Source organism: Equus caballus, chromosome 17 (assembly GCF_041296265.1).
Source record: "Equus caballus isolate H_3958 breed thoroughbred chromosome 17, TB-T2T, whole genome shotgun sequence".
Taxonomy (NCBI): domain Eukaryota; kingdom Metazoa; phylum Chordata; class Mammalia; order Perissodactyla; family Equidae; genus Equus; species Equus caballus.
In genome coordinates this window covers 43,225,247-43,297,335 of record NC_091700.1, presented here as the reverse complement: position 1 = coordinate 43,297,335, position 72,089 = coordinate 43,225,247, and the positions used below count along the sequence as shown (strand labels likewise).

Below are 72,089 nucleotides of genomic sequence, written 5' to 3'. Positions count from 1 at the left end.
AAGAAGTCAATTTTAGATTATGTATATTTTTCCAAAAACTTTTTAAATTAAAAAAAATTTAATTATGAATAAAATTCTAGATATTCATATCACCGTTATCTATCTGGATAAAAACTCTCCATCCCAATCCCTAAGTCTAGGTCCAAAGCTGACAGGTGACTATCCATGGCCTTTGGAGAATTTAGTCAAACCCTAAGTACTCAATAAATTCAGGTGGTGACAACAGTGGGACAGCTATTTTCCTTGTTCCCTTGTATAAGTAAATGTCAATACATTTTAACATCATTTTAATATAATAATAATAGCTAAATTTCTTGGGTGTTTATTATATACTAAGTACTGGTCTAAGTATTAAAATCCTAACAACAACCCTAGGAGATTTTATATATGAGGAAACTAGTCTCAGAGAGATTATTTATCCTCCATCACCAGCTACTAAGTGGTAGTTCTGGGGTGTTAATCCCACAGTCTGGCTCCGGGGCCCATGCTTTAAAGCACTAATCTAATGCTAGACTTTGGGAAAACAAAGGAGTCTAGTGTAAGCACTACTATTTTCATAGGTGGAATCTCTTTGCTCAATCTTTCATTTCGTCAGTAAGCATTTATTAAGCACTTACTGTGTTCCAGGTAATGTGCCAAGTACTAGAGATTAATCAACTAAGAGGACACGGTCTTACAGTCTCAGAAAGAGAGGAAGAGAAGTGAAAGGTACGCAAGAAAGTGTGATAAAGAATACTGTGAGGAGGAGCTCAGCAATACCTGGAGGGGCACTTTGCCTATTTTTTCCCTTTCTATGCTCCAAGGAATATTTCAACTCTTTAATTTCACTGATATGACCTGTAAATAGATCAAACGACAGAGAAAAGTAAAACAAGTATCAGAAGGTACTTGAGGATACAAGATACAAGAGCATAGAAAGCACTCTAGGTGGTGTACATTAACTCTAAAAAGACCAGCTAGAAAGGTTAGGTTAAAAGGTGGAGAAGAGTAACTGGGATTAAGGGAAAAAGTAATAAAAGGACCAAAGTAAGCACTAGACAAAGCCATCCCTGGTGGTCAAGTGGTTAAGATTTGACACTGTCACCTCCACAGCCCAGGCTCGTCTCCCAGTCAGAGAACCAGCCCCCCGTCTGTTGGTTGTAATACTGTGGCAGTGGCTGCATGTTCTTCAATGCTGAAAGCTATGCCACCGGTATTTCAAAGACCAGCAGGGTCTCCCATCATGGACAGGTTTCAGTGCAGCTCTTGGACTAGGAAGCAGGACCTGGCCACCCACTTCCGAAAAAATTGGCCACGAAAACCCTGTGAATCACAGCAGAGCATTGTCTGATAGAGTGCCCTTGCAAAAAGACAGGGCATTAACCGCAACAAAAGCAATATTTAGAGTATACAGTAGGATAAACTACAAAAGAATTCAAGAATATATGCTTTCTCTCTTTTTTTTGGAGGAAGATTAGCCCTGAGCTAACATCTGCTGTCAATCCTCCTCTTTTCGCTGTGGAAGGCTGGCCCTGAGCTAACATGCATGCCCATCTTCCTCTACTTTATATGTGGGACACCTGCACAGCATGGCTTAGCCAAGCGCTGTTTTTGTCCGCACCCAGGATTGGAACCGGCGAACCCCAGGCCGCCAAAGTGGAACGTGAAGACTTTACCTCTGTGCCACCTAGCTGGCCCTGGATATATGCTTTATTGTAAAGGATCCTACAATCTAACAGAGACAAAAGGCACATATAAGAAACACAATTTTCGAGCAATAATTCATAAAGGCAAGTCAACATAATGTAAAAGATATATAGGTGTTAATCAGGGACCAGGCAGAGGAATAAAAACAATAAGATCCCCCAGAGGTTAGGGGTCCAATTTGGGCATAAAGGCGGGATAATGTTGGTGAAGAGGAGCGAGAGCATTGCAAACTGGGACAGCCAACAGCAAAGCCCAGGAGATTGGAACAAAGTGAGCCCCTTAAGCCTCGCACAAGAACTTGAAGAAGAAGCGAGCAGGGAGGGTGGCTGTCCTAGAGAGGACTATTCACAGATGACCAAAGGAATTCAGGAGAATGAGAAGTACTTACAAGTTCATGGAAGAATGTCTAAAAACATACTTCCAAAGCTGTACAAATTTTAATTTTGCTAGTTGTAGAAAGGGGAATCACAGGAATTGTATGTACCCAGCTAGCCAAAGGCTGAACTTCAAACAGGTCAAGTATTCACCTTATTAAAATGTAATCAACAGAAGGCTCAAAGCTGTGGTACAGCACTCGCTCTTAACTGAACGAGATGGTGGGTAACTGACTAGAGCTAAGTCTGGACGCAGTGTGGGAAAGGGGCGAGAGCACGATCCCACCAAAATGGAAAGTCTGCCCTGCAAAGGCTAATGATAGTAGCTCTCACACGTTGCACACGTCATGGTGCACCAGAGCCTATTCTAAGGGCTCTCTGAGGGTTCACCTCCAGGAGGGAGAAAGAGGTGCTGCCGTCACCAGGGCCCAGGTCCTTAACCACTAGGCCACACCAACTTTCTACTGCTTTTCAAATGATGGCCTGTTCCTGGAACGGAGTGGCAGTGAGTTGTATATATGAATGCAAAATAACAAACATTTTCCAACTATAATCTATGCAGCCTCAAGAATCTGTTTTATTTTTAATAAATTCACAATGAATTTACTTATAGCCTGCTACATACTGTGAAGGATTTGAGACCAAAAGAAACAACAGATTTATAGGAAGTGGATTGTGAATTAAGTAGATTCTATATGTGATACCACAAAAAAGCGTTCTTCTGAATTTTGAAAATGAGTCACAGAGAAGTTAACGGACTGGATAGAGTTTATTCCCCAGACCTCTGTTTCTTTACAGCTCTAGAGACTTAGGACCAGCCAAGTCTTTCTTGGGAATCATGACATATGCTCATCTGGGAACTCAGCAGGTATCAATTCACAACCCAATCTGTTCCCTGAAAGATAATGAATGACTTTGCAATATCAGGCATCAAAGAATAAATATTCATTTTCTGACACTCTGACGAGAAAATAAATTTAAAATGTCAGTCGCGTTTCATCATAACTAGATGAAAATGTGTTTCGTTCCTGTTAGTTAACCTGTTAAATAAAGAAGCTACCAGACGCACAAACACGCTGAAAATGAAGACTAAAAGCAACAATGGTTGCAGGACGGTAAACCCAACGCCGTTCCCTAGGAATGACCAGTAGTGCTGGTGTGTAGTGTTTGAGCTCAGCTTTTCCGCTCCTTCCTGACGCAATTGCTTGTGACCTTGCTGTCTGCTATGGACTGAGTTGTGTCTCCCTCACATTCACATGAAGTTCGTACCCTCGTCCCTGTGACCCCTCAGAAGGTGACTGTATTTGAAGACGGGGTCTTTGAAGAAGTAATCAAATTGAAATGAGGTCATTAGGGTGAGTCTTAATCCAATATGAATCATTATAGAAGAGGAAGTTATTATAGGAATTATAAGAAGAGGAAATTCGGACACGGACGCAGTTTGATAACATGAAGACAACAGGGAGCAGATGGCTATCTACAAGTCAAGGAGAAAGACCTTTTAAGACACCAATCCTGCTGACATCTTGATCTTGGACTTCTAGCCTCCAGAATTATGAGAAAATAAAATTCTGTTCTTTTAAGCCACCCAGTCTGTGGTACTTTGTTTTGGCAGCCTTAGCAAACTGATGCCCTGTACCTTCCACCAGAATGTCAGCTCGGCGAGGGCTGGCCTGTATCCAGGGGTCTTCTCTTCCCTTGTATCCCTAGTACATATTATGGGTTTGGTGCATAGTAGATGCTTAATAAACGTTGTTGAATGAATAGCTGACTGCAGCTGGATGTCTTGGCCCATTTTACTGGAGTACAGGGATGTGACCATGACCAAAAATGATCAAAAGGAACTTTCTCTCTTTATCAAAAAATAGCTTTATATGCAGATTTTAAAAATGATGCCCGTTGACTGTGAAAAATAGCAGAATAAAGAAGGAAAAAACAATCACTTAAAACCCTGCCACTTAGAGCTAACTACTCTAAATTTTGATGCTTTCCAGTCTTTTTTTCCATACACATACATATTTTAACATAGTAGATTAATACTCGGGGCAGGCCCCATGGCCGAGTGTTTAAGTTCGGGTGCTCCGCTTTGGTGGCCCGGGGGTTTCGAGGGTTTGGATCCTGGGCGCGGACATGGCACCACTCGTCAGGCCACATTGAGACGGTGTCCCATATGCCACAACTAGAAGGACCTGCAACTAAGATATACAACTATGTACCAGAGAGATTTGGGGAGATAAAGCAGAAAAAAAAAAAAAAAAGATTGGCAACAGTTGTTAGCTCAGGTGCCAATCTTTAAAAAAAAAGAAGACCACTCTATCACTTACCATATGTCATATTTTCTTCACATCATTAAAAATTCCTCATAAACATTTTAAATACCTATAAAATTTGTAATATCTTGTGCATCTTTCATAATTGAAATCCTCATCGTTAGACATTCATGTTTCTAATTTTTCTATCATAATCAGCATTGCAGAAGCATTTATCCACTTTTCTGAATTCTTTAAAGGATAGCATCTTAGTTCTATAATTATTGATTCAAAGAGTATGGGCATTTGAATCAATTGTTAAGGCTTTGGATGCACATTTTTCTACTGCTTTTTGAAAAAGAGAAGCCAATTTACACTCCCACAAGCAGCCCATGAGATTTTCCAACTCTCTTTACCCTTAAGTATGATATTTACAAATCTTGTTAATAAATATGATCAGATAAAATGGCGTCTGAGTGTCATTTAAATTTTCATCCTTTGAATATTAATGAAGTTTTCCATTTTCCTCCATGCATTAGCCATTTATAATTTTGCCTTTTGAATTGTCTGTGTGCCTTTTGAAAGCGGCTTTTCTGAACGCTTTTTAGAAAGTAGTTTTCTAACTAGGCCCCTACTTCAATACTGCCTGCCCTTCAACAGAGGCCTCCGCTCTGCGTTGATTAGACTGCAGTCCTAGAGCTGTCCCAGAACCTCATCACGAGCTGCTGCGCAGTCATGAAGTCCTCACTTCTCTGAATAGATAGAGAAACTTGTTCCAATCACTCATCTCCTACTAACAAAATTTTGATACATCAAGCGCATGTGGATATATTTAATTTAGCTATCTAAGTCTGAAATCAGTTTTCTTTGTGGAATGAAAAGAAAGTTCTCACTTCAAAAACAAAATACAATGGAACTTTTGTGAGGAAAGCAGATAGCTCTCAACTTCCGATGTAATTTTGGCATAAAAGTGCCTATTTCTCCACTGCATTTATTAAATTCAGGACACAGAGGAAATTAAAAACACAAATATTTTCCAAATGGTTTATTCTAAAATTCACATCTATAGTAAAATAAATGGTTGTGCCTTAAATAAAACTTGGAGGTCTTCTAATCAAATATCTATATGTTCAGATGGGGAAAACTTCAACAGAAACATTGGTTAAAGGGGTGTTTAGGGGCAGAGCTCATTTTAGAGAGAGAAATAGACTAGGACTAAAATTAGAAATTGTAGGGATATTGATGATACTGGAAAGGTTATTGAACTGAATTGTTTACTCTGCTTCCCTTCCGTGTCCTCACTTAGCTAATCCTCACCCATCCTTGCTCTTTGTCTCACAGTCATGGTGGAACAGGTGTCCTAGGCTTTTCCAAGGAAACCCTGCCCCTGCCTTCTCTTCATCCTCTCCCCTCACACCTCCGAAATCAACTGTCTCTTCTCGCTCTTGTGTTGTCATCTTTCCCTCTCCATCTGTTCCTCAAATTAAAAATACGTTCGACTTTCCTTTTCCTAAAAAAAGCTTCATTCTAGGCTTTCTTAGCTAACGTTACCCTATTTGTCCCCTTTTCAAACTCCTTGAAATGTACGCTTTGTTTCTCTTTTTTCTCCAACTTCCTTCCCACACACATAGACTACAGTGGCTGCCGCTCTGACTCTATACCCATGTCCACTTAGGTTTGCCTGTTCTTGACCTTCGCACATGGACTCATACAGTGTGTACTCTTTTGGGTCTGACTTTCTTTATGAATTTATTATTTTTTTATTGTGGTAAAATATGCAAAACATAAAATTTACCACTTTAACCATTTTAAGTATACAGTTCGGTGGTGCTAAGTACATTCATGTTGTCGTGCAACCATCACCACCATCCATCTCCAGAACCTTTTCATCTTCCCAAACTGAAACTCTATACCCGTTAAACAATAACGCCTCATTTTCTCCACCACTCTGGTCCCCGGTAACCTCTATTATACTTTCCGTCTCTATGAATTTGCCTATTCTAGGTACCTTACATAAGTGTTTATTGTGAATAGAACAGTATGAACACTGATATACAAGTATCTGTTTGAGTCTCTGTATGCAATTCTTTTGAATCTATACCTAGGAACGAAGTTGCTGGATCATATGGTAATTCTATGCTTAACTTATTGAGGAATTGTCAAACTGTTTTCCACATAAGCTACACCATTTTACATTCCCACCAGCAATGCCTTTCTCCACATCCTTGCGGAAACATTTGTTTTTTGCTAACAGCCATCCTAATGAGTGTGAAGTGGTATCTCGTGGTTTTGATTCATGCATTTTTTCTTAAAATGCTCTCTGTCCTTGGTTCCTGCCTTTATATCGCTTCTTTGTTTATTTTTCATTCTCCTCCGTTGACTCTTCCTTCTCTCGGTTCCTTTGATATGGATTTCTCTGGCTTCCTCCCCAGGCTCTCCTGCTTTCTTTGCACAGTCCTTGAGGATTTCATCCACTCCCATTATGGAAGTATCACATCCATGCTGGTAACTCACAAATCTGTGTCTCTCTGGTCAAGACCTCTCTCTGAGCATAGTATTTGCCTTTAAACTTTCACCTTTTCAAAATAAAAGAGTGTGAAGTCTGAAACTTGGTTAAAATTATGGACACTATTAACGGTTTTTGTTGCCATTGAATGGGATTGGGGAGTGAGAAAGAAAGAGAAGTCTTTCATATTTAAAAAAAATTATGGTAAAAAACATATAACATAAAATTTACCATCATAACCATTTAAAAAACTACACTTTGTTTTTTAGAGCAGTATTAGGGTCACAGCAAAATGAGTGGAAAGTACAGACATTTCCCATATATCCCGCATATGCGTGGCTTCCCCCATTTCAAAATCCCCCACCAGACTGCTACATTTGTTACAATCAATGACCTGATACATCATCACCCAGAGTCCCTAGTTTACCTTAGGATTCACTAGTGGTGTTGTGCATTCCATAGGTTTGGACAAATGTACAATGACATGTATCCATCTTTATAGTATTGTTACCAATTTTACCTCACTCCAGTAGGACTCTGATCCACATTCCAGTAGGACTCTGATCCACATTCAGAGGCGCACTGGGGAGGGGCCCATGGTGGACTTCATACCCACAATTCACCCCTCCCTCAGAGGGTTCTTTCCTGTTCTGTGTCACGGATTTGAAATGAAGTCAAAGATGAGTGTTCAACAGCACAAGCTTTATTCAATGGTCAAAGAATGGAGAAGCGGGAACTAAGTTCACAGATCAACTTCTCAGCTCTCAGGGTGATCAAGCAGCTGTTAAAAGGGGTCTAGGTAATGAAGGGGAGGAATATTTGGGGAAATGGGCAGGCTTTTCTGGGAAGTAAGGGTGCCACCTCTTTTCTTTCCTTATGGTTGGTGGTTATACCCTGCCATGGCCACGGCAGTTGTAAACTGCCACCGCGTTGGTGAGCAAGTTCTATAATATGGTGGTGTATTACAATGAGCACATAATGAGCTGTGGGGTCTATGTCAGGTCAAATTGGACAGCCATGTTGCCTTCAACCAGTTTAGGCTGGCCTTGACCACATGTCCCAGCCATCTGCTCCTTCCTCTCACTGTGGTTTTCTGTAAACTGAAGATAACGTGTTAGGCTGTTCTGAGCAGAGTTGTGGTTAATGTCTTATGGGGTCAGTGGGCCGGGTAACAGTATCATACCAAGTAGTTCCACTGCCCTAAAAGTCCTCTGTGCTCTCCATATTCATCCCTCTTTTCCTCCCAACCCCTGGCAACCACTGATCTTTTTACTGTCTCCATAGTTTTGCCTTTTCTAGAATGTCATATAGTTGGAATCATATAATATGTAGCCCTTTCAGATTGGCTTCTTTCACTTAGTAATATGCATTTCAGTTTCCTCCATGTCTTTTCATGGCTTGATAGCTCATTTCTTGTTATCACTGAACAGTATTCCATTGTCTGATTGTCTGGATGTACCACAATTTATATGTCCATTTACCTACTGAAGGACATCTTGGTTGCTTCCACATTTTGGCAATTATGAATAAAGCTGCTATAATCATCTGTATTCAGGTTTTTGTGTGAACATAAGTTTTCAACTTATTTGGGTAAAATCACAGAGTGCAATTGTTGAATCGTATGGTAAGAGAATGTGTAATTTTACAAGAAACTGCCAAACTGTCTTCCAAAGTGGTTGTACCATTTTGCATTCCCACCAGCAATGAATGAGAGTTCCTATGGCTCCACATCCTTGCCAGCATTTGGTGCTGTTAGCTGGATTTCATTAAAATTTAAAAACTTCTGCTCTGCAAAAGATGCTATCAAGAGAATGAGAAGAAAAACCACAGATTAGGAGAAAATATTTGCAAAAGGTATATCTGATAAAGGACTGTTATCCAAAATGTACAAAGAACTCTTACAACTCAACAATAAGAAAGAAAGTAAACAACCCAATTAAAAAAGGGGCAAAAGACCTGAACAGACATCTCACCAAGATATACAGATAGCAAATACACATATGACAAGATGCTCCACATCATATGTCACGAGGGAATTGCAAGTTTAAACAATGAGATACCGCTATACATTTATTAAGATGGCCAAAATCTATCCTATTTTTAAGTGTATAGTTCAGTAATAAGTATATTCACATTGTTGTGCAACCTCTCTCTAGAATTCTTTTCATCTTGCAAAACTGAAACTATATACTCATTCAACAATAACTCTGCAGTCCTTCCTCCCCCAAGCCCCTGGCAACCAGCATCTTGCTTTCTGTTTCCGTGAATTTGACTACTTTAGTAACCTCTTATAAGTAGAATCATACTGTATTTTTCTTTCTGAGTCTGGCTTATTTCCCTTAGCATAATGTCTTCGTGGTTCATCTGTATTATAACATGTGACAGCATTTCCCACTCTGTAAAACTTTACAAAAGTATTAATGTTCAATTAGGTAGTATATGCTGTGCTGGTTGTTTGCCCCCCTCTCCCACTCACCCATTCCCCATCCTTCTTTCTCTGCTCTGAGTCCCGCGAGGCTAACCTCTACGGACTGCCTCACCTTTGCCCTCTGGTTCCTGGTTGGGTTTGGCTAATGGAAAGCACCATCAGGAGACTGGAGGGCATGAGGTATCTACTTATTCCCCCACACAGCACACCTTTCCCGCCCCAGCACTGTGCAGGCCATGGCTGCTCTTCATTCTCTTGCTCAGCACTGACTCACTCAGGGCTCGCTTAACACCGTTCTTCCTCCCCACCCCACACCCCTGGCTCCCTCAGGCCTGGGGCTAGGAACAACCTCCTGCTGTTCTAAGTCGCTGTATGCTCCACCATCCCTTTTTTTGTTACTTTATCCTCACCCGTCCCTTGGTAAACAGTCTCTTTATTAAAGTCTCCTCATTAAACCCTTTTGAGTATGCCATCTGTTCATATGATTCCTGCTGTGATCTTGAGTCAGACACATGCAGCTAAAAAAAAAATTAATGGAGTAGAAGGCTAAGAAGTGAAATGTAAAAATCTGTGTCTATCCCCATAGCCCTTGACTCCCTTCCATTCCACCTACAATTGCCGTTTTGTTTGTTGTTGTTTTTTGGGGGAGGGAGGGTTGGATTGACCTTGACCTCACCTCTTGGGTGAGCCCTAATTGATCTCAGACGATCACATTAAAGTCTTCTTCCTTGCCAGTAACTGGTTCAGCAATTGAGGCCTAAGCCATCAGTGCAGGGTATTTCCCTGTCCTGGGGGTTGGGCTGAGAATGGGCTCGTGAGTCACTGCTATGATCCAGCTCCTGCCAATGAGATGCAAGGCGAAATTTGCTGGGGGGTTTCCTCTTAAGAGAACCAAGCTCGGAGGTGAGGCCCCAAACTACTGGAACCAGTTTGAGGAGTCAGCAGAGGAGGCTGAGGCAGGAGAATCGGGAAACAGAGTTGGGCCACTGGATTAAGTGACCCCTAAACCCAACTGGCCTCTACACTTCCAATTACGTAATCTGACGAATTTCGTGACTTTCTGTTTACTTGCAACAAAAGCATCCTAACCAATACTTGGATATACTGTAAAACACACATACCCAAATGGAATCATATCATAGACATTGTACTACAAATGGCTTTTTCCACTAAATCATATATCCTGAACATCTTTCCAGCCAAGCACATTTAGCTCTGCTTCTTTATTTTAAATACTGCATAGCCTTTTGTTGAAGGGAAACCTCACAGTTTATTTATCCTTTCCCCTACAGAGGAACAATTGAGTTGTTTGCAGTTTTTACCTATTACAGTGACACAAGGACATATATGTTGGTGTGTCTATATTAATATGTACATAGTATAAATTGCTACTGGAATTGCTTGGTCAATAAATCTGAGAATTTAAAATGTTCATAAATACTGCTGTATTGCGTTCCAAAAGGTTACATCAATTTACATTCCTACTAAGAATATGTGGGCATACTTATTTCTTCACACCCTTGCCAATCAAACCTTTGGTAAGCAGATGAAAATTAATATCATCAGTGTATTAATATCATTATTTCTGAGTGAGGTCAAAGTGATTTTATGGTTCCTTTTTTTTTTTTGCAAACTATTCATGTCCTTTGCCCACTTTTCTATTTATTTTTATTTTTCTTATTGATTTGGAGTCGCTCTTTGTATATATTTTTAAAATAGCTATTTATTAGAGGTGTTATAAATTCTGTCCCCTGCTTTTGTTAATTATTTTAGTTGTTTATGGTGTTTTTTTCATGAGAAAGTTTTATGCACACTAATATATTGATGTTTTCCTTTATCATTTTAGGATGTTGTTTTATGCTTAGAGTTCTTCTCTCACTCCAAGATTATTGTTTAAATCCACTAATGATTTTTTCTAGTCATTTTATGAGTTCACTTTTACATTTAAATCTCTGATCCAAGTGAAAAATTGTTGCTCTATACAAATCTATGCTCTTCAATTTTTTGGTTACAATGAGCATATATTAGTATAATTTTTTTTAAATATGGTCAGTAGCTAGTATAGTGCAGATATATCTTTCTATGAAAATCTTGACCAAAATAAAAACCAATAACAGATGTAATTTGAAAAACATCAATATGGTGAAAGAACGAAACTAGGCTCCCCATATTGTGCTTTGAAATTTGAAAGATCACTGTATGTGAGCCTCTCTCTGCTATGTCCAAACTGCTCTTCCCTGTGTACACACTGTTCAGCACATGAGGACAGCTGGCTTGTGACTGGTAGCCACTCCTCCTCAGGTGTGATATCCATTCAAAGAAAAAAAAAGAAGACGTCAAGAGAAAGAGTCATAGAGTAAGACGAAAGTAACTGGTGGGAAGCAGAATCAGCATTTACCGCCAGGCAGCAATAACTCTTCTTGAAACATCCGGACTGGACTGCCCAATAGTACAAGTCATTTCTCAACTCCCACCCCATAAAAATTCTTCAAACTCCCCAACCCCACAGGTCCATAGTCCCAAAGTGGCTCCACTGTGCGCAAAGTTTAAGAGCATGGGTGGAGCCAGACTGTTTGGTTCATGATGGACTCTGCCGCTAACCAGCCTTGGCACATTGCTTAAACATCTTGGGCCTCAGTATTCTCATCTGCAAAATGGGGATAGTAGTAATACTTCCTTGTGTAGACGTCCTGTGGATGGATCACCTAGGTTAATACATGTAATGCACTTAGCACAGTGCCTGGAATATAATAGTGCTCAATAAATATTAGCTATTATCTTTATCAGGGTCTAATTAAGTCTGAGACACAAGTCCATTGTAGAAGTCCTAGGAAGTATCAGAGAGCTCGGAATTATAGGATATTCCAATATTCCTGTCATCTGACGGGTGTGCAAAGATCATGCAACCTCTACCTTTCTACTTTGCTAAGCCATATGTGGACAATTAGTTTCTTATTTTAATTAACTACTAATTGTAAAGTACAATATACATGCATTTTGAGGCTTACTGTTATGAAAGTGGTTCTTATTCACCCGACTTAAGACACGCTGTTTTCTCTCCAACTGACTCAGTGCTCTACTCACTATGGTTGTGCAATAAAATGAAAGAAAGTTATTGAATCATTTCAAACCTGCTTGTCGATGCTAAGATCCCACTGTGTAATGGCAACAACAAAAAAATCTTAGCCGCAGAGTAAGGCAATGCACTGTAATGGAGAGGAAAGGAAAAGTGTCTTACTTGGTAAAATGTGCAACCAAGGTGCATTTTGTGAGAACAATTCTCCCCAAAACTCTATGAAGTAAGTACTTTATAAAGTTGTCCTATGAAGTTCCCCTCTTACAGAGGAGCCAACTAGAACTGTGCAAGATTACATTACTGGCAGGGACCACTACGGCTCATTTTAGAAAACTACCTCCCACATCTCTGTAAAGGTAAAAGTGTTTTCTTTTTGGGAAAAACATACATTAATGCGATTAAAACGCATTACTTTATTATTTTATCCCTTTCTTTGTGTAGCATGTTCTGTCTCCGTCTGGTGCTCTCTATTATGGCTGAACTCTGGCTCATTTCTTACAGTTCACTAAGTTTTACTTAGATATATTTATCTTGCTATTTGGATTATCTACTAGAACACTTGTTTCAATGATCGTACTTTTTGTTTTCAAGATCACCAATTGATTTTTTAAGAAAAAAACTCCTTGCTGTTATGGCTGCAGTCTCCTCTCATATCTCTGAGGTTGTTGATTACAGTAAATTTAAAATCTGATGTGCTGTAGTAACTGTTTCCTTGCTTACAACTGTTTCCTTTCCATGCTTGTATTTATTAGGTTTGATGCCTGTCTTTCATGGTGCAGGTCTTCCTCACAAGCCTGGTGATTCTTGATTTGCTGCTTGTCTTTGTGTTACAGCATCTGTGTCTGTGGGAGCTGGTTCTGTTCCCCGGAGGTTGTCTCTGGTCATTCTGGATGGGCCAGGGCACTGAAGGGAGCCCTCCCCTCCTCTCCCATTCTTCCGGCAGTTCACTAGTCTCTGGAGCAATGTTTCTCAACCTTTTTCGCATTATTGTCCTCCTAAGAAGCCTTCCTAGACACTTCTTTCCCTCATCACTGCCTAAACCCAGGGAAATTTTAGTACCACACGCATGCTGTATATTTGTTTATTTCCTGTGGTCCTTTGTAGGCCCACAGACTGTTGCAATATCCAAGGCTTTTTGCTTCCCCTCCCCCCATCCTCCACCCAAAAAACAATTTTTGCTCCAGTGGGAGAGATATTGCCCACCCCCCAGCCAAAAACACACGCTCTGAAGAACGTCCCTGCCTTTCTGCACCAAGCATCCTGGAGGAAAACGCCCTTACTGCCTTATGCTTAGCAAGCAGTTGCCCAGAGAACTCTCCTGCTCCTCCATCCAACGCTCTGAGCTTAGAACAACACTCCCTGAGCCACTCTGAGCCTACCTCAAAAGTCTCCGCCGCACTGGGTTTCTTGTTGTTCCTTTTTTAATTAACAGACTTTATTTTTCAGAGCAGTTTCAGGTTCACAGCAAAACCGAGCAGGAAGTTCTTAGTTCCCACATACTCCCTCCTCACCCCACATACAGCCTCCCCCACCGTCAACATCCGCAGCAGTGGGCATCGCTTACAATCCGTGCTAGGTTTTTTGGCTTTTTTTTTTAAAGATTGGCACCTGAGCTATCATCTGTTGCCAATCTTCTTTTTTTCTTCTTCTTCTTCTTCTTCTTCTCCCCAAAGCCCCCCACTACATAGTTGTATATTCTAGTTGCAGGTCCTTCTGGTTGTGCTATGTGGAACTCGGCCTCAGTGTGGCTCGATGAGCAGTGCTAGGTGGGTGCCCAGAATCTCAACTGGAGAAACCCTGACCTCACGAACTTTAACCACTGGGCCACTGGCAGGCCCCTGCACTAGGTTTTTTGTTTTTTAAAGATTTTATTTTTTTCCTTTTTCTCCCCAAAGCTCCCCAGTACATAGTTGTATATTCTTCGTTGTGGGTCCTTCTAGTTGTGGCATGTGGGACGCTGCCTCAGCGTGGTTTGATGAGCAGTGTCATGTCCGCGCCCAGGATTCGAACCAATGAAACACTGGGCCGCCTGCAGCGGAGCACGCGAACTTAACCACTCGGCCATGGGGCCAGCCTCCCCTGCACTAGGTTTTAAACTGAGGTTTGCTCTGCTAATCTAATGATACAAGCTTTCAATATTTCTGGACTTTTTAAAAAACTCAGATCTACTGATAGCATCTTTTGTTATTTTCAGTTAACAGTATGAATTCCTCTTCGTCTTTATAGTTTTCATAATTTTGAGGAACTAGGGCAGGTGGGGAAGGAGGCCTGTCTTCACAGTCCTCCACCTCAAGTCAATCTCCTAGGGAGAGAGTTCTCCTCGGGTTTAAAAAAAACGGTGGGTGAGAGGGTGGGAGTGAACTTCCACAGACTGTTATTTTAAGTTGTATCAGCAGTCCTCCAACTGACAGCACAATAATTTTTCTACATTCTAAAAGGCAAGCAAATTTATCCTTAACTAAATACTCAACATTTTAAACAAATAGTTTATATTAGCCTATGTACAATAAAGCAGCATGGTTCTATTTTTATGAGTTCTTTCTTTAAGGTACTATGTTTATGCTTGTTGGAGCTTGTATATATTTAAATTTATCTGGTATATTAAAACTATTTATCAGTACTATATGTTTAAGCAAGTTTGTAGAAAGACGACCACAAAGGCCAGTAAATTCAATTTCTATTGCCCTATATTCACTTTTAATCTGTCAGTATATATATATACATATTGCATAGTTCTAATATTTTATATGTACTATTTTTGTGCTGTTTCGTTACTCAGTATGTGTGTGTGTGTGTTGACTTATATTTACAAGTCTACGAAGTTGGCACTTTTACTGCTCATATAACTATTAAACAGGATGGAATCATCATGTTTATGGACATCTTCTTAGTATTAAGAATTGAGAATATTTTTATATTGTATCAAAGAGTATGAATACTATCAACCAGCTTTCAGAAAACTTAAACCAATTTACAACGCACCTTCAGTCCTGCCAAATATTGGGTTCAAAATTTTTCATTCTTTTGGAAGTTTTCAAATTGGCTTTTTTTCTTTTTTCACATTTGTGGCTGCAATTTTCCCACTTAATGACTTCCCATCTGTATTCTCGCATGCATAAAAGTGTTTGCGGCAGATTGTATTTTCCTAATTTGTCTGTGACAACCAAACCATCCCAGACCTTTGACACTCCTGCCATTGAGAGATGAGATCTGTGCTCTTCCTCTTGATTTTGAGTGGTTTTGTGACTCTGGCAGAAGTGACACTGTGCAACCTTGAAGGCTAGGTTATAATATGCAATACAGCTTCTGCTTGGGTTCAAAAGAATTGTATCAAGGGGCCAGCCCTGTCATGTAGTGGTTAAGTCCTGCGCTCTCTGCTTAGGCTGCCTGGGTTCATGGATTCGGATCCCAGGCAGGGGCCTACATCACTCGTCTGCCATGCTGTGGCAGTGACCCACATATAAAACAGAGGAAGATTGGCACAGATGTTAGTTCAGGGTGAATCTTCCTCAGCAAAAAAAAAAAAAACGTGTATCAAAATATGCACTTGCTCTTTGAACAAAGCCACCTTGCTGTGAGAAAGGCCAAGCAGCTATGAAGAGGCCCACATGCAGCAGTATGAGGGCCTCAACCCACAGTCCTGGCTGAGCTCAGTGCAAAGCCGGCACCAACTTGCTAGCCATGTGAGTGAGTCATCTTGACTCACTAGTGCTAAAACTAGCTACCCCTGCTAATGCTGTAGGGAGGCAGAGATAAAGCATCCCTGCTGAGCTCTGCCCAAATTAAAGATTTATGACCAGAATAAATAATTGTTTTAAACCACAATATTTTGGGCTGCTTTGTTATCCAAAAATAGATAACTGATACAGTATACATCTCTCTTTTAATCACTTATCAAGTGCAATTTGGAATGTTGACATTGGTTTAACTCTTTATTTGGAAGAGCCACTTAAAAAAAATCAGAGAGAAATAAAAGAAGTATATTCTTATATTATCTTATAATATAAGAGAGTCAATGTAGCATAATGTATAAGACCATTCTGGGATTAGTTTGTCTGGGATCAAATCCTGGCTCTGCCAATTACTAGCAAATTACCAACAGACAACTTGTCATCTGTTAAATGGGGGTGATAATAGTAACCACCTCGTTAGAAGTATTATGAGGGTTAAATGAGCTAACATATGTAAAATACTTAGCCCAGTGCCCAGCCAACAGTAAATGCTGTTTAAGTGTTAGCCATTCCTAGCAGTTACATATTTTCACATATTCTCTATTTTGTTGCTTTCTTTTCTTTTCTTTTTGCATTAAGACATACACATTTTCTTTATTTTTATACTTAGTATCATTCAGGATTCTTTCCAGTACAATGACAAAAACTCAATAAAAATTGATTCAGAAAGGAACTAGCTTAACAAACTTAACAGTTCTGAGTAGGGCAGGAACTGAAGTTTGTCACTATGTCATTTCAAGAACGTCATCAAAGACACAGGTTCTATCCAGCTCTTAGATTTGCTAGTATTGGTAACAAAGTGGCTAAGTAATCTCAAGCATTATATCCAGATATGGCAAAGTCTAGAGGAAGAAGACAGGCCGTCTCCTCTTTCGATTATCTCATAGAAGCAAGAAAGTTTTTCTTCACAGACTTAAGTTCATTGGCAAAACCTGGGTATGTACCCCATTCAGAACTAAATCCCTTGCAATAGGATTGCAGTGGAATGGATGTTGGACCATCAACCACAATGTTCATTGAACACATTTTGTTTCTGGTAATATATCCCGTTTCATCAATAGTTCTGATTTCTTCTCTGACCCAGGTGTTCTATGCTTTCCAGGTGATTGGTTACTTTTAAACTCTACTTTTGTTATTGTGTTGCAGAAAAAGTGACGAAATTGTATGGTCTTTCATATTTATTATGCATCTTTAAATCTCGTTCTAGTTTTCTCAAGGAGAAAATCTATTCATGTCTCTCTATGTTTGTTAATTCTACTTTATGTCATTGTTAAGCTATGCAATTAATTAATTGATCTGCCATTTTGATAGCTGGATTTTAATGTCTTCAATTACAAATGTTTCTATTTATTTCTTTCTGTATTCCTGTATTAGCTTTTGTTTTAACTATTTGTTTGCTTTATTTCTTGGGACATTTAGATTTAATGCTGTTAATATTTTATATGGTAATACAGTTTTTACCATCAGATAGAATTTTATCTCTCACTTGTACTGTTTTGGTTCCAAATCTATTTTGCCTAATACCATAACAGTAACTTTGCTTCTACTTCTCACTCTCTCTCATTTATTTTTCTTTTGTTTTTGGACAAACATGTTGAAACTCAGACCGTTCCTTAATAGCCTTCTTATTTATCATTTTGATAATAATGATGGCAATAATAACTGTTAGGTAGAAAAAGCACAAAAATAGCTATTGATTATATTTTTATTGCTATTCTAATTTCCTGGAAATTTGAGGGTCTACGAGGCCTTGAAATTTGCATTTTTAAAAAAATTCATCTTTTACAAACTAATTTGTACTTATTATGGAGTATCATCAACATAGTTATGGTTAATATCAGATTTTCTTTTTTTTTTTCCTTTTTAAAGATTGGCCCTGAGCTGACATCTGCTGCCTATCTTCCTCATTTTTTTGTTTTTCCTTTCCAAAGCCCCCCAGTACATAGTTGTATATCCTAGTTGTAGGTACTTCTAGTTCTTCTACATGGGATGCCACCTCAGCATGGCTTGATGAGTGGTGCTAGATCTGAGGCCAGGATCCGAAATGGCAAATGTTGGGCTGCCAAAGCGGAGTGTGTGAACTTAACCACTTGGCCACAGGGCCAGTCCCTGGTTAATATCAGATTTTCTAGGAATGAAGGTGACCAGTTGGATATAAGGATACTGCTTCAAGCTTTTGCAAAAGTGAATAAGTGAAAAACCTATGGATTACCTCTGAACAACTATAAACTTTTAAACTTCTTTTAAATCCTTTTAAAATAAAGATCTCCTTTATTTGAAACTTTTATAGCATTTATAATCTACAACATTTGAAAATCCTCTGTCTTGTAGAGTTTCTATTTGTTTCACTTGTGTGTTAGTCTTGTCTTCCCAACCATATTTGTCTGTGACTCCAAGGCAGGGATCTTATTTCATACTTCTTGTTTTTGCTACTGCAACTATACATAGAGTGAGTGCTCAGTAAGTAGTTATTAATTAGAGCTCTCCAAGAGCCCAGAGATGACTCCCAGAATGGCGTGGGTATTGCATATAACCATGTGTGTGAGACAGAATGGAGTGTATGCCCATAGGATGCTGGATAATGGCCCCAAAGATATCAGGTCCTAATCTCTAGAACCTATAAACACAACCTTATTTGGAAAAATGGTCTTTGTAGACGTGATTAAGCTAAGGGTCTTAAGATAGGGGGTTATCTGGTGGGCCCTAAATGCCATCACGAGTGTCTTTATAAGAGAGAGGCAGAAGGAGATTTCAGACAGAGAGAGAGAGAAAGAAGAAGAAGGAGGAGGAAGAGAAGAGAAGGAACAGAGAAAGATTTAACAATGTTGGCCTTGAATTGAGTGATGAGGCCACAAACCAAGGAATGTTAGTAACCACCAGGAGCAGGAAGAGGCAATGGATGGATTCTACCCTACAGTATCTGGAGGTAGCGTGGCCCTTCCAACACCTTGATTTCAGTCTGGTGACACTGGTTTAGGATGTCTGTCCTCCAGATGTGTGAGACAATAAATTTCTGTTGTTTTAAGCCATCAAATTTGTGATAATTTGTTTGAGCAACCATATGAAATGAATACAATGCCAATCAATAATACGTTTTCAATTATTGCGAGATTTAAGAATCCTACATCTAGGGACTCCTGGAGCCCTGTTTTTCCTCCAATTCTGATCTAATGGCACCATTACCAGTCAATCACATTATAAACTGTGTAAAGGAAATCACTCTGCAACACCTTTCAATGCATATCTTATCAGCCACATCGAGTAATTTCTCAAGGAGGCTCAATAATACATTGATGGGCAGGCATTTTCACCCACTGCCCCCACCAGTTTCATGTAGGTTGATCTCTAAGGACCTGTCCACCTCTCAAATTCTCTGATCTATCAGGAGACTATAGCCTTTAGTGGTGTCCTCTGTGATGACAGCAGGGTTCCTGGATATAGTAGTAAGAGCCAACTTTGATATCTAATGTGAAACCAAAGGACAGTATGGAAGTGACCCAGAGGTAAAGTAGGATGCTTTCAAACCCACAAGAAAATTCTGCTAGCTTCCTAAATAAAATTGTCTTTAATAAAGTAGTTGAGAAGAATATGGAAACACTCCAGTTTCAATAAAACCTGAGTTGAACAAACGTCCTGCCTATAAAATGCCAATTGAACGCAATCTAAAACTGGAATGCAGCTATACAGGTAAGGCATGTCATTTCTCTGCCCACAGAGATTCCCCCTTGACAGAGTGTCTTTGTGTTTGGGTTACTTTAGAACCAGCTGGAGGCCCCATGGGCACTGGAGATAGATGCAAGACCTTCACTGGTTTTCAACCACTTTTTTTAGCGGGGGTGGGGTGGAGGGGTGTTCTTTGTTTTGTTTTTAAAACCAGGAAAGTAGTCTGCATTTCCAAGATCATTAGCTCCCTCTCAGGTCTCTTCTTTTCACGACCATATTGTTTTGTTTTGTTTTAACCTAGGAAAAAACTCAGCCACAAATGTAATGTTTATCCTTCGAAAATAGCAGCTGAAAAAAGCACAGGATGTGTAAGACTAAAAACACTCTTTTGGTTTCCTCTCCTTTTTTTTTTTGTGACTTTCCTGAGGTTCCTCCCAGAGGGAGCCTGCTATAAGTAATATTCTTCAGTTTGGCTTAGTGGAAAGTTTCCCCAAATAAGAGTAGCATCCCTTTAGGAACATAACCTTGTCCGTTCTGTGCATTTGGGCACGGGGTTAACTTCAGTTTAGCAAGGATTCTCCACCATCTTGTCTTCCTCCTGACATCATGACTTCAAGTGTACTCGTCTTGCCTCCCTTCTCAGTTGTTTGAAAATACCACTTGATCATGGATACCAGAGCTTCTGAAATATTGCATTTCCTTGGTGACTCTGTAAGAAAAACTTCTTGGAAATCTGTCTTCAACCAACTGAGCTGTTGACTTTCTTTTTGGGCGCATTCCATTAGACAACGGGATTTATTAGTTCAAGTTCTTGCCTCACAGAACTACTTGTTCTTAATGACATGTGTCCTTTCTTCCACTTCTCATACCCCTCCCCCTCTTTGCTCTATTCTCTCTTCATTTCTGTATTTTTACAGTCTTCTGCAACCACCCACCTACTTGCTATTAACAAGAGACCTTTCTCACCCCCATTACTTTGGATGTGACTTTCATAAAGTGTGTAGCTACTGTGGCAAACAGTTTTTTAAAAATTGAATTGAATTGCTTTGATTAAATGCCTTTAAGACTCTTTGTCTACAGGATACATATGTTTGTTTCTGTTATATGCACTCTAATTCTTCATAAAATTAACTCTGGTGTCTCAGAATGATGCTATTTCTTGGTAATGACTATAACGCGATATTTTGCCTCCAAAGTATCACCTTTCTCTGCAAAATGTCTACTTTCAGAAAGCAATGCATTTCAAAGTTTAACAATTGACTAACTCAAAGAAAGGAAAAAACTAGTTATCGTGTGCACGGAACAGCATGCTCCATAGGTAATGTGACCCACAGTAATGAAAGACGATGCCCTGAAAGAGTCAAGGACAAATGGTCCTCTTCCGAATAGTACATAGCCTCACTGAAATATCACCCCCCTTTCAGTGACTGAAGGGGCTTTAACTGAGGCTAGACTACTTTAGGGATGTTCCTAAGTGTGTGGGCATTTCTTGAACTACTAGCAATGTTTGTTTCTTTTCTATTGACTAGAGGTTTATTTGCAGTTCCACGCAATTTTGTTCTTTCAGGGAACATCTTATTGTGTTTTTTCCTTCAATTCTCCTATGCCTAAAGAAATGGCCCTGAGTGAGCACTTAGAAAAGGGAAGAAGATAGTGCTTTTTATCTCATTGCTGTTTTCACTGATGAAACCAAAGGGAGACCACTTCCTCGGTATATCTTTTAGCATCTTATCAGATTTTCTTTCATAAATTTTTTTCTCTCTGTGTGGTCTCTTAAAGCAAACGGCAGTTAAACATGCTGTTTCTGGTTTAGGTCAGGTACTTTCTCAAGATGGATTTTATAGGCCTTTTATGTAGTGTGATCAACCAGCCTCAAGAATATCCTAAGGAGAAACTTCCATGTTTAGTATACTTAACATGCCTGAATTTCCCTTGGTCTTCAAAAGGTATATCCTGGCTCTGCTCTTACTTTATCTGTCTGAAACATCCTTTAAGGGAAATTACAAAAATAAAAAAGAGTTTTTTACATAAATATTTGGGTCTTGGTTCTCTGGAGTTTTAATAAATCAAACTCCTACCCCCTCCCCCTTTTCTTAAAATAAGCCAGAAGAAAACTAGATGAAAAATTATACAGAAACAGGCTCTTTAGATGCTTTCTGACTCAAAGTACAAACAATTTTTCTCTTGGGTCTAAGTTCTCTCTGTTATGCAATGATTCAAATCACAAGGAAGTTGATTACAGCAGATTCAAAGTAAAATTCCAAGTAGATTTCTCCTGTTTTGGTGGGCTTATTTGCATTTTCCATATTCTTTTGCAATTTGGTTAAAGTGGTCTGGGACCCAGGCAGATTTGCCCAGCATGGATTGGGGAATAAAATAACTCCTTTTGTATCTGAGTGCTTTGTAGGGAGCAGTCTGTAATGTGGAGCCTCTTAAATCACTTCTTTAAGACGTCTTTTAGTCCCTGGCACGGGTCACATAGTATAGTTCGTTTCTTATACTTTTATTTCACCTGGAGTTCCTTTGATAACCTCCCAATTTGCTCTACATCTCACTAAAGAGAGACATATTTTTAACAGTCTCCTCTTTGGCATCAAGACAATCTTAAAAAATTTGTAAATAGAGAGTATTGGAGCAGAACCCAGGAGAAGGAGCTAGCTCATTTCACCAGCCCAAAGATCTTGGAATTATCACCAAGTTTGAGAAGCATAGCTCTCAAGGACGTGCTCTCCCCCTGCTTGCCCTGAGAGTGGTAGCAAGGAGTCTGATCTGGGCAAAACAGGTGCCGGTTGGTTCTAAGGGTTTACTTGTCAATAATTCATTGTAAGGCCTTTCCTAAGTCTTTGTATCCTCTAAGGGCTGGCATATGGGGGACAGTTTTAGCTAGCCATAGACTGTCATGGTGATTTAGGAAATGATCTCTGAGTCAATAGGAAATAGCCTTCCCACCAGTACTACAGCTGAGTTTGGGTTGGTCTACCCCCCAAAAGTCATGAAGACTAAGTGTGGAATAAAGCCCTTACTGTTTCTATTCCATTAATTATGCTGCTTTATAAATGTTTTTCTTGCCTAATAACTATTGCCAGATGCAATGTGTCTTGGGGTTCCAGATGGGAAGGTCACTTTAGTGACCTTTGACCACAGTTCTGTAGGAGACCAAAATAGTTCGTTTTTCTTTGATTTCTGAATATTTTTGCTTAGCCAGCATAAGAAAAGTAATTTTGTTGTGGCTTTAAAAAATAAGTCTGTCTAAATAAGCATGACCTTCTCATTAGACTGAATTGCAATCTGTTCTTGGACTCGGCAGAAAATGAACTATCAGAGGACTTCTTGAAGTCTTTTTCCAGGACTTTGATTCCATTAGCTAGAACATTGTTTGAACACAAGGCAAAGTCCTCCAGCTATTAAGTCTGAGAACATGAGACTTCACATTTATGGTTTCCAAAAATGTGAGTTTCCCAAGCCAGCCAAGTCTGGTTTTTGATTTCCTGCCCAGCACTTTTTTTTTCTATTTGACTTAGATTTAAATTGCACATTATGCCTTAGATGTAATTAATGAGTATATATGAAAGATAAGATATAGTATACGAAAATATTTGGAGATGTGGTTTATGAAACCATGGTTAAACTCTCTCAGTCATTCTCATAAAGGTCTAAACAAATTAATTTAAAAGTTATTTGGCAGTTAAGTTTATGAAAATATTTCTAGGAGATAATGTATGTTACTGTGTCCCATTAATGAATGTATCTACACTTTAAACAATATTTTTAGAATTAGGGTTAGGTGATACTCTTTTATACCATTAAAGTGTCAGAAAGTTAAATAATTCACCAGAACTCACATAAGGTCAGCATGGTTTTTGTCCCAGCTGTGGGGAAAAGTTTAAAAAAGTAAGGAAAAAAATATTTAGCAATGACATGGAGACTTTTAATTAGATCCTGAGGTAATTAACACATTTTTAAAAATCAGTGTTAGATGGACTCTGCCTTCAGTTGCTCTATATGTGTCCTACTATTTGTATTAGATTTATCTGATTTTAGAAAAGTGTAAAAAAGAAGATGGTACTAACTCCATCTGGAAATTTAATCAAGCATCTAAGAAACTCACTGAAAGAAATTTCTTAGTACTAGCTTCATATTCTTCTTTTGTTATAATAAAATTGGATTTGAAATGACAAACTACCAGCTTTCTCTGTATTAGAGTAATGATTTTGATAAAGATTCAAGCAGGGCAAATTCTTATATTGAAGGCTGGCCAGGATAGAGTGGAGAGAGTGCACTGCGGACCCAAGGTTTGCTTGATGATAGAGGGCCTTGAAAAGCTTAGATTATAGAGATTATACGTATACACCCTGACATACATTTTGGGGTGAGAGGGCATGCATATATGCAGTCAAGAGAGAGAATTGTTAGTGTCTCCCCCCACAATCCGTGTTGCCAAAATAATGGTTATGACAACAGCAGCACTTCTACGCCACTTGCCCAGGAGTCCTGAGCCTCCCTGGATGAAGAATGGTTCAACACTTGGTGAGATTTAACTGGAGTAGGGCAGACTTTTTACGATATTTGGTCAGCCTTTGTGCACACATCTTTTACCTTGTTTGACTTGTAAACACACTCTCTCTGTATTCTACATTATAAGTAATGTTGATTTATATGGTACCCTTTCTTCTAACATAAATAAAAGAGCATTAGAAACCGCTCTCATTATCCTCATTAAAAAAAGAGGGAAGCTGTTTCAACAGTCCTGAAAATTCTCTGTCTTTGGTGTTTTCTTGTTTCTCATTCACCCAGAATGCCAGATTAATCTTTACAGAGCGACTCTTTTTTTTTTTTTAAACAAGTTATTTGCAGAAACTTTCAGCAATCCCCTCAGGAAAAATTCCGCACTACTTATTCTAACTCAACATGGAGATTTATGGCTCTGTCCTCCCCATCCAGCTGTTATTCCCCACAATTATTCGGCGTATACCCTCCGCCGGAGGCTGCTCTTCTCCTTGCTTAGTCCTCTCTTGAGGTCTTGATGTTCTTTTTCACACTGTTTCCTCCACTCAGGCTGTTCTTCCTCTTCCTGTCTCTTCATCCAAATCCTTTCCATTCCTTCAACTAAAATCCTGCCTCCTCTATGATACCTTACCAGGCCACTCCAGATCATCTTAGACTCCAGTATCATACTATAAACAATTGGTTTATTTATTATTACTGATAAAAATGAGCCATGGTGAGGTTTAAGCAAGACTGGGGTTCAGGTCTTCTAAACTGACTCTGTCCACTGGACTGTCTTTTGTCTTTTCTTTGTGTCTTTCTGCCATTTCTCTCACTCTTTTTTTTTTAATTTTTCTCATCTTTTCTCTCTTTTTCTCTCCCTCTCTTTTAAACATGAAGAGATACATCCTAAGCATGGATGCACTTGGAAGCCATGCTTTGGACAAGGGAAACCAATGGATGGCAACCACAAGACTAAAGCACCAACGTGGAGCAGATCCAGTCTTTCCACAACCAAAGCAAAACAAAACAGAAATCCCAAATGCCACAATCAGTCAAATCAAAAGAACTGCATTTATTATTAGGACAATCCCCAAAGGGTTGGTACATTATACCCCAAGATCCTGTGAGAAAAAGAAAACCTACCCAAAAATTCATTCAGCCAGTTCACAAAGTGTAATAATGACATGGTATAAAACAAAATAATTGAAAAACACATACGGTATCAAGGTGGAGGTAAAAAATATAAACTTGGGAGATAAGAAATTTAGAAACAATAAAGGATACCTAAAGTTATGAAGAAGAGAGAAAAACAGTGCTTGCTTAAGTCTAAAGAGAGGCAAGTGGAAACTTTCACTTCTTGCCTAGAAGAAACACTTCTTTTACAAAGCTGAGACAAAGCCACAAGACGCCCAGCTTCAGCCACACATCGGGTTAAGAGGGAAGGCATCAAAAGTACATTTCAAAGGACATATTCAGTGATATTGTTTCACCAAGGATCCCATATTTGCAAAAGTGTTTTTCCCATCATCCTGCTAAACCTCAAGAAATTTCTCTGAAGGAGAGAGAATGAACAGAAGGAATGTAGCTGTAAAGAACCTGAAAAAAAGTCCGTCTTCAAGCACATCACACAAATCTAAAAGATCTAAGATTCTTGAATTTAGTTCCCTGACTCCATTTTTTCCTCCCTCCTGGTTAAGCAGAAAAATAAAATTAGAAATCACGGTGAAATGTAAAGCTTAGGATCACTTTAAAAATAGTCTTCTTCCTCTCAAAATCAATGTGAAAAAGCAAAGCAAAGGTCTCCTAAGATTCCCTCTACATCCAGTAGTTAATGGTAACTGAGACTATGTTTTTAACTTCTTTTGTTTAGTCATGACTCTCCTCCCCCACTCCTTAGTTTCAAGGGTCATTGGGAAACTTTTTATAAGTCACGAGACTGGATTTGCTATGTTTGGTTTTGATCCAGCTTCTTTATTATCTCTGCTGTTGTGCACGACACAGTTCTGTAGACACACCAGATAAAATGGAGAAACAAAACCAGGAGGTTATTCCCGGACTGTTTGCCAGCTGATTTTGCTGGTACACAAAATAATGAATGGTCTTTTATTCTGAGTCTTTTAGAATAGAAATTCTGGGGGGCAGGGGGTAGTAATTTCCAGTTCTGTCAAACTCCTTTATCCTTCCTTTGCCTCAGTTTCCTAAGTTGTTTAATAGTCTTGTTCAAGAAGAATTTGTTTTCTTTTCTTCCCTAAATCTATCTGGTGCAAAATGCCTTGAGTATTTTTCCAGCATTCCATCATAACAAAAAGAGAAGCAGGAAGGATAGATGCATAATCATTTATATAATCTTGCGTCCAGAATTCCTTAGTGTTCAATTGTAGTGTCTCAGGAAATCTATGAAACTATACCAGTTCAGAGTCCACCCCACAGAGTTGACCCCTGGACAAGTAAGGCCCAGGGGGTTTAAATAAGTTGCTGGCTAGCTACAAGTCATATGACTGGCTAGGGTCAGAATTTACGAGAACTGGAATCCAACTCTTCCTATTCTCAACTGAACACAACTCATTTTCATTGGAATTTCAGAATGCCTTAGGAGACTCAAAGTCTGGACATGGATTCTATCTCAGTCCACGATGGCCCTTGCAAATATACGATCTGAAAGATGCTGAGATCTTGAGCTGTTCCTCAGGGATTTGTGGTCTGATTCTATGGAGAGTCGTAGAGACCTAACTCCCTCCTTGAGCAGAGCCAAGACCCCAAGGACCTCAGACTCAACCTGCTTTCTTCAGGATTCACCCAGGGCAGAGCTGACACAGCTGAAACAGTCTAGAATACGTCCACATCTCTGGTTGAACCAGGACAGAGTGGGGCGGGAGAAGGGTACAAAATCAACTATTTGTCCAAAGGGCTGTCTATTGACAGTCATTAACCCAGCAACACTGCGGCTCAGTGTCCTCTCTCCCATTGGTTGTAAGTGAAATCTCTTCAAAATATGAGAATTTCACTTTATCCTTTATTATTTATTTATTTATTTTTGCACAAAACTGCTAAGGACTTATCATCGAGTACCTTGCTTTGAAATCACAAATCTGCCTGGTGTGCGTGTGGGTTTTGCCTAAATCTGCACAAGAATGGAACATTTTGTTTTAGGAATGTGAAATGTATGAAATGCAAATCTGCCAAGAGGTTTCCTCAGAAGTGCTCTGGGACTAGGCAGGGCAATGACCTTCCAAGGGAGGGTGAGAAGACAAGGCAAGTCTGAGCCAGGTAACGCCCTTGGTTGTGGTCCAGGGAAGATAAAGAAGTCAGACCACAAGGATAGAGCACATGAAACCTTCCTGTGCTCCACTAACTCGGTTCCATAATGAAGTGAGAAAATGGAGGTGTGGACGCCCCCAAATTTCAAGGCCTTTAGACTCGGTGGGGGCAACGGGCAGGGATGGGCCGGCCTGGTGCTGCCAGAGGATAAGACAATGTAGGCGGCGAACCCAGGAAAGTTCACCTGATTTTGCTACACCTGCAACATTGAGGCCGGAGGTAAAGTGGTTGGAAGCGAATTCAAACTGGAAAATCCAGGTGGCTCACGGGGCCGACCGGCCCTCACCCGTAAGTGCCCCTCCCTACCCGGCCCGACCGGCGTCGGACCTGGGGCGAAGGCAGGGTCTAGCGCGGAGCCAGGCCCCGCCCCTCCCGTCTGCCCGCCTCCGGCCCCGCCTCCTCCCCCGCCCCCTCCCGGCTCCTCCGGTCCCGTCTGCCCGCCTCCGGCTCCGCCCCCGCCCCCGGCTCCACCAGTCCTGTCCGTCCGCCTCCGGCCCCGCCCAGCCCTCAGGGTGCGCGAGCCGCCTCCGCCCTCGCCCCGGAGCTGGGAGGCTGCGAGAGCGGTACCGCAGTCGCTGCCTCAGCCGCTGCGGAGCTGCGGATCCTCCTCAACCGTCGCTGAGCCGCGCCGGAGCCCGGCCGAGGAGGCTGCCGCCGCAGCCAGGACCCCGCAGCCCCCGCCTCCAGCCCGCCTCCGCTCCCCGAGGGCGCCCCAGGCCGCGCCATGGTGAAGGTTACGTTCAACTCTGCTCTGGCCCAGAAGGAGGCCAAGAAGGACGACCCCAAGAGCGGCGAGGAGGCGCTCATCATCCCCCCCGACGCCGTCGCCGTGGACTGCAAGGTCCGAGGGCCGGGGCGGTCGGGGAGGGGCGCTCGGGCCGGCCGGGGCAGCTGCGCGGGGCGGGGCGGCTGTGCGCGCCTACGGCCCCCGAGAGAGCCGAGCTCTCCCTTCCCTCGGGCTGCTCCCCTTTCTTGTCCGGCCTCAGCTGCTGCTTTGTAAGGAAGTGCGTGTGCAGGAAACGGTGCCAACGCGGGATCGGGGGCTTGGGAAGCCCGGAGAGAGCAGGATTGAAGAACTGTGCCGAGTTCACGGTCCCTGGTGCGTTCGAGGGAATGTGCAGGGGACCGAGACTGGGTTCGTTCGCCCTGGGGACCTGCGGTAACATGCAAAACAACGAAAACCGCCACAGACTTTGGCACTTCCTTCCCAGTATAAATAATGTGCCTAAAATGGCTGACATCATTACAAGCCTAAACCTCTGCGCTTCCTACTTTCGTTTCTGGGCTGAACAGCGCTTGGACTAAGTCCAGCTACTGTAAGCCTCTTAATTTTAAAAGCATTTTCTTCTTTACCTCCTTTTTCCACGGGCCTTCGGTTTCGGCAGGTGAACTTCACGGTGGGGTCTGGAGAGGAGGCGAGGGAGCGGGTGAGGGGAGAAAGCGAGGTGACGGTGCCTTCAGAGTAGGTTCTGGCTGTTGATTTTATAATTAAAACGAATATTCCCGGTAAAGATCAGTAATTACTGTGTGGAAGTTAGTGTAAAACTGACAATTGGCTTTTAAGTTATATCACATCTTTATGAGGCCGCCTAACGCTAAGTGAAACTAACCGTAAGAAACTTGTCCCTTATAAAATTCTCTTTTATTTTGCAAAATCCTCCTTTTAGATCTAAGTAAAAATCAGGAGTGGAACCATAATTGTGCTAACTTTAGTGGCTTACAATAATATTCGTTTAAAATATGATTGTAATTGTCTCAAGTTAAAAAGGAAAGCCTCACAGCCTTTTTCTACCTCATCTTTTAGGCTGCACAAATTCAATCCTGTAGAAATTAACTGCAGAAGTTATTTACGTTGCTTAAGTTACTTTTTCGTTAGCATTTTTCAAGACCTATTATGTAGGGTAAACTTAGTTTTAACTTAAAAAAAACCCAATAATTTGTGTGCAGCTATGAGAAATAAGCATTATTTTTTATATAGTGTAATGAAAATTACTGCTGAAAAATAGGCCACTATTCTACTATAAAAATGTTTGAGAGTATAATCTTAACCTACGTGCCTGTACTTATTTTTTGGAAATGTTCTAGTTCCCTTAAGGGCGTTACGCTAAGTGAAATAAGTCAGAGGGAGAAAGACAAATACCGAATGATTTCAGACAAATCTAAACAAACATACAAACAAACCAAAAACAAATTTATAGACACAGAAAACAGATTGGTGGTTACCAGAGGGGAAAGAGCTTGGGGCTGGGCAAAAGGGGTGAAGGGGGTCAATCGTATGGTGATGGATGGTAACTAGACTTTTGGTGGTCATCACTTTGTAATGTATACAGATGTTGAATTATAATGTTGTACACCTGAAACTTACATAATGTTGTATTCCAGTTTTACCTCAATTAAAAAAATAAAGGGAAAAAAAACCCTTACAGACATCAGGGGTTGATTTTTAAATGACTGCCTTGTCTTGAAAGAGAAACAGTAAACTGATTCCCTAAAGGGATGAAGAGTTTGGGTATTGGTATTGTTTTCCCGAATCCATTGCAAAAGTCTTGGTCTTAAAAGAAAATGTTTGGAATGCAGAAATGATAAGTCCAGTAGCAAATTATTATCTTAGATCTGTGTTTATCTAACATTCATTGTACCTAAAATAGATTGCTAGTCAAGTGCCCAGTCACAGCAATCTCAAATACATTTATGTATATATAGAGAGAGAGATTTAATCCTTTTATATATCTTTTTAAAAATCTGGTGAGCAAATATAACTCCCCCAGTTAAAAAGAGAGAGGGAGAAAGCATCGGATGATGTCACTGCAGACAGCTTTTCTCTGTTCCACTGTAGTGAAGGAGATTTGAAACTCAAGACAAAAAACAATTAATTTGCTAAGCAGCTTTAAAGCTGACTTTTGACATTTTCTGTCATTTCTGAAATGGTGACCCTGTTTTCAGATTTTCAGGATTTCTCCTATTTTCACTGTATTCAAATTTTGTGCTCATAGCAGTGGTTAAAAAGTAACCATTCATAGCTCTGTGCTTTGTTTTCCATTTCTATTTTCTTGGATCCCCATATCCAAAGAAAAATACTGGAGCTAAGCTGTGAGGGCCAGAGTCTTCCTTTGTAACCACACAGCAGTCATGGATGAATTGGCAGATACAAAATAACTAATTCTTTTTCGAGCTATAGGCTCAAAGACTTCTTTTCTTCAGTGAGTGACAAAATATTGCTCTACATTAAAAGTAGCATTCTTATAATTAGTCACTTAACGCTAAATGAAAAACTTAACGATAACAGACGTTTCTGAAAGAACAACTGATCTCTTCATCTTAGAGCTTAGGCAGTGATTACATAATGTTCTCTGTCTCCTTGGGGTGACTGTATGTACGGTAACCACCGAGTTTGCCTGGCTTCTGCACAGAATCAGTCTTCGTGTGTTTGCCTGGGGCATTTCCTTGCCTAGTTGGTTGAGAGAATCAAGTAAAGCTAGTTATAGAGCAGAACTCCTGAACAAGAATTTTTAATACCTTTAACGCCTCTAGACCACAATATCCCAAAGACCAATGTTTTTCAAAATGTACCCTTAAGGGTCACCTGCCCTGGTATAATCTGGGATTCTGGTTTAAATGCAGATACTACTACCTTATGCCACAAGAATTCTGATCACTCCAGTCAGCTGGCTTATGTAACACGCATTCCAGCACTTTTACACTGCTCCTGTCTTGCTATTTCTTTAGCGCTTTTCTCACTGCAGGGTGAGAACCCTCTGGAAGCAGTTCCATTGCTCCATTTTTCAATCGTGTCTTTTCAGTAACTGTTAATCCCAACAGCCGTGTCTGTTGATTGTATTATCTCCCCTAGCTTGCTATTTATTACTCTTTTCCTACATTTTCCCCTTAACTATTTTCGCCTTCCTCCACCTGTCCCAATTGGCACAAAGCTCTTATAGGTATAGACACAGCAAAGAGTATGACCTATGTTTTGTATAACAAATTTGAAATTATGTGCACGTTTTATGTTATAGGCAGCAATTCATTCACTTATGTTTGTGTCTATAACTTTGAACTTTGGGAAATTGTTTTATATGTGCAAATGACAAAGAAAATACTTAATGGACAGAGTTGGAAGTCCCAGTTTTGTCATTACATAACTGGTTGATCTTGGGCTTAAGTTTTGAGTTTTCTTTCTCTGTAAGATGAGAGGGTAGGACCAGATGGTCTGTAAGGGCTCTTCCAGTTTTAAAATTCTGTGAAGATGCTGGGATTGCATAATTGTATTTGGCAGGAATTAAATTGTCTTAATAGTGAAAAATAACAACTACCTCCTCACCCTAACCAGATCGTTGCCTTTCTCCCTCCCCATGTTTAGCATGTTGCATTCCTTCCTCATATTAAGTGGCAGTGGGTCAAAGAGAAAGGAGATGGATAGAGGTATTATGTAATAAGCCATATTTTCATTTTGGGTTACCTCACTGTACAACAGTAGTTGTCAACAACTCTTTTTGTTGTAATGCCTAATTGTGAAACACCTTTCCCAATATCAGGCCTCAAAAAAGCTTAAGTTTGCTTCGTAGATATCCCCACAAGCTGTTTGCTGATGTGTAGTGTTGCCTCTTCTCTATCCCAAGTTGTAGTTGTAGATGTTCATAAAAGGGAGAGAAAAGTCTGATGCTTGTAAGGGGGGAAGCTGGGGCAGGATGGAAGTGAGAGAAAGTGAAGGACCCCTAACCCAGTTTAAGTTCTGAGTTACCCATCACAAAATGGCTGTTTGGACCCTAGTTCTTTACACTTTCTGGCATTTCCTGTTTGCACAAACAGGACTGAAGGGTTTGGAATTTAGCTTAGTGGTGGTGGTGGTGGTGGTGGTGGTTTTTTGGAGGGGCAGAGAGAAAGAGGAAGATAAAATATGTGATGACATTTACTGAAATGTGTTGATCTTTAGAGAAAGATTGAGAGCTTGGTTCTCTTTAACGGAAGTGCATATCATTACCTAGTTGTGTAATTTACTGTTTGGTCAGTAAAAACTTTACAGTCATTACATTTTGGTTCTCCACGAGGGTGTTGATATCTGAAATGAGGGCTTAGTACTGGGAGATGAATTAATTGTCCCTGTGCATACCAAGTGAGTTGGCAGGACCTCCTGTGTGCACATGCCCGGTGGGATGCAGAGGGTGGACAAGGTTACCTATTATGCACTTGGATGATAAATTACCTGCATGGGGTCTTCCAAGTGTCAAAATAAACATATTTTCTTCGGACTAGACAAAAGCAAGCATACTATCCTTGGCCTGTAAGATGTTAACAGAATTCGACTCTGCCATTTAGGAGGTTTAAGTAAATAAAAGTACTTTTTTAACCAGAAATATCTCTTGGAACACATGGTACAGGCCTATTTAAATTGATTTAGAATTTAACTTAAGAAGTTTTCATTATGTATTGCTACAGGTTGACTTGCTTTATAAAGTAGTAGTTATGGGACATTGTATTTCTCTTAAGTTCTGTCATACAATAATTTAAATATCTGGAGTGTCTATTTAAAAGACATTTTCTTTTTCCTAAAAGCAATACTTCCTGAATTCATATATAACTAAAGCTTCTTGGACTGCTTTGTATATTGTAGTGTCAGTAGAGGAAAATACTGAAAAAAATTGTGTCTTCAAATATGACGTTAATGAATTCGTCCTCTTAAACTTTTTGGTAAACTTGGCACTTTTTATTACAGCTTAGACTGAAGGAGTTAAAGATTTTGCCATGAAAGGACGTTTTCAGGCCATAGCTAATGCCTGTTAAAGGATTTTACAATTCTGAATTTCTGAATGAGGTGGTTTTTGTCTAAATGATGTAGAAAATAGTAACACTGGAGCTATGTTTTTAAGAAGCTTATGTGTAAAGAATTATTTCCCAGCTCTCTTATTTTCTTTGCACAAAGCTTAACAATGAAAATCTTTTACAGGGTAGACAGATGAAAGTTGAAAATTAGAAATTTTATTACAAATATGACCCTAAGAACTTCATAAAAAAATCGTTTAATTGTGATTATCTCCTTTAATGAGTATTTATGATACACATTCTTAATATCTTTAAGGAAATCTTTAAACACATAAAATCTTTAATGTGTTACTGACAATTGAATGAACAAAATTATTTTAAACAGTCGACCTTTTTTTTAAGCTCTTTAATTGATTAGAGGGAAAAAAGGACTTTATGAAGTATTTCTATAGTTCGGCCATTTGGAGGAAAAATCAAGTAAGAATGAACATAGACTTTTTACTGTTAACCAGAAGAGTTTCATTCTTGAGTTACAGAAATAAAAAAAGTTTCTCTTGTTTTTATGATAGAGGAATATTCTGATTTTTCATTTCATGCTTTATGTTTAAAAGCTGATGAATTTCCAGCAGGAATTATATGACTTAGAGCTAATGTATGTATGTCAGAAGAGAAATTAATGTTGAAATAAAATTTGTATAATTTATAAATACTAAACATTTTCAAGTTAAATATCTAGGGAATTTATTTGGGAAATTGACAATAAGTATGGTGTTAGGTGTTTAATACTTTGAGATTTAAAAACATTTGCATATGCCTTTTTTTGGCACAGTTGAATTTCATACTTTAAAAAACAAGAAAGGGCCCAGCCCGGTGGCAAGGCAGTTAAGTGCGCACGTTCCGCTTTGGCAGCCCAGGGTTCACCAGTTTGGATCCCGGGTGCGGACATGGCACCACTTGGCAAGCCATGCTGTGGTAGGCGTCCCACATATAAAGTAGAGGAAGATGGGTGTGGATGTTAGCTCAGGGCCAGTCTTCCTCAGCCAAAAGAGGAGGACTGGCAGTAGTAAGCTCAGGGCTAATCTTCCTCAAAAAGAGTAAATAAAATAAAAAACAAGAAGTTTTGATGGATTTTTGTATATTTGAATGTTTAACTTTTAATGCCAAAATTATTTTTTAAAATATGTCTATTTTGCAGACCAAGGTAAGAGTAAAGCTTAAATGTTAAATTTTCTCTGCTTTAAATATGATTATAATGTTTAAAATTGTTTAATCTAAAAATCAAAAGGTAAGTTGCATTGTTAAGTAAATAACTTGAATCACTGCAGCATCCAAAAGAAGACCCATCTTCATGCTGAGAAACATGATTTTAAGAGGCAGTCCAAGTCTGCATTTCTTAAAATGCATCTTTTCAAGCCAACCTCTCTAGTATTTCTGTTCTGCTGTATATACTACTCTTAGCAGTTTTTATCTTTCATTTAATAGCCTTCTCCTCAATTCATTTTTTCCTTGCTTTCCTCTTAGTGCTAGGAAAAGCACTTCCTGGCCTGTCATTTTCAGCTAGGGCAGCACGAGGTGTGTTAAGCAGAGAACACTGCCTCCTGGGCCCAAGCAGATGAATTGGTGAAGCTGGGCGTTTCGCATATTTAACAGGTTAGAAGTCTCCATTTTCATTTCAAGAAAGTAGATCCAGTGTTGCTTGATCTTCTCATTTTTAAAGGCAAGCTAGAATCAGGGTTTTTATTTAAAACCTGATTTTTAAATATTAACTAATTCATACAGGAATTTCAGGCAAAAACCCTGAAGGCCTGACATGGGCCACTGTTATACAGCCTCTACGCTGTCCAGATGTGCCTGTAGCTAAGGATGATTTTTACATTTTTTAATGGTTGGGGGGCAATCAATCAGTTTCTCCCTGTTGTCCTCGTCCCTTCACTCAGTAGAGGAGTACAGTTCAGGAAGCAAAATTGTCTGCTTATTCAGAGCCCAGACTATGAGGTTATCCTTTAGAGTTTAAGTCTTGTCTATAGCACTTACTGTGACATTTGGGTAAATTACTTCAGCTCTCTGTGTCTCGATTCATCTGTCAGCAAAATGGCAAATATGATAATCTCTAAGAAGTTCATCACAATGCCAGGAACAGATAAGAGTAAGACTCAGTAGATATTAGCTGCTATTATTATTGCTGCTACTGCTATTACTACAACCACCACTCTGTCACAGCGTTTGTCATTCATCAGATTGTTAAACAGTTAGATGATCTGGGACCAAATGGAGCATCATCTAGTTTTCCTTTTTGCTTTGGTTCAGCTTTGCAGATGTTACTTGTTTTGAGTAAATTTCTCTTAAAGATTTCTAGAAGTAGACGACTTCAAGATAGAAGTAGAAAATTAATGAAGCAGAGCAATTTTTCATTTTTGTTTTGTTTTTTATAGACTAATGCCTCAAACCTAAAGCCGTTTTCAGATAGTGTTTGATCCCACTGGCAAAAGATAATATTGTAAGCTAGACCTGATAACTTGGCAAGTCAGGAAACCTCCCAAGCCTCAGTTTCCTTGTTTGTGAAGTAGTATGGTGGTACCACACCTATAGTGTTGGAGTGACAAAGTTAATGTCCCTAGTACATAGAAACTCATTAAATGTTAGTGCTTTTCCTCTATCCTCATCTGTTATAAAGCCCCATTTTCACCCCCTCATCGTTCTTCTTTTGGAATATTACTTGTGGTATTATTACTGCTTAGCCCTCCCTCACCTGTCAGTTACATAGTAGTATTGTTGATAAATCACCCCCCTCCAGGTTTTCTGGTGAGGGTTCGTTCCTGCAGCAGCAGGACTCTTAGCATTCAGTAGCTATAGCCATTTTCATGTAAAAGTCTGTATTTCTCTATTACATAATAGGTGTTGCTAGAATCTTGTAAATTTAATTTTGGGTTTTACCAAAGTAATACTTAGTCTTAAAATGTAAATAGTCCTGCCCTATCTCAGAGGAACCCACTTTTTAAAAATTGCACTATACTTATGTATAGTAAAATGCGCAGATTTTGAGTGTACAGTTAGATAATTTTAAATGTATGCACCTGCACTAACTACCCAGTCAAGACAGAATATTGCCATCAACTCAGGAAGTTCTCATATCCTTTTGCATTCTGTCCTCCTCTCCACTTTGAGGTACCCACTTATTCTAATTTCTATCCCTGTAGATTAATTTGAGGCAATAGCATTCACTCTTTAGCTTCTGGTCTTTTTTTATTAGGGTGACCACTAGGCTATGCCATGCCTTACTGCAAATTAGAAAAAGGTACCTTCTGTGCGGTTTTGGTGAGCAGAGCATAACTGGATTCTGGCCCCACTGATCCCCTTTGTCTGGCATCCTTGTACTCAGAACAACCTGGCCAACTGTACATGGTGATCCTAGCTTCATATTTCTGTAAATAAGTGGTTCTCAAACATTTTGGTCTTAGGACCTCTTTGCACTCTTAAAAATTGTTGAGGATCCCAAAGAGCTTTTGATTTATGTAGATTATCTCTATTAATATTTATTGTATTAGAAATGCAAACGTATTAAGATAATAAATATATAACATGTTAACATAAATAACATTTTTATGAAAAATAAAATTTTCTGAATAACAAACTTTTAAGAAGAGTAAGAGTAACATTGTTTTACATTTTTGCAACACTCTTTATTGAATAGTTTGGTAGAAGACAGCTGGATTCTCCTGTCAGCGTCTGCAGTCAGCCTGTTGTCCTGTCACACATTTGGCTTCTAGAAAACTCCACCGTACACCAGTCAAAGAATGAGAATGAAAAAAAAGTGTCTTAGTTTTATTACGAGCATGGTTTTGACCTTGTGGACCACCGGAAAGGGTGTCCCTGGACACCTATATTTGGAGAACTTCTACTCTAGATACTTGCTTATACTGCTGTTTTGTGGTTTTGTTTTTTTGTAATTTTAGATTACCTACTGGCTTCCTAATATGGAAAGGGAATGTTGAGCCTTTTCTATATATTTACATCCTACACTCTTATTCTTCTGGTATAGTTACAGTAATTTCTGGTTCAATTGATAAGGCTTTTATTATAAGTGACATAAACATTATTTACACCTGAGTAATATAGCATGACTTTATTCTACTTCCTTTCTCATACAAAACCATTTTATTTTGCCTGGATTTGATGATTGCTGTTTGGTCAGAGAGGGAGAGTTGCTTAATTTTCTATATATTTATTGCTAATTCATCCTCAGACTCTCTGACAGCCCTTCTGTATCTACAGACTTACCAGATAACTTATCAAGTTTCATATTTTTCTTGGCAGTATCCCACTTGTCATTCTTCATTCTTACCAGCCAGACTGGTTGCATTCTAGGCACGTTGCTATACAGATGTCCTGAGAGTAATTACCATCCTGGAATTGAATTACCTTGGCCTCCATCCCACATTGGATTTGCAGTTTTATAAATCTGAGAAAAAGTATCTGAGATCAATTTTTTTAAAAGCTTGCCTGTGTGAGAATGTTTACTCTGTCCTCACATGTAATTGTTAATTTATCTGGGTATAAAATTCTAAGTTAGCAGTAATTTTCTTTCAGCATTTTGATGGCATTGCTCCATTATCTTCCAGTCTGATGCCATTCTGATTCCTGGTTCTTTGTACATAACTAGTTTTGTTTTGTTTTATTCCTCTAGAAACTTGAGGTATTTTGCTTATGTTTTTGGCTTTCAAAATTTTTATTGACAATTTATCTGTTCTCATTCATTTCCATTTTCTAACTTAAGGTTTATTTATTTGTTTATCCCTTTACTGTCTGTTGCACTTTCAGGAGGAAGTAAAGATAACCGTTTAACTGGAAATCAATAGTACGACTTTCAACTCAGCTATCTTGATAGCTTTTTAAAGATTTATTAGAATATTTGCTTTAACATTAAAAATGGACTTAATGATTATTAATAGATAAAAATGGTAACCATCTGCATTATTATTAGCACTAGTTTAAGGTCAGACAGTATGGCCTAGAAAGATCTATGAGGCCTCTTCTGTTCTCCCTCTTTAATGTTCCAGAACTGTCTCCTTCATGAGTGATTTTAGAGACAACTTACTCACTAACCAACTTTATGATTTTGCCTTGTAGCTTTATTACTCTAACTTTTCTTAGGTTTCATTTTTATATTTAGTATCTTGCCTTTCTCATTTATCTTGAAATGCTTATATGCTGATGTCTCTGACTTACTTGCCTTTATTGTTTTTGCTTCATGTGCATATGATTTTAATACTTTTTCTTACTGTCCTTTGTAAGTTGATGAACAATAGAGAAAAATCCTGTTTTGTCAACATGCTAATAATAGCTGCACTACTGTTGTAATGGTTAATATATAGTGCTTATTAGGGGCTGGCCCCGTGGCCGAGTGGTTAAGTTCGCGTGCTCCGCTGCAGGCGGCCCAGTATTTTGTTGGTTCGAATCCTGGGCGTGGACACGGCACTGCTCATCAACCCACACTGAGGCAGCATCCCACATGCCACAACTAGAAGGACCCACAACGAAGAATATACAACTATGAACTGGGGGGCTTTGGGGAGAAAAAGGAAAAAAATAAAATCTTTAAAAAAAAATATATGGTGCTTATTATGAATGTGGCTCAATTTAAGTAAACCCATTAAGATGGCAGAATTCTATAGAAACTCAGACTGTGTCATTTCTGGTTGGGTATGAGTATTATCCAGTTGTGACATGGTGTCACTTCGCTTTCTACCAGAGTTAATTTGCCTAAGCTATCATTTATTCAGGTGGTTGATCTCATAGCTCCATGCTTTTCTTTCCCTAAGATGCATGTGGAGTCAGATGATATTTAGGCCTTATTAGTTCTATGATACTACACACATAATTTTACTTAACTTCTCTGGGCCCCATTATATTTATCTGTAAAATGATGTATTGGACTAAGTGACCTTTCGTGGTCCTTCCACAGGGGATCTTTTCTTTCTGAAAACTATACTGATCACATATATGATCATTGCATGGCCAGACACTATACTAGGAATTTTAAAATTACTAAGCACCCGAACCGTCAAGAAGTACCTACTGTAGCTGAGGAAGACCAAGTATGATGTAAACCAAATTAACCACAACCTACTTAAATGTCTGTATCTATGTTCACAAGAAAACAACAGCCCTGGATCCAAGAGCTAGGAGAGTGGTGGAATAAGGGAGCAAGATCACATGACTCCAGAGTATTTCTTGTCCATGCATTGGTGTTAGGCATAGGTTCAAAGCACTCTTTATATGTTTGCTATAGAGACACAAATATCTCTGATCTCAAGAACTGGAATAATAATAATTCTTATTATTATTTTTCTTTGGTGAGGAAGATTGGCCCTGAGCTAACATCTGTGACAGTTTTCCTCTGTTCTTTCTCACCACCACAGCGTGGCTTGATGAGTGTCGTGTAGGTCCGTGCCCAGGATCCGAATCCATGAACCCCGGGCCGCCGAAGCAGAGCGCACTAACCTAGCCACTATGCCACCGGGCCAGCCCCTGGAGTTATTTTTTTATTGTCATTTTGTATAACTTTCAAAATTCTAAAGTCAGACAGAAAATATAATTTTCTAGATTTAAATTATTTTGTGCTTTTAGAAAAATATACTTGGAATTTTCTTACCAAAGTTCTGCATTTTAAATGGAATTACTCATATTTGAATATGAATGTGTAATTATCTTAGTGAGTGACATTAAAATCCAAGATTTATGCAAAAATGAGTCCAGAACAGGTTTGCTTTTTTTTTCCCTCTAATCTTGACACTTGTTTTATAATGAATTGTAGAGAGGAGAACATCCCTGTTGTACTTAAAATTCTTAGGAAGACAGTTGATATTCTAATTGGGAACAATATGAAGTCGTGATTCAGCCAGTGGCAGAAGAAATCTACATTAACTAATTTATCTGTCCTTGCTAAAGGCTGTTATGAACAATAAATAACATTTGTATATAATGCTGTTGTTTACAAACATCTGTTAGTGCTAGTTTGGGCTTTTCTGTTGACTCCCAGTACTTTAAATATCACCAATTTGAATTTGAAAATCTGACATTTCACTTCATAAAATATTATCACTAGTACAGTTCTCTTCAGTGTAGATTGAATAAACATTGTATAGAAATGATGGTCATCTTTAAAAATATATAGAAAAAAGAATAGAAGAGTTTAACGTATTCCTGTATTCATATTCTGCTTTGCACCAGATACTCTCCTTGCCCCTAATGGTATAAAAGTGATTAAGCTATGATCCAGCACTAAAAGCCTTTACAGCCTGATTTTTCTTTTTAGTTTTGACCTATTTTTTTTTAATCTAGGCCTGTGCTTAATATTATATAATGCCAGTAATTTGGTTCAGATTTCATAAATTTCTCGCAATAGTTAAATTGTTATGCAGTGGTTTTAAAATTTTAATTTTTTTGTTCCTGTATTACTGCTTGTATATATTGTCATAGGATTTGTCAAAAAAAAAAGTCATTCAGAAGAAATCTCTTCTATAGACATTGTAATTTTAGATGAATTTCTCATTTTTTAAACCTCTCCCTATTCCAAGTACAAAATAATGCAGTAACTTTGTTATTCATGGAATGCCAGTCACTTGGAAACCTGCTTCCTTTTTGTGTGTCAGATACAACATTTCTCACGTGAACTTTGTCACCATAGTTGAGATAGTACCAATCTTATTTGAAAAGTCAAATCAGATAGCAAAATTCAGATACTGATTTAAATGAACAAGAGAAAAGGGAAACAAATGTTTGGTGCCTTGATAGGTTTTTGCTTCTTAGCCGTAGCTTTTGTGTTTTACATACAGCAGAATGTATTTGGTGATCAGTGTTGTTAATAACGTACAGATTGCTGGATCGTGCCTTTTTGATGCTCCCACACTGGGGAAGGAAAGCTGATGTGGAAGGCAGGTGAACAGAACATGCACCAAGGGTAAATGAATAGTACTGGTATTTACATGACAGTAATCAGTTGGAGCACCACCTACATAACTTTTGTGGTTCTGAGAATATAGTTAGGAAAGCATTTTGAAAATTTTTAAATTAGGTTTTAAATGATAACCAAGGTTTGTTTTTGTTATTTTAAAATTCTTATTGGAACAGGAAGTGATTTAATTTTCCTCTCCAGCAATGTCGTTTCCAGTGGGCCTTTTCAGTATTCTGCTGTAGATGACTTTCTATTGGTTTCAACCCCAGCACATACTTGTTCCAGCCTACCTTTCCCAGCTGTCAGATGGTGGGGATAATAGCTGTCATTTATTAAGCACTTACTGTTTACTCTGTACCAAGCAATGATCTAAATGCTTCACATATATTCCTCATTTAATCCCCACAACAACCCTATGAGATAGGTGCTATTGTGAATCCACATTTATGATGAGGTAATTGAGACAGAGAAGTTAACTACCACTTGTCCAACTGTTTCCCATCCTCCAAAATGTGGACATTTCTTCTCTGCTATCCATCTTTCCATCTTTGTCCTTCTTCTCTTTCTTACGGGTTTATATCTTTCTTTTTCAGCTTCTTTAGGTCATTTGATGAGGTCTTAGAAAAAACTGTTTTAAAATGTACGTGTTTTGTACTACTCTGAGTTGAATAAATTGTATTGGTTCTTTTCTGCATTTCTGTCTTGTTTTTCTACTTAAAGTGTTTTTATGTCATTGCTTTTTTTTCTTTTCTTTTTTTTGTAATGTATTTTTTAACCCTAAGAGAGATTTTCCTCTTTAGTATTCTGGTTCCTAAAGTGTCGCTGTTGCATTTGTTATCATAATGCAAAATAGTATATCTGAGAGCTTTGAAAAAAAGTCTCTTGTGTTTCATCATATAAAGACGGCTCAGACAGAACTACCCGAGGATGTGAGGTGATGTGTTAGTTGGGAACAGAGTAAAAGCTATGTGAAAACCCTTGCATTTTGTCTGAGTTAAGTTTGTAATTGAACCTCATTTACTGAAGCCTCTTAGGGAACTGATTGAGGTGACCTAATAATTCTTGACGAATTGAAGTACCAAAATTTACCCTTCATTTTGCTTAAGATATAATTGGTTAAGGAATTTTACATTATCAGATGATGATAATATTTGTTTGAACCAGAAATTAGTGCAGTGCAGGAGCGAGAAAGCTTTTGAAAGCCATCTTTCTACACTACCGTTGAGTGATTATAAGGCCAGTGTGTCTCAGTGTCTTCATTTATAAACTGGGGTACGGACTTGAGGTTTTAGCAAGATTAATGAGATGATAATTGTGCAGCCCCTGTGGGAGTTCTTTTCCTTTATCAGCATAATTTAAGGTGCACCAGTTTTATTGCAGTACAAGGGGAAGAAATGTCTCTGTGGCTTGTTTCAAATTAGGCCAGGTAAGGTTATATACCCCAGTGAAGAAGCTCTTGTTGATGAGTGATTTTCGTTTTTCTTGTTCATTTTTGTTGTTGTTCTTTATGAAACAAACCAAACATACAAAACACAGAATCTGTAGTACCATTTTATATATTTTTAAAGTCTTAAACATTGCATACTGTATTATCCAACTTGCTTTTGTTTTTGGTTCAACGTTATGTTTCTGAGATTTATTTCAAAATCAACAGTACCAGTTGGTTTCATTTTAACTATTATTACATGAACCTGTAATACTTTGTTCTCCACTTGATGGACATTTAGGTTATTTCCAATTTTTTTCTTATTGACAATTTTGCAGTAATCATTATTGGACCTATTTCTTTATGTACGTGTTCAAAAGTTTATCTAGGGTTATATTCCTAGGAGTGGAATTGCTGGGTCATAAGATATATATATAGCTTTAATTTTATCAGATACTGCCAAATTGTTCTGCAAAGCAACTGTACTAACTCCTGTCAACTGTATGAAAGTTCCCAATTCCCATTGTCCCACACTTTCCCCAGCACTTGATGTTGTTAGACTTTCTTTTATTGCCTGGTATATAGGAACTCAGTTGATTTTTCCCTCACTCCCCATATTGAAATATAATTTACATGCAATAATATTCATCCATTTTGTGTGTATAATTTGATTGAATTTATGGTAATTGTATAAAATCGTATTTGTACCACCACAATCAAGATATGAAATATTTCCATCACCCTAAAAAGTCTCCTCGTGCCTCTTACCTCTCCCTTTTGCCAGTCCTTAGCTATGGCAAGCTGCTTCTTGTCATTAGTGTTTTTGCTTTTTCTGGAATTTCATAAAAATGGAATCATGCAGTAACTCGTCTTTTGTGTTGGACTTCTTTCACCAGCATGTTTTGGAGATTCAGTGTGAATATACCACAATTTATTTTTTCATTCCTCAGTTAGTGGATGTTTGTGGTGTTTTTAGTTTGAGGCTAGTATGAATAATGATGCTATGACTGTTCGTGTATAAATCTTTGACTCAGTTGATTTTTTATCTTCAGCAGTCTTGCTGAACTGTAATTAGTTTGAATAATTTGACTTTCTCAGATTTTCTACATAGACATTATATCGTTTACACATAATGACAGTTCTTGTCCTTGTCATTTGTGTGCTAGTTAGGATCTCTAGTACAATGTTGAATGGAAACAAAGAATTAGTTTTAATGGGCATCCCTCATATTCCTGACTTGAAAGGGTATAGTGTAAGTCTGAAGTTTCACCATTAAGTATGAGGTTTGCTGTAGGTTTTTGATGATTAGGCTTATTCATGTTAAAGAATTTCACCTCTTCCTAGTTTGCAAAGAGATTTTATTATGAATGGGAGTTGGAGTTTGTCAAATGCATTGTCTAAATATTTTGAGATGTCATGAGGTTTTTCTTGTTAAGTCTTATATGTATGGCTTTTTCTTTTAAGCTTGTTCTTTCAACTGTTAAAATTTTATCATTTAAAATTGACTTTTAATAAATCGCTTAAATTAAAAACTTTTCTGGGGCTGGCCCGGTGGTGCAGCAGTTAAGTTCACACATTCTGCTTCGGTGGCCCAGAGTTCGCTGGTTCAGATCCTGGGTGTGGACATGGCACCGCTTGTCAAGCCATGCTGTGGCAGGCGTCCCACATATAAAGTAGAGGAAGATGGGTGCGGATGTTAGCTCAGGGCCTGTCTTCCTCAGCAAAAAGAAGAGGATTGGCAGCAGATGTTAGCTCAGGGCTTGTCTTCCTCAAAAAAAAGCAAAAAAACTTTTCTGTCTTGAATATACTTTAATCCCTTCTCCATGACTCAGATTGTGATATGGAACATCATTTATGTCTGTCTGGCATAATGTTAATTTTGACTGTAAATTGCTTAACATGTGAGCCATGTCTTAGTCATATTTGAATTTCCCACGGGATCTAGCATAGTACATTGCAGATGACAGGCCCTTAATGAATGTTGCGCCGGGCTAAGTTTGTAGGGCCGCTGTTCTTTGCTAGATGGCCTCAATCTGTTGTGCATCAAGAATTCTTATGTTGCCCCCACCCCTCATTATCATGCTGGCTGCTGAGGTAACTCTTCTGGGTCATTAAAAAAATAAGTAACTAAGCTTTTTAAGAAAATATCTAAATTTCATTCATTCATCAAATGTTTGTTGAATGCCAACTAAGTGACAAGATTGTCCTTGAGCTACCAGTAATGCAAAATGAAAATGAATGGTTACTCACAAAAACCCTATAGCCTAGTAGGGAGAGAGAAGATCTGTATGTGAATTATTTTAACACAAGGTAGAAAGTGATTACTAGGAATTTAAAGAAAAAAGAGGTTAGATGGACTTTGAAGACCTGATAGCTCTTTTATGAAGTACGTGACTGTGGTGCATGGACTTTGAGTCTATAATGGCTGTTCAGAGATTCATTTATTTCCTGATTCTTAAGCCATGGTTCACGTTATTAAGGTGCTGAACAAGTGACCTCTGGCTAAGTGAAATATTTTACACGTTGAATTCTTTGAGAAATTTTAATTTTTTGTTTTATTGTCATAGTCCCGAAATGTGATTTTTGAATGAACATGAGAATTCGAACTCCATGGCATGGTATACAAAGGTCCTTTGTGATCTGCCCCAGTTAGCTCTCCATCGCATCTCTTATGCCCTCCCCACCACACAGGGTATTCCAGCCATGGCACGTGTGGTTTCAGTCTGTCTTCTGCCTGAGTATTTGTCCTTCAACATTCCACTCCGGTCTTTTCTCCCCTGCGAAGTCTTCCCCAGATGCTATCATCCCTTCTTTCGTTCTCCTATTAAAGCCCATATCATACTTTTGTTCTTTTTGTATATTTATTTTCCAGGTTCATCCGAATGACCTCTTTCTTGGCAGAGAGTGTATATACTGAGTGCCTAGCACAGCTTTTGGCACACAGTAGACATTCATAATTTATTCAGAAATTATTGTTTGTTGACCAGTTAGAAATGATATATCAAAAGACCTGGAAACTTGTCCTCAATTTGGCAGTTGGGGCTGCATATTCTTTTACAAGTGCCTGCCCATGCTCTTTGGCTATTCATTTATGTGCTACTAAGGAGGAGAGCCTGCCAAACAGAGTGGGTGTTGTACGCACATTTGACTGTCTCAGCAGCTGATACCAAATGTTTAGAAATGACTATTCCATCTGTCACTTTCATCGCCCCACCCTGCCTCCACCCTAAATAATTATGCTAGGAACTATTTCTTATCTCCTTAGATATTTATGTCAGACAAGGACTCAAACAAAACACTATATACTTTGTCATTCAAGTTTCATAATACCTTATGTCTCCATGGAATTCCTGTAACTTTCTACTCACAGATGGGGTATCTTGTATGGCTTGATAAATTCCTCTAGGTGTATTCTCATTGCATACTACTTCCTTGCAGTATGCTCCTCGCCTCATTTATACCTTCAGTGCATTGGCAGGGACGCCTGCCACAGCAGAGTGTGAGGCTCCCGTTTGAGCTAGTCCTCAGATTGAAAGGCGTTTGTTCTACAGTGTTAAATTCTGTCATTAAAACCTCAGCCAACCTAGGCACACACTCTCTGGCTTTAAATTGTTCTTGGTTGGCTAGGACATTTAGGATTGGGCTTTTCCCTAATAGTAGCAATTTAAAATTCATCAGCTTAGAATTGAAAATATAACGTTAGCTTTCATTCTTTCCTAACTGAATTCTTGCTTCATATCCAGCATTGTTCATACAGTTTTTCTTCCTTTTTATTTATATCCTATTTATCTGTGGAGGCATAGGTCAAGTCTACTTTCTCCCCTAATCCATCCCATATTGAGTTTTCCAAGTAAAGGATAGAGTCATTTACTTGAGAGGCTGTAAATGCATCCTGCTAACTTGAGCATATATTTTATTATGTTGGTTTCAAGTTAGTTGGAACCTTTCTTTTGTTGTGTGTACAATTTCTTGAGCCACTAGTTATATAATACCAGCAGCAAATCTCGTTTGTTTGATATCTCTTTTCACATGAACCTGGGCGCAAGTCAGAAATGAGCTATAATTCAGAAGTGACAGAGTAGAGGGACTGAGTTAGAAGGGCAAAGGCAGTCCCCAAGGACTGACTGTCATCACCCCGGATGACACTTGATGCTCAATTATTTCTTTGAGGAGATCAAAATTAAAATTCTACCAATTTTGTGTTAAGTTGTATGTCTCCTGACTTTATAAATGTTTTTCATATTGAATCTTTCTTCATGTTTTTCTACTGCTTCTATCTCAAAAATGAAGAACTTTGTCAGACTGGGATTCTTTGAGGTGGGACAGTGGATTTACAGGATTATTTCTGGATAAGTTTCTCCTAACTTTTTGTCTGTTTGTTTGCTTTTGTTTTGTTCTGTTTTGTTTGTTAATTTTATTTTTTTTCCTTTTTCTCCCCAAATCCCCCCAGTACATAGTTGTATATTCTTAGTTGTGGGTCCTTCTAACTGTGGCATGTGGGACACCGCCTCATTGTGGCTTGATGAGCAGCGCCCTGTCCGCACCCAGGATTCAAACCGGCGAAACCCTGGCCCGCAGAAGCAGAGTGCGCGAACTTAACCATTCGACCACCGGGCCAGGCCCTGTTTGTTTGTTTGAGGAAGATTACCCCTGAGCTAACTACTGCCAGTCCTCCTCTTTTTGCTGAAGAAGACTGACCTTGAGCTCACATCCATCCCCAACTTCCTCTACTTTATATGTGGGACGCCTACCACAGCATGGCTTGTGAAGCAGTGCCGTGTCCGCACCTGGGATCCACACTGGTGAACCCCACCCCACCAAAGCAGAACTTGCAAACTTAACTGCTGCGCCACCTAGGCTGGCCCCAAGTTTGTCCTATTTTTTGAGATTCTAATTGTTTAAAAAGTTTGTTTCATATTGTTTGTTCTGTCCTTTATTTTCCTCTTAACTTTTTTTTGTGTATTGTTAGGAATGGCTTTATACCTGGTATGAAATATTAACTACCTGCAGCAGGCTAACAGATAATTTTACAAATAATCTAATATACCCTGAAGTTGTAATATACAAGGCTCAGCACCATGATACTGCATGACAAAGTTGTGTTGTAGCCTTTTCTGTATTTTTAAATGTTAGAAGAAATTTTAATCACCAAAAATTGTGCACAGAAAATAGAGATTATGGAATATGTTATTGCCCCAGAGATATGGGTAGCAGGTGGGATGTTGAGAATTAAAAGGCAGAACTCTCCCAAGGGACTGATGTCTTAGCTTAAGAGGCATTGTGCTGAGTCCTGGCACCACCACTCAATCATTCCTGAGTTGATCTTTATTAGGGACCTGACTCCTTTGGTCTTTATTTCTTTGTTTATAAAATGACAATCCTTAAAGTTCCTTTCACTCCTGACCTTTCTGTGATCTTGACTGGAGATAGATACTGACCGTCAGTCTTTTTCATATTCTAGGACCCAGATGAAGTGGTACCAGTTGGCCAGAGAAGAGCCTGGTGTTGGTGCATGTGCTTTGGGCTAGCATTTATGCTTGCAGGCGTCATTCTTGGAGGGGCTTACCTGTACAAATACTTTGCACTTCAAGTAAGTGGAAAAATGCTAAGAACTTTTTTGCCTTGCCTTCGTGTGTATTAGAAAATTGGCCCAACTTGTCCTAGCCTGCACTTTTTGTCTGTGGTCTTTAGCCAGACTAGCGGTCCTGTTTTAAAGCTGTGTTTAAAAATCTTCTGAATAGAAGTTTGCTGAGCCTATTAGACAGTCAAAAAAGCAGAATAATGTAGTTTTGGAATGATGCTTACTTAAGGGTATAGATTGTTGGGTGATTTTTCAAAGTTGACTAACCTTCATTTTCCTACCATAATTAGTGGCTAAGCTATAGTGTTATCAATTGCCAGTTGAATAAATACATCAGCCACAAATGTCATGTTGATAGACTATAGCTTGCTGGCCAGGTGGGGCTCCCCAACAGTAGCCTTTTGCTTCTGGGCCCAGAGTATACTGGCACCACTTCTCTCTGCCCCTTTCCCAGTCCATGGTTTCTCCTAAGAGCTCTATGACTTCAGCAGTAATGTCGAAGTTCTTAGGGTGAAAGTTCTTTATAACTTGAGTGTTTAATAGTAATCTCAGTGGGTTAAGACATAAGATTTTTCTTCAGATTATAATTATGATTTATGGTCTCTATTTTGTGATAGATTTCTCTTGGCAATAATTCAGTAGGTTTATTTTTTTAACATTTTGACATTTGGAGAAACTGTTGACATAGATTTATTAAAATAAGAAACACTACCAGAAGATGTATAAATTTTGTGCTTATTTTCTATATTTTTTGAGATGATGGCATGTTGATAGACATTATTAAAATACTAGTCATGTTTTTTAATACAATTTTTTACAAGAAATATATTTGATACAGAAAAAATCATTTGCAGTTCCACTGTTGCCTTAAGGTTTTGTTCTCTACTCCTAGTCTTTATTATATATGTATACTTCTTAAAAATAATTTTTATAATAATTTGCTGTAATCTGATATTTTCTACTTAGTTATGATATATTTTAAGGAAAAATCATAACTACCTCTATGCCTGTGGAAATTTCAGGAAAGCTGTCCCTCTTTTGGCTAATAAGAGAAAAATCATTTAATCGGTAAATCATATCAAAAGTTTTAAAAGTATGTTCTTTCAGAAAAAACATTATTAGTTTCTGAATATATTCTTTTATAGAAATAATGCCTACAGGTAGGAATAGGCCTGTGTGTTTCTTGTCACCAGATGGATAATTGCTTTTATATTCTATTCTTGTCGACCACAAAAGTAAAGAGAAAATCAACTGCTTCTCTCCTTCTGAAGCTGTTTTTTTACAATACTTCAAAACCTGATCTTAAAGAATGTATTAACTCTGTAATTAAACTGTCTGACTTGTCATCTAAAAGTAAAAGTTTGCAAGCAAAATGCTATTTAAATAGAGGTGGCAGCTTAAGTAATGCTTACATTTAAAAACCTGTCTCCTGCTGACTTGCTGAAATGGTGTTTAAACTCTTTGTAGCCAGATGACGTGTACTACTGTGGAATAAAGTACATCAAAGATGATGTCATCTTAAATGAGCCTTCTGCAGATGCCCCAGCTGCTCAGTACCAGACAATTGAAGAAAGCATCAAGATCTTTGAGGAAGACGAGGTTGAATTCATCAGCGTGCCTGTCCCAGAGTTTGCAGATAGTGATCCTGCCAACATTGTTCATGACTTTAACAAAGTAAGCCAGGTGTCCCGAACTGTAAAAGGAATGCGAGCTCTTTAATTTATGCTTTTTGTAGTTTTAATTTCGGTATTTGCTAATTTATTCTATTTATAGTTTAGTTTTTACTTTAAGAAAAAAAGGACTTGGGTTTCTTCTGCCCTACAAGATAAACTGTCCACATTCGAAGGGCTCTTTATCTGAAGTGGACTCTCAGTGAACCTGGCCTTCCCCCATCTTACCTCTTTTTCCCTTGCCTTGGATGTCTTAAAGCCCACCTTATGGCTATTCCCCCTTTGCTGCTAAATGGCTATTATTTCCTCTGTGCCCCCCATTTCCTTAGATAAGAGGTGATTTGTTTTCCCATTTCTATGTAGCATTCTCAGAAATCAGTAATTTTAGTTCTGCATCATTTTGTTCATCTGTTTTTAAGCTCTCATTCTACATTTCCTCCCAGCTTTTGAAAATTGTTCGCAATGCAGAAAAGTTGAAGTAAAAATACAGTGACTACTCCAAGTCCTCTGCCTGGTTCCAAAATTTTACATTCTTCATCTCTTTTTCTCTTGTTTGACACTTGATCCCTAGATACTTAAGCTGTTATCTCTTAAGAACGAAGACTTCACCCACATGACCAGGTCATTATCACATCTAAGAACATTAACATGATAATATAGTATTATTTAATATCTAGTTGATATTTAAATTCTCCCAATAATTTTTGTCCCTTCAAACCAGGGTTTTGTTTCTTCCAATCGGGATTCAGACATTTGGAAGTTCAGATGTTACCTTTGGGTTTTACATCTGTGTATAAGTTTGCCATGATGAACATTCAGACATATCATTGAAGTTAGCTTTGTAAACATTTCATGCCTGATACACATCTGATGAGTGTTTATAAACCTGTTTGAAAAATTACTTACCTCAAGGTAATAAACCTCATCCAAAGCAAATAGTACATTATAATAGCTAACACTTACTGAGCTCTTAGAAATCTGAGTGTTTACATGGTTTGGTTTAACTCATTTGAATCCTTAAAACTCTGAGACAGACTTTCTCAACCAGCGTCTCTCAGCTGAACCACAAGAACACAGAAAATCATTTAATAATTGACTGTTACTTCAATTCTCTAAGGATAGTTGTAACTAGTGCTATTCTAGATGCACAGGAGAGAAGTTAATTTTTACATAAGATGTATTGATGCCTTGGAGGGCTTTAGGGCTTACAAGTGAGGGAACTAAATCTATTAATCGGATGATAGGTTATTTGCAGTTTATTTTAATAGTTTATTATTGTCATTTATTATAGAAACAACCCCTGATAAGAATTTTGTTTACTAGTAGCAATAATTTTCCTGTTGCATTACTACTTCCATTCCTATCCCACCAAATTCTTGATTTGTTGAAATGCCAAGTGAGTTACACATTCTAAAGCCAGCCCATTTTAATGGTACAAATTATTCTTAAAAATCCAGTTGATGCCTGTGTTACAAATATTAATCTAATGAAAATGTATCTTTTTCTTCCCAGAAACTCACAGCCTATTTAGATCTTAACCTGGATAAGTGCTATGTGATTCCTCTGAACACTTCCATTGTTATGCCGCCCAGAAACCTACTGGAGTTACTTATTAACATAAAGGTATAAAATTTTCAAATATTTCTTATTAATAATGCTGTTATAGCATCTTGGAATTCCCTGCTGAGAAATTAGCCTTATAGGAGCCCATCTTACTGAACATATAGCTAAAAATTTTAGGAAGAAACTAAGACTTGCAGTTTGGGTTTTTTCCTTTTAATATTCTATATTTTGAAATTAAAATACAATTTCTTAAATTATATTTGTTTTCCTAAAGGGCCAGAGAATAAATAGTAGGCTTGCAAGAAATAAGATGTCTGCTGCAACTTATTCAATTCTATGTTACAGACAGTAGGTAAACAAATGGCATGACACTCTTCCAGTAAAACTTTATGTATAAAAACAGATGGTGGGCAGTAGTTTACCAACCTCTGCTCTGCATTGTAGTCTCTAAGAGTTTTGTCTATTTTCTTCATCTGTTTAATGTATGTTTTGAGATATTCATGTCTATTCCTTTCCAAATGTAGGCTGGGACCTATTTGCCTCAGTCATATCTGATTCATGAGCACATGGTTATCACTGATCGCATTGAAAACGTTGATCACCTGGGCTTCTTTATTTATCGACTGTGCCATGACAAAGAAACTTACAAACTGCAACGCAGAGAAACCATTAAAGGTAATACTTTTTAATGTTAAAGTGTTGCAGAAAAGTTTGTTGTTTCATTTCATTGTGTTAAACTAGATTTAGATATAGGCTAGTCATTGTTGCCAGTATGCTTGCCATGAGTGAGAAAATAAAACTATATTTTATCACAGTAATATCTCTAGATTTCTGAACAATCATCTGAATTCTAAATCGACTCTTTTCAGATAGAGAGAATAGGTGAATGTGAAATGGCATTGCCTGGGGATCCTGTTCCCTCATTTTCCATACAGTCACCCAGTCCAACTTTCCATCCTAGCACCTTGGTTTGGCCATACTGTGCAAGGGTTCTTCTTATCCAGAGGGTGTCTAGAGGAGCTCTTCAGGTGAATGCTTAGAGATCTGGATTCTAAGCAGAGTTTGCCTTGAGGATCATGTTGAAGATAATCAGAGTCAGATTAGTTAGAAAGGAATTTGGCTGAAGAATTAAGAGCACTGACACAACTAATGTAGCTTTGCCAAAACACTTATCCTTTGTTTTCTTACCTAAAAATTAAGGATGAGGGTATCTCTTCATTTCCTTTCCAGATTACTGTACAAATAATGAAAGTACATGTGACAGAGCTGTAGAAAGTAAGAAGTGCCATTCTAATACACTGTGATGTGATTTCTTTGGAACTGTGGCATCCAGTACAAGTGCTTTCTTGGCTTTTTGTTAGCACTTTTAATAATGCTGTTCTCTCACCTCAGGGTGATCAGTCACCTGAAACCTACTGCTTGATTTCTTACATTTTAAAATTGTCTTTATTCTTCGTAACTTTTTAAAAAGCCAGACTTATACATATAATAAAATTCACCCTTTTAAATGTGTAGTTCTGAGTTTCAACAAATCACCACCACAGTCAAGATATAGAACATTTCCGATAGGTCATAAATTTATATGTATAGCATTGTTATTGTTAATAATATTCGTTAAGACACTTAGTTCAGAAAAGAGAAGACAATTATTTTCTCCAGTGTTAAAAAATCAAACTATAGAAGTCCATGGAATATAGAGTGAAATATTTCTATATGTCTAAATAATAACTGTGAAGATTAATATGAATGTTTATTGCTCAAGAACCAGAAATTAAAAGACTTTTCCCTCCCAAACAGGTATTCAGAAACGTGAAGTCAGCAATTGTGTTACGATTCGGCATTTTGAAAACAAATTTGCCGTGGAAACTTTAATTTGTTCTTGAACAGTCAAGAAAAACATTACAGAGAAAAGTTAAATATCACAGCATAACCCCGCCCTTTGTATTTTGTGCAGTGATTATTTTTTAAAATCTCCTTTCATGTAAGTAGCAAACAGGGCTTCACTATCTTTTCATCTCATTAAGTCAATTAAAACCATTACCTTTAAAAAAATCTTTTCTTCTTTCTAAGTGTGGTGTCTTTTATCTTGAATTAGTAGTTGTATGAAGTCCTAAATAATAGTACACTTCACCATAGATCTTAGGTATTAGGAAGAACTTAAATTTCTTTAAATCATTTAACCAGATTTTTACGTTTTAATTATGCATTTTCTAGAGAAGGGGTTACTAAAGAATAATCACATATATGCATACGTAAAAATGGACCACAGTGACTTATTTGTAGTTGTTAGTTGCCCTGCTACTTAGTTTGTTAGAGCATTTGAGCACACATTTTAATTTTCCTCTAATTAAAATGTGCGGCATTTTCAGTGTCATATTTAACTATTTAGAGTATGATTTCCACCTTGATGTTTTAATAACCTTGGCATCTGCTGTAATAATATTTTAGAAAATGTTTGGAATTTAAGAAATAACTTGTGTTACTAATTTGTATAACCCATATCTGTGCAATGGAATATAAATGCCACAAAGTTGTTTGACTAAAGGACTGTGTGTTGTTTTTCCCATATAATAAAACCAAAGAATAATTTGGTTCTTCATATCTAAAGATAATCTATGTAAAAGAAGAAACAATTTCTTGAAAGTCCAGTTCTTTATATACTGTGGGTGAAATCAGAGATTTTTTTTAAAAAATAAAAGTAAGCTTTTAAAATAACGAACTACATTCTTCATGGATACTATTAAAGTACTCAACTTTGAAAGATGCTGTTTACTACATTTTAAAATAATGCTTTTGTATTTAATGGAAGGGCTATTCTTAAACCTGAAGTTTCCAGGGAGCATGAAATAGAGTGCTTTCTGAGAATGTCTCCCTCACAAGTGGAACATTTTGAGTTATAGTGGTGATTCTTACACTTCTAAGGTTGCTTGCTTTCTGAAATAATTCAGAATCCACCACCTTTAAAATGTCCAAGAGTAATTTCACTGTAAATTCCTAAGACAAAGAAAGTTCAATTCTGAATTTAGGAAGTCAGAATTTTTAAAGCTTCACAGACCCATAAAGGATTTAGTCTAGGAACCAATTCCAGTCCAAAAATATATTAGATTCCTGGCTCTAGTTTCATTTCAGTAAGACTTCAAGAGCTTTAGGCTAGCTAGTCAGATATTCAGAGATTGAGGATTTATTTTAGAAGAGAATATATTCTGATAAAATGAGAATTGCTTTTCCCTACCTTCCAGGTTCTGAAATTTCATGATTTGTCAGGGGGCTGAACATTTAGTAGCACATTATTCGTTTATTCAGCAAATACTGATACTTACTGAGCATCTTTTATCTGCCTGGCACATAGCATTAAGCATTGAAGATACATCTGTGAAGATGAAAGACAACTGCTGCCTTAAAGGAGACACACAATCTAGTGAAAGGGACTGATGAATAACCTACTAATTACAGTACGGTTGTGATCAGTACTGTAATGGGGAAGAATAGCTCCAAGAGCTTTGGGAGTGATTCGGAGGGACAGTGAGATTTTTAGAATGTGAAGTGCATGGGACCAGGGCATGGAGGACTTTATCTGCCATCCTGAAGACTTCATTCAATAAACCATGGGCTGCTATTGAAGGTTTGTATTTTGGAAGGAGCATTTTAGTTTCTGTTTTCCCACTGATAATAGTAATGCTGTATTCGTTAGGATAGATGAACGGCTCTAATAACCCCAACATCTCAGTGGCTTCAGACAGCGGGTGTTTGTCTGATTACATCATATTCCAATGTGGCAGGATTGCTTCAGGCTCCCAGGGACCCAGACTTTTCCATCTTGTAAGAATGCCATCTTTGAATCCTTAAACTTGCCATGGAAGGAGAGGAGCTAGAGTGGTAGATACTGCAGGAGTTTTATGACCAGCCCTGACAGGCACACAACACTTCTCCCCATTTCCATTGGGCAGAGCCCAGCCATATAACCCCAGGCCAATGGTAAGGGAGGTGGTGAAATGTATTCATCATACGTACCTAGGAAGAGTGTCCAAATGGTTGGCTGAACGCACAGCATTGTCTTTACTACAAATGGACAATTGAATGAATGAATGCATGCATGAAAAAAATCACTAGAAAATAAAGCTCATCCACAATTCCATCACTTGGAAATAATGAAATCCTAAGATTTTCAGTGTGTGTGTTTAAAACTTGTGTTATTTTACTACGACAGCAACATGCTTTTGGTAGATTTGGAAATTATATAAAAGCACAAGGAAAATAAAAGTTGTATATTCCCTATCAAGGGCTCTCTGACTTTTTTTGTTATTTTGGTGTGTACACTTGACTACTTCTGTGTCTTTACTGTTTTACAGTCTTTTCCTCCCCTTAATATATCATAAACACTTTCCTATATCATTGAAAATTCTACATTTTAAAGGCTGTATTATATTTATCATGGTTATACCATAATTTCCTAAAAAGTTCTCTCTTGTTGGACAATTTGGTTATTTATGACATTTTTCCCATTAAAAATGCTGAGATATGTTCCTTTTAGTAAGCTTTTATGTACATATCCATGATTATTTCCATTTGTTCTTGCAATTATTTTTCCTTTTGCATTTCTCTTCAAAAAATTACCCAGTAATAAATGTAAATAGTTAGAAATCAAACAATATCAAAGGGAACTTTTCTTTTTAAAAAAAGGGCAGTGTCCTTCCCTGTGACCAGATCTCTTTTAACTGTTAATTCTGATACTTATTTCAATATTTCTCCTCATACTTACAGTGCTATTTTTAATATCTCTTTATGTCTTCCTCCCTAATCTGTACCTTTTATTTCCGTTTCTTGCTTTTCTGCATTAGCAAGGACCTCCAGTACAGTGTTGAGAAGTGGTGAGAGGCAACGTTCCTTGCCTTATACCTGATATTAGTGGGAAAGCTTCGAGTTTCTCACCATTAAGTATCATGTTAGCTGTAGGTTTTTTGTAGATGGTCTTTATCAAATTGAGGAAGTCCCCTTTTATTTCTAGTTTACTGAGTTTTTATCATGAATGGGTGTTGGGTTTTGTCAAATGCTTTTTTCTATCTGTTGATAGATCATGTGATTTTTCTTTAGTCTGTTGATGTGATAGATTACATTAATTGATTTTCAAATGTTGAACCAACCTTGAATACCTGCAATAAATCCCACTTGATTGTGGTGCTTAATTCTTCCTATACTTTTTTGGATTTGATTTACTAATATTTTGTTGGGGATTTTTGCAGCTAGTTCATGGGTGATATTGGTCTGTTGTTTCCTTCTAATGTCTTTGTTTTGTTTTTGTATTAGGATAATGCTAGCCTCATAGAATGAGTTACAAAGTATTCCCTCTGGTTCTGTCCTCTGAAAGAGATTGTATAGAGAGAGTTGGTATAGTTTCTTCCTTAAATGTTTGGTAGAATTCAGTGAACCCATCTGGGCCATGTGTGTTTTAGAAAGTTATCATTTATTGATTGCATTTCTTTAGTAGATGTAGACCTATTCAGATCATCTCTTTCTTCTTGTGTAAGTTTTGGCAGATTTGGTTTATTTCTTCTGGGTTATCAAATTTGTGGGCATAGAGTTGTTCATGGTATTCCTTTATTCTTTTAATTTCCATGGGATCTATAGTGATGGCCCCTCTTTCATTTCTGATACTAGTAATTTGTGTCCTCTGTCTTTTTTTCTTAGTTAGCCTGGCCAGGCACTTAATGATTTTATTAATCTTTTCAAAGCACTAGCTTTTCATTTAGTTGTTTTTTCTCTATCAATTTCCTGTTTTAAATTTCATTGATTTCTGCTCTCATTCTTACTATTTCTTTTGTTCTGCTTACTTTGGATTTAATCTGCTCTTTTTCTGGTTCCTAAGGTAGAAACTTAGATTATTGCTTTTAGGTCTTTCTGCTTTTCTAATGTACGCGTTCAGTGTATACATTTCCCTCTAGAAACTGCTTTTGCTGCATCATGCACATTTTCACAAGTTGTATTTACATTTAGTGCAAACTATTTTTTAATTTTTCTTAAGATTTCTTCTTTGATCCCTATATTATTTAGAAGTGTGTTGTTTAATCTCCACATATTTTGGGTTTCTCCAGTTACCTTTCTATCATTGATTTCTAGTTGAATTCCTTGTGGTCTGAGAGAACACATTGATTTCTATTCCTTTAAATTTGTCAAGGTGTGTTTTATGGCTCAGAATGTGGTCTGTCTTGGTGAGTGTTCCATGTGAGCCTGAGAAAAATGTGTATTCTGCTGTTGTTGGATGAAGTAGTCCATAGCTGTCCATTATATCCAATCGATTGATGGTGGTGTTGTGTTTATGTCTTTACTGATTTCTGCCTCCTAGTTCTATCCATTTTTGAGAGAGGGGTATTGAAGTCTCCAACTATGATAGTGGAGTAATCTGTTTCTCCTTGCAGTTCTATCAGTTTTTGCCTCATGTAAGTTTGATGTTCTGTTGTTTGGTGCATATATGTTAAGAATTGTTATGTCTTGGAAAATTGACCTCTTTTTCATTTTGTAATGCTCTCCTTTATCCGTGATAACTTTCCTTAATTTAAGGTTGACTCTGTTTGAAATTAATAGAGCTACTCCTGCTCTCTTGTGATGACTGTTACCATGGTATATATGTAAGTGCAGATATCCACAGTCCTTGGATATTCTGTTTTGTCTTTTTTTCCCCAGTCTTTGTTCTTTTTGCTTTTCAGTTGTTGAGGATTCTCTTGGTATATCCTCTACCTCATAGATTTTTTTCCTCAGCCATTTTCCAGTCTACTAATAAGCCCATCAAAGGCATTCTTCATTACTGTTACAGTGTTTTTTATCTCTGGCATTTCTTTTCAGTTCTTTGTTAGGATTTCCATCTCTCTGCTTACATTTCCCATCTGTTCTTGCATGCTGTGTACTTTATCCATTAGAGCCCTTAGCATATTAATCATAGGTTTTAAAAAGATTCTCAGGCTGATAATTCCAACATCCCTGCCATGTCTGGTTTTAATGCTGACTCTGTCTCTTCAAATTGTGTTTTTTGCCTTTTAGTATGCTTTGCAATTTTTTCTTCATAGCCAGATGTGATGTATGCTAAAAAGGTAAAAGGAACTGCTGTAAATAGGCCTTTAGTGATGTGGTAGTGAGGTGTGGGGAGGGGAAGTGTTCTATAGTCCTGTGGTTAGGTCTCAGTCTTAGGCTGTGCCTCTGGTCTGTGAACTTCACAAGTGTTCCTCAGATTTTTTTCTCCCTCCCTCTACTGAAACACAAGGGGATTTTTCTCTGATGTTTACTGTGGGAACCTGGTTGAACTCCGGGAGGTAAAATTCACAGATTATAGGGGCTCACCCATAACTGGGTCCCCCTGGAGTTTCTAACTCTCAAGAGTTGTCCACACGGAGCCTCCAGCACGTCATCAATTACAGTGCAGGTTTGTCCCCCTGGCACTGGTTTCCACCGGTGAGTCTGTGCTCCAGGAAGTGGTGACTCTCTGCATTCACCTGTCTGACTCTGACCTTGGGGGCAGCAGTTTGTCCTGCATCCTCCCTTCTCTTATGGATCTGGGAAGAGCTGTTGATTTTTCATTCTGTTTGGCATTTTACTTGTTACTTCAGAGTGGCTACTTCCAAGCTCTATTTATATTCGAAAGACTGATATATTTTTAACAACATCATCTTCTGTTACAACAAGGTTTTATTTATACATCTACTCGTCCTTACACGCATGTATATGTACATCTATATACAGGCCTTCATCTTCTCATTTTTGCAGTGCAGTTGCAGGACAAATTTTAGTTCAATCAGTAATCACAATTTACATTACTATGACTTAATATTCAGCTCAAAGCTCAGAAGGGGTACTATGGTTACACTTCCTTTTTTTTTTTTTTTTGATTAATTGCCTTTTCCACTCATAATTTCTAATAAATCTAAGGATAAGAATTCCAATCTTCTCTATCAGATTGGCTACCCAGTAATCACTAGTTTTTATTTTTCAAAATACTGAAATATCAATGATCCCCTTTTTTGGAGACCTCCCTCAGAACTCTCAGTCTTGCTTCGCTCTGAACTGAGAGCTGTTGTAACTTGTCCCACGTGTCATTCTGGCACTTTATGGCTTCCCCCATGTGTTTGTTTTTCACTTTCCCTTTACTAGATCCAATATTTTCTCTTGTTTTTGGTCTGGTATGTATTTTCAATTACCTTGTAAGAAAGTGTGGATGAGAAACACATCGCTGATGTTACTCAGGTTTTCAGTCTAATGAATGGAACCTATTTTTTCATTCTAGAACTTTTTGGGATCTTTACGCCTTGTGTTCTGATCCTTCACAATGATCTACCTCATAGGTCTTCCTTCATCTTTCAGTTTATAAATTATTCTTATTTCTTCAATAATTTCTTCCACTCTTCATTCTTGCTGGAATTTCTGTTAGTCTGTTGGACCTCGTAGATTGATTCTCTATGCATCTTTGCTTGCCTGTTTTCATATCTGCTTTACTGTTCTTTCCAAGAGATTTCATTCCTCAGAGCTCTTTATCCTCTGTTCTGGCCTCTGTCTCTAAATATTAGTGCACGTATTGTTGTTGAAACCCCTATTAGTATCCACAGGTCTTATTTTCTGGAGTCCTTAGATTACCAGATGCAAGTTTTTCATTCTGCCTTTTGCCACCTGCAACTGGAATTTTATCCTCCTACCCCAACTACCTGCCCATGTGGATTTAGGCTGCCAGCCACGTGGATCACTTTTCTAACTACCTGGCCAGCGTGGACATCCTTCCCTTACACCCCTGAATTACTAAGCTTTAAGGTCATCATTGCCAATAACTGAATTAACTACTTAAATGGAAAAGGCTTATACTTTTCTATAACATAGTGGTTTCCATAGCATTTTTAAAGGTTTTGGTATAATCATCTTAATAAAACACTGGACATTTCAAAACATTTACAATCATTGGTTTGACCATTTGGTTCACCGTGTTACCCATGATTTTACTTCATTCCCATCACTATGAAAGGAAGAGTCTTAATTCAGAGTCAGTTGAATAGAGATGACCTGTTCACCCACACTTGGTGAGTCAGGTGTCTCCCAGGAATTTCAGAACTCCAGTTCTGGGTTGTACCCTCTGAATTCATGTGCCGTGCCTGTGACTGCAGTTTTGATGTGGCATGGACTTGGAGAAACCAGAGGGCGAAGGGTGTGAGTGAAAAGGTGGCAGAGAGGACTGCCCAGTTTCCTGGTGGGTTGCAGGAGACTCAGCTCTATTCCCTGTCCCTGAATTCCATAAGGCACTCCATCTTGTGTGTGTCTGTACCTTACCTAAGAGAGCTCTAATCTGGCTCTTTCCAGCAACATCTGTCCCTCTTGTGCTGGTTGAGAGAAGAGCACAGAAATCAGAAGATTAAAATCTTGGCAAATTGTTAGGACTCTGATCAAGACCATTGATTTGTGACACAGCAGTGAGAATCTCTGTCTCAAAAGGAGACAAAATAGTAGATGTGAAAATGCTTTGTACAGCTTTGTACAGTTGGCAATCAATGCTTTCTGCGGACCCTGTCGCTGCTATATGTTAACAAGTAAACAACTCATATTATTTCTTAATGTATGTTCTTTCATTTCTGCTTTTCCTGTATCCCTTTTAGATTCTCCACACCTCTGTTAATAAGTGGAATGCAAAATAATGGTAATAATAATACACAGTGTTCTAAATGATATTTATCTGAAATAGAAGTAGAAGTGTAGAATGTAAAGAAACTCAAAGGCAGTTTAATAATGTAAACGAAAAGCAAATGGATTGTTGGAGTGAAAAGGTCCGGATTCCATATTTGAATGTGGTTATGAGTTGGCTGAATCTATAAGATTCTGCTAAGTGCACATTTAATAGTTTACTAGACAGCCCCTCTTCCACCCAGTGAAGAGTTTTTTGCCCAGAATTATATAAGTCCTACTCCAAGTGTTGGACACCAACCCTTGCATGTTTAATTCTTTAAGACCTAGCTTTCTAGATAAGTACTTAATGTGTATCTGTTTATAAAAAGTACAACCCTTCATCTCCACAAAACTACAGAGCTATCAGCCTGTTGATTGTTTCTTCCAAAGTCGATGCTGGCTTTCTTCTCCCTGGGTCTTTCTCATTAATGTATTACATGAGGAAGAAGCATGGTTTAGTCTCAGCTCTCTTAATATTGATCATTGTTAGGCTTTTATCTTACTGGGAAAATAATCACAATTTAAGATTTTTTGGAACTATTTCCTGTCGATCCCACACTCTTAATTCTGCCAGCCTTCTACCGTAGATTAGTCCTGAGAAGCAGAAGCGGTGGGAATGGGCTCTTGAGGCTCAAAATCAATGCCTAAGTGGCATAAAACAAGACAGTCCTAGCTCTCGCCTGCTTATATTTGTAAATAATTTGATGGGACTTTTATATTCACTTTAAACTTATATTTGTATTCACATTTTCATTGTAAAAATCACATAGTATAGAAATGTTGACAGTAAAAAGTGAATGCCCTCTCTTTCTACCATCCTCCTCTCCAGTCCTATTCTCCATGGGAGACCACTGTTTACAATTTAATGTATAACGTAATTTTTAGATGACCTGGTTTTTGCCCTAGTAAGATGAAAACGCCTTCCTCTGGTCAGAGGGCTTGGTCTTACCTGTCATGAACTGACAGTGTGTTTAAGAAGCCCAAGCCAGAAACCCTAAATACTCTGCACAGTCCCAACATCTTCCTGGTCTTCTGCAGTCATGGTTTAACCCCTCTCACCACATCCGCTTCTGCACCCCTACCATCCATTCTACACACTGTGGCCACAGTGATCTTTGCAAAACATGAATCTGATGTTTTCTTTATCACATCCCCTGCTTAAAACACTTTCAGGGCCTCCCCTGGCTCTTAGGATAAACACCAAAATACTTAATGCTGCATGGTCCAGTTCCAACCCACCTCTCCAGCCTCATCTGAATCACACTCCCCTTTGCTCTTTGCATCCTGCCACACTGGCTACCTTATAGCTACACGGTAAGTCCTATTCTCCCTCCCTTAAAAATTATTCCCATCTGTGTCCCACCATGCCCTTTAGTTAGTTTCTAGTCAACCTTCAGAATTCAGTTCCAAGTCCCTCCCTCAAGCGAAACCTTTCCTGAAGCATTAGGAAAGGTTCTCTTGTTTCACGATTTCATAGCATCATATATTTCTTCTTTGTGGCATTAAATATGATTAAAATTTTATATTTTGCCATCGTTTGATATATTTCCCCTGCTGGATTCCTCAGTGTCTTAATAGGGTGCCTGGCACATAGTTGGAGCTCTTAATTATTTACTTAGTGAATGAATCACCCCTCTGTACCACCCTTGTCACTCTATTCTGGATAATATCACATTTCCCAACCAGTTGTCTAGATGTCTCTTTCAAAACCTATGCCAGCTTTCTCCTCAAATCGATTCACTCTGGATCTGAGTTGCTTTAAATATAAATTTCATCTTGTCTTTCTTTTATAAAATTCTGTAATGGAGTTCTGCTGCACTTAGGCAAAAAAGCCAAACTCTTTCCAAGCCCTAAAATTGTGCCCTCACTAGACTTCTCTCACCACTTCTCTGTTTTTATCCATCCTCTTTCTGTTCTGGCCTTCCTATAAGCGGGTCGCCCGGCCGGAAACAGTTCTCTCTCTCCCTGCTCCCCCAACCCCCATTCCCTCAACCTAAATATTCAGTTAACTCCTACTAAACCTTCAAAGCTCAGATTAAAAGTTTCCTCACAGAGGCCACCATAGCTCTCTTTATTTCTTTTAACTTCCATGTTACTTTATCTGTCTCCCCGAAACCTTCCGCTAGGCTATCAACAAAGCGTACTCACCACTCTGTCCTCTCTACTTGGTGCGTAGTATGTCTTAACACTGGATAAAGGAATAAACTAACTTCTTGGTCAACTGTAGCTAGAAAAACAAAAGAGTTCAATATCAACTTCATTACAACCAAAGTATTTTTTGGCAGACAATCTCCAGCCTTCAAATGGACAATTCAATTAATATTTGTGAAATGAATGAACTACATTTTTGTGAATCAACTCATTCAGCTGCTGAGGGTTTTACTTGGAGGCTGTTTTATCCTGGGAGGCTCACTGTTCAAAGACATACCCTTGTTCTAAATAAAATGTTCTGTGGGGGCCATATTAAGATTTTTATATGAAAGAGGTGATTGATAATACATATTCCCAAATGTTTCAAACCAAGATGACGTCTTTTTGCACACTCTACAGAGTGGATTTGGGGCCAGATGCTCTTCCGCATTCAAAAGGATACCAACATTCTTTTAAGGCTCAGTGATTATCAAAGAGGGTGGCGGTAAGTTTTAAAATGCAGGGGGAATAATTGGTTGTCACAAGAACTGGAGATGCTATTTGTATTTAATGAGTAGGGCCAAGAATTCTAAATGTCTTGAAAGTACAGATGACTGCACAACAAAGTATTGCCCTGCCTAATTTGTCGATTAAACTCCTGCTGGGAAGCATGGACAGAGACTCAGAAGTGAGTTTCCTGAACGCCAGGGATAAAGGCATCCATGAAACTCCCGACTAAGTAGAGCCAGGCACAGGCGTGGTTTTCCATTCGGGCATCAATATGGCAGTTTCTTGGAACATTTCTTATAACAAAATATGTAGTTAGCCAAATACAAATTTAGTAGCATGTCTAGTTTTAATCAATTCTAGAGAACACTTTTGTCAACCCCTAATTATCTGATATCCAACTCATGTCACAAACCCAGCAGAGGCGTCCAAGGAAAATGAGCCTGTAAAATCTGGAATGAGACTCTGGATTCTATCCCCATAGCCAGTTGGGACTCTTGAAAACTCCTCCACCTTGAATGCCTTCCTTTAGCTCCCCATAGAAATGCCTTCACGGAACCAGGACTTAATATTACTCTCTTGACTTTTGTTGAGGATTGATTGAAATGAAAATGAACCTTCAATTTTTAGAAAAGTGCTAGTGGAAATATTACATAATATCTAGTGTTTCTTATCTACATATTCTGAAATTTAGTGTTAGGAAAATTCTCTCTCTTCTGATACATGCTGACATTAGACAATAGGGCAAAATAACTTATTTGTTTCCTTTGTGCCTTGGTTGCTGGGAAGCTCGGAGTTAAACTTTTGTTCAATTAGATTAATTACTTTTAGTCTAGATTTTTTTGTATATAGCCCTTTAACTAGTTGACTCACATTTTGTTGTGTATTTTAGATAGAATTTACATGCGATAAAATGCACACAAGCGTTCAATGCATTTTGACAATTTTATATGTCCATGTTAAGAATCATCAGAACATTTTCATCACCCCACAAAGTTCCCTTGTGCCCCTTTCCAGTCGACATCCCCTCCCTCTGCTGCAACTGCGTTCTGGTTTCTATGGCTATAGATTAGTTTTTGGCTGTTCTTGAATTTTATTTGAATGGAATCATACAGTATGTAATCTTTTGGTCTGGCTTTTTTCTCTGAAGATAACATTTCTGACATTCTTCCATGTTGTTGCATGAATCAGTAGTTCTTTCTTTTCAATTGCTGAGTAGTATTTCACTTTTTTAATATGCCACAATTTGTTTATCATTTTTCGTGCATATGTACATTTTGGTTGTTTTCAGTATTTGGCTATTATGAATAAAGTTGCTAAGAACATTTGTGTACAATTCTTTGTGAACAGCTCATTTTTTGAAATCTTTGTTTAACGATTTCATTGTGAAAGCATCTTTATTGAAAATCTCCTATTTTTATGAGGTGAGGAGTGAATAAAATATAAATAATGAACACATGAAAATATAGCAGTCCCTGTGTAACTAGATATATAGTCATAACAAACACTAAAAACAACTTACAAACTTTGGTTTCCCATTGTATTAGAATTGAAGCCCAAGCCAAATAAACGTCTGCAATTTGGATACCTTCTTCTTTAAATTCCCCCTAGGGTATAGGCTGCTAGCTTTTCAAATCTCCATTTTCCTTGTCCAACAGTCATACCAGACTTAACACATTCAAAGCCAAACTTGATTTCCAGTCTCCAAACCTGGCCTTCCCATGGTTTCCTTACCTCAACTCTTTTTTCTACTCATTGTCACTTCATTAGATAGGTCTTGCCCGATCCTCTTTTCTGAAGTGAGTGCCACCTCCACACCCCAATGCTGGAAGTGTCATATTCTTACTTAGCCCGACGCAGGCCAGACCATGAAGACTGCTTCAAGTTTGAGGATGGGCAAAAATAATGACTAGAATTTGGCTCAAGATTCCTGGTAAGCAGTGCAAAGAATAAACAAATAAGAAAGTGACTGGGGGCACTTTCCCACAGGCTCCCTTGTCTTCTCATGGAGGCTCCTCTGGGATTTGGTGTCTCCACAGCCCACCTGGAGTGAGATGTCCACCAGGATAGAGGAGCATAAAACTGTGGGCTCTGCCTCACCCCCTCCAGCCCCCAGCCATTCGACAACTAGAAACAACCTGTACTGTCTTCTCATTCTGCTGCGGAGCGAGACAGGTCAAGGAGGCCTTGTGCCTGGGTGTTCTTGTGGCTTTGACAATATCCCCGTATCTACGCCTCCACTCCAGTAGGGCCTGTGAGGTTTCTACTCTGCCCCCTTAGCCCCCTTAGGTGCTTTCCTGGCCATGACCAACCACAATGCCTTATTTTCTCCATGGTTCTTTTCATCACCTGAACTATTATGTATTTATTTTCGTACTTGTTTATTGTCTGTCACCCCAAGTAAAATGTAAGTTTCCTGAGAACAATTTACTTTTTTTTTTTTTTGCTTTTTCTCCCCAAATCCCCCCAATGCATAGTTGTATATTTCAGTTGTGAGTCTTTCTAGCTGTGACATGGGGGACGCCACCTCAGCATGGCCTGACGAGCGGTGCCATGTGCACGCCCAGGAACCAAACCAGTGAAACCCTGAGCCGTGGAAGAGGAGCACGCAAACTTAACCACTTGGCCAAGGGCCGGTCCCAAGACTTTACTTTTTTTGTTCATGTCGTATCCCCAGTACCTAGAATAGCACCTGACACATAGTAGATATTCAATAAATATTTGCTGAATTAATTTTGTTCAATGTATTTAACATGTTTCTATGTAGTCTCCTTCTAAAAAATTGGCATTATTGTGTAGATGTCAGTGACTGCTGATGTCAAATCAAAGCAAACCTCCCTTTTTGTTTTTCTCTTTCCTTTTAGTTTTAGAATTTTATTTAGGGGTTAGAATGGTCATGGGAATGCAAGTTGCATACATCTCAGATTTGGTACTAATTTTGTTGCCATGTTAAGAAAGTGAGCTGGGCTTTGCATCTTTAGTAGCCAGCGTGTAAGAAAACCTGTTTTCTTATTTTAATATCTAAAGTTCAAATTACCTCTAATATAGGGATCCCCTGAATCTGATAATGATGAATCGCATTGGAGAATAAAAGATGGCAAAAAGCGTGCTGAAATTTAGACTGATTCACAAGGAAAAGGCCTCTTGGAAACAACATTCTGAGAAAGGTCCTGCTTGTAAAAAATCTGCATGTTTTGCGGTCTGGATGGGTATGAATGGTACAGAGACTCAAAATAGAAATTGTAGCTTCTTCTCATTGATTCATTCCAACAAATAATTTTATAAAGTACGTAGTATATCAGATACTCACTTCAAATATGTAATCCTAATTGTGATCTATTTTTTTTCAAAGTGAACATTGTCTCTTTAGTAAAATATTTTCTACTAGATGATCCAGAAAATCCAACTCTCTGGGGGTCAATAAGTAACATTCGATGAGCATGCATGTGTGCCAATTACAGCTAAACTCTGCCCTGAAGCAGCGTGCGATTTCTATTTGCCTGGGCGTAGCCGTTGAAAGGAGAATAATAAGCTTGACTCTCTTTCTTTCTAAGTCTCATTGCTTCCAGTAAAAGAAAATACGTTGACTCTTAAAACTGTTTTATAGATTATCCCTTTTTATAATATGGAAACAACTAAAATTTTTTGGCAGGTTTTGATAGGATATTTGATATTGACATAATATCACTTGATATTATGTCAGCTCATTCTGGAGCCAAGGGTGGGACTCATGCCTGGGAGGGTTGTGAATCTTGTATATCTGACTCATCCTCCCCAAACGCTCAAAGACCGTGGTCAGGAAGATGGTTACTATGGCTCATGCAAGAACAAGGGCATTCCACCCGCCAAACTCTGGTCAGATTTAATAAATATGGAAAAGAGTAATCAGCTTTTTAAGAGGCCACGTATACATAAAAACTGAATCTGCAAAGTCAAAAATTCATGTGGCTCCTGTGAAGGACTGCTAAATTAACAAGTCTGGTATAGATCAACTCTAGGCAGAGGGGTTTGGCTAAAGAGGAAGAGGGCCAGTTCTGGCTGGTCACAGAGCCACACACACAAGGCATTGGCGGTAAGGAGAATTTAAACCAGAGCAGAAAAGTCACAGAGAGAAAGAGTTCAGATCAAAAAAATCCCTAAACAACAAAACAAAGCACACAAACAAAAAAAAACTCCACAAGAAACCTAAGGTAATTGGCAGAAACTTCCTTATTTCAGTGTTGTTGACTCTGTCAATACAGTTCCCTTAAAACAATGAGCTTAAGACAAGGTGTGACCTGTCGTTAATCTGTTATGTCACAGAGTGGATCCTTATCCAGAAAATGGAAGGTCCCTTCTCCTGTGAGTCCTACCTTACCCAGAAGCTGTGGGCTTCCTGGAATGACTGTTAAAAATCCCACATCTCCTGGCAATGACTTTGAAACATAACTTTCAATATTACTTGACCCACACATGGTGTGTGACCAAAACAGAGGACCAGGTAGAGAGCACAGCAAGGAGAGAGCAGGAACAGAAGAGAACCTTGCCCATTGACCACTACCTTTTTGTTTTTTAAAGATTACATACATCTTTCACGTTTTATTATGGAAATTTTTGAACAAAGACACGAAAGTAGACATAATAGTGTAATAACTTCTCATGAGCCCATCAGTCAGCTTTACCTGTTAGCAAAATTTGTCTTTCTCATTTCATCTATCCCTTGCTTATTTTATCTTATTTTTATTTCTGCTGGAGTATTTTAAAGCAATTCTCAGATGTTATATGATTTCCCCCATAAATACTGCAGTACATATTTCTTTTTTAAACAAAATCACAATACTGTTATCTCATCCTCAACAAAATTAACATTAATTCTCTTTTTTTTCCTGAGGAAGATTAGCCCTGAGCTAACAACTGTGCCAGTCTTCCTCCACTTTATATGTGCATTGCCACCACAGCATGGCTGGTGAGTGTATGTCTGCACCCAGGATCCGAACCCGTGAACCTGGGCTGCCAAAGTGGCGTGCACTGAACTTAGCCACTACACCATGGGGCCGACCCCAAAATTAATTCTTTTTATCATCTAATACACATCTAAATCTGTGTTCAGATTTCCTCGGCTCAAAAATGGCTTTTTATAGTTGGTCTGTTTGAACTGGGATTCAAGCAAGGTCTATTCTTTGCATTTAGTTGCTATATCCCTTAAGTCTATTTAAATCTGTGAGTTCATCTCCCCTTCTCCACCCCCTGTCATTTGTTGATTGAAAAGTTGGGTCATGTGTCCTGTAGAATTTCCCAAATTTTGAATTTTTCTGATTGGGTTTCCACGGTGTCATTTAAAATTTTTCTGAATCTTCTTAATTTTTGCTAATTGTACATTTGTAAACTCATGCATAATAAACTGCTAATTAGATCTGGAGGAGTGATACAATTCAGCTTATTTATTTATTTTGGCAAGAAAACTTCATTGGCTGTGGTGTGATCTTCCTGCTGCATCACATAACCAGAACGACGTTCAGTTTGATGAATGGGTTCAGGTGGGTTTATATAATCTACTTAAAATTCTTAATTATAAACATAAGTCATTCATTGTGGAAAAATTAGAAACTATAGATAGCAATAAAAAACAAAATAAAAAGCAAATGTATTCCCTCAATCCCAAAAGATTACTGTTTACATTTGGTATATGCATTTCCAGGTTTTTCTATTTCGGTTGATTAATCTTGAAAATTTCTCTCCATCTCCCTTTAAATATCATCCAAGAAGTCCTTTGCTTAATGAATATTTTAGGGTGGCTTTTATTTTCTGTGATACCAGGAAGATAGAAGGAAGGGAAAGAGCGTGCAGTCTGAGACCTGCTGTATAGCAGCTGTCTTTACATTATCTTTTACTTATCCTCACAATGACCTTGTCAGAGAGGTATTATATTCCCATCTTATTAAGAGGAAATTGAGACTCAGACCTCTTGGAGCCTTTAACTCTGAGTCCAAAGAGTCTTGAAGTCTTCTGATTCCAAACCCCAAATCCTAACATTCATTTCCTTCCTGAACTTTGTGGTATTGATATCAAACAGGACCATTCTGCCTACTCAGTTAAAAATGCACTTGCTGGGCATGAAAAAACTTAATAGTTGCTTAAAATGCTTGAGAGATTTTATTTGATACTTAGTAAGGTAAACTCATTTAGATGTATAAAAACAAAGTACAGAAAATTTTTTCAGAGATTAAAAAAAAGTTTTGTATGTTTTCCAAGTTCTACTTCATCTTGACTGTTTATCTTTTCTTGTGGTACTGGCAATTCATCTTTAACTTAAAGTAGATAAAAGAATGGAAAAGTGGACAAAATTCTGTGATGGAGGAGATTGGGTTTTGGTTATCTATAAATTCTGTGTCATACCAATTCTTGACTGCATGAGTTAAGTCAAAGAAGCACAGAATTTTAGAACTGGAAGGCGTCCTATAGATCTCTTCTGGAACGTATAATGAACAGCCCAAAGTCCCAATGGATTCAGTGACTTTTCTCAGGTCACTCAACTACTTTGATATCAAGGCAGGACTTGAACTCAGCATCTTTGACCTTCAGTTGTATATCACCATTGTGTGAGTTTAACCCATTTTGAGAATTCTTCCTTCCCAGAACAGAAGGAAATGCTTAAATAATCTTCTCATTACACTTAGGGTGGGTACTAGTTTTCCCAGATTCAGAAGCATGTCCTACAGTAGTAAAACATGTGCCAAGAATCACTTCCTACTATTGTAAAAGCTGAGGGCCAGGATGCAAAGAGGGACTCCAGACAGGGAGAGAAAACACATTTTAATAAGCCTATGATTATATTTTTTCTAGAGTTTCTTTAATCCTCTGCAGGAGAAGTTTAAATAAATGTGCCTTTTAGAACCATTCAACATTTTAATTCCGAAATAAAGATAGAAGCACAATAAGCTTGTTCGTAATATTACTGATCACATTTTTTAAAATAGAAATACTTGAACAGAGAAAAATACAAATATATAAAACTCATCAGGGAAAACTGAAGCAAAAATCTTTCATCATGTTTACTTTAAAATGCAAACATAAAACTTAGAAATAATGGCAGGAAACAGTGAATTGTTCAATCAGTAACAACTCTTGGGACAATGGTTTGAAGTGGCTAGATGCTGTGTTTAGTATCCAGCTTCCTACCATTTTGTGTAAACATGGCCTCTCTGTTTCCTTCATGGATAAATTTAACCTAAAAATCAGTCTCAGTGTCTCCAGTGCTGTCCTGTTTGTAGGGCAATAATCAGTCCACAGGCTTTTGACACGTTGTGGCTTACAGGATATCCTTCAGCAAACAGACATGTACATTAGTTATCCACTTTCTCATGATATTTCTGGACTTTGTACAACGACTGATGGTGCCATGTGGCCTATGGCTATTTATTCTGGCTTCTAAGCACTTGGAATGCAGGAACTATTTAGTACTATGGTACTTGACAGAAGGGAACAGATTTGCTAGATGAGGTTGAAAACAAGCATGTCATCGTGGGCTGAGAAGAAATTGGCATAAATGTAGTAGCCTTCCTATATGCATATCTAGTAGTAAAGAATCATATCACATACCATCTATGTTCAAACCAAAGAGGTATTTTCAAAAATACATAATGGGAGAAGAAGGAACTCTGAGGTACCCATCAACTAACTTCAACAATTAACTCCAACAATTAACTTAACAATTGTCAACCACAGACAATCTAGTTTGGCCCGGTCTGCTTCCCTACCCTGACTATATTAAAGCAAATTCCAAACATCAAATTATTCTATCCAGAAATATTTTAGTATTTATCTCTAAAAGACAGGGACTCTTTTTAAAAACGACAACCACAATACCATATCACACCGAAAAAATGGACAATAATAACTTAATTATTAAACATACAGTTACTATTGAAATTTCCTGAACTGTCTTACAAATAAATGTTTTTTTATTTCTAAGTTTGTACATTTGAATCAGTATCCAGATAAAATCCATACCTTGCAATTGGCTGTTTCTTAAATTTTTTTAATTAAAATTTTAAAAAATTTTGGTAGAATATGCATAACTTTAGATTTACCATCTTAACCATTTTTAAGTGTACAGTTCAGTAGTGTCAAGTACATTCACAGTGTTGCGCCACCATCACCACCATCCATTTCCAGAACTCTTTTCATCTTGCAAAACTGAAAACCTATACCCATTGAACAACACCCCATTTCCCCCTCCCCCAGCCCCTTGACAACCACCACTCTATTTTCTGTCTCTGTGAATTTGACTACTCTAGGTACCTCATATAAGTGTAA

The 72,089-nt window shown here is 38.3% G+C and overlaps 1 protein-coding gene across 2 annotated transcripts; it reads left to right on the top strand.

Moving 5' to 3' along the window:
- Window positions 1-27,491: 27,491 nt before the first annotated feature.
- Window positions 27,492-55,745, top strand: ITM2B (integral membrane protein 2B). 2 transcript variants are annotated; one of them, XM_001489841.6, is made up of 6 exons: window positions 27,492-28,360; window positions 48,118-48,246; window positions 49,705-49,911; window positions 51,420-51,530; window positions 51,995-52,145; window positions 53,268-55,745. In XM_001489841.6, exons 1-6 carry the CDS (start codon window positions 28,244-28,246, stop codon window positions 53,351-53,353), a joined length of 801 nt encoding a protein of 266 aa, XP_001489891.1. In that variant the 5' UTR covers window positions 27,492-28,243; the 3' UTR covers window positions 53,354-55,745. The 2 variants fall into 2 exon arrangements, 1 of the variants encoding a protein (XP_001489891.1); XR_011427768.1 differs by having other exon boundaries at window positions 27,514-28,618.
- Window positions 55,746-72,089: the final 16,344 nt, after the last annotated feature.

What these genes read in the sequence shown, in the direction of transcription:
- ITM2B (XM_001489841.6), top strand. Translation starts at nt 28,244, where the DNA reads ATGGTGAAGGTTACGTTCAACTCTGCTCTGGCCCAGAAGGAGGCCAAG. An exon ending in TTGTTCATGACTTTAACAAA is followed by an intron (nt 49,912 to 51,419) that starts GTAAGCCAGGTG and finishes TTTTCTTCCCAG; the next exon opens with AAACTCACAGCCTATTTAGA. An exon ending in AGTTACTTATTAACATAAAG is followed by an intron (nt 51,531 to 51,994) that starts GTATAAAATTTT and finishes TTCCAAATGTAG; the next exon opens with GCTGGGACCTATTTGCCTCA.